Source organism: Apium graveolens, chromosome 11 (assembly GCF_009905375.1).
Source record: "Apium graveolens cultivar Ventura chromosome 11, ASM990537v1, whole genome shotgun sequence".
In the NCBI taxonomy this organism is placed as follows: Eukaryota; Viridiplantae; Streptophyta; class Magnoliopsida; order Apiales; family Apiaceae; genus Apium; species Apium graveolens.
Window position 1 is genome coordinate 195,909,442 of NC_133657.1, and position 72,089 is coordinate 195,981,530.

Sequence of the window (72,089 nt, forward strand, 5' to 3'; positions counted from 1 at the left end):
AATTAACTATTCCATTAAGTGCTCTATTTGTGCGACCCTATAGGCTATTATTTAATTGGCAATAATTTTATTCTCTAATAAAATTATAAACAATGAGCGGTATCTAGTAATACATCATTGTTACCCAATTAAACAATAATTAAATCGTGATTAGATAAAACCTTTCGTGATTAATGTTTTTCCGTGTAATATAATCCCTTTAACCATACATATTATAGATTAAACTCGAGGCATGTATTTAGTCATCCTCTTCAACATTTAATCTGGGTTTACTTGATGCATGAGTAGATTATTGAAACAAATCATTATTTGAGCATGGCCATGCTTTTATAATCTCACTCAATCAAGAGGCCAATAATATCTCTCCTAATTATAGGAGGGTTAAATCCTTTATCTATCATTCATATTTCTCATACGACTCATGATATACCCGATGTCCACTTTTATCATCACCCGATCAAAAGTAACTTTTAATGTAGTCAAAGTATATTAATCCTCGTATAGAAATATAATGATTTCAAGTCAAAGGATCGTTACACCATTATCACTGTGAGTCTTTCTTATGACTTTATTAAACATGAAGAATCTCACTGTGGGTCTGTCCAGTACCATGTACTCTCACATGTACCTATGTATTGACTTCAGTATCCCCATACTTATAACCAATGAGATGTGGTTATCTTGTCAAACAACATACTAGTCTATCTATGTATTATTATTGTCCTATATAATAATACTCGACTAGGGACCTTTAAGAATATGATATATTATATAATCTCAAGTTCAAGTCATGTACTTAAACTATACAATTTGTATCATGATTCTAAGGACATTTATTATGCTAACAAAATATCGCAGTAATTAAGGTCATAATAAATACATTTATTGAATGATCAACTGACATAAAGATAAAAGAATAATGTATTGCCTCTAGGGCACCTACACTAACAATCTCCCACTTGCACTAGAGCCAATCACCCATATATCTAATACCCATGGAACTAGTGTGACCATCGTGCTTCTGCTGCGACAAGCCTTTGGTCAGTGGGTCTGCAATGTTATCATTTGTGTGCACTTTACATATGTGTATATCACCCCTTTCATTAATCTCTCGAATAAGGTGAAATCTCCTGAGTATATGTTTAGCCCGGGAGTGTGATCTAGGTTCTTTAGCCTGTGCAATGGCTCCATTATTATCGCAGTATAGATCAATGGGATCTGCGATCGATGGAACCACTCCCAAAACAGAAATGAACTTTCGAATCCAAACGGCCTCCTTAGCTGCTTCACAAGCTGCAATGTACTCAGCCTCCATTGTAGAATCAGCTACTGTTTCTTGCTTTGAACTCTTCCAGCTTACAGCACCTCCGTTTAGACAAAACACAAAACCAGACTGTGATACAGTATCATCTCTGTCTGTTTGGAAACTTGCATCGGTGTAACCTTTTACAACGAGTTTCTCTTCTCCTCCATACACCAAGAATGAATCTTTAGTTCTTTTCAGGTACTTAAGAATATTCTTAACTGCCGTCCAGTGACCTTCACCCGGATTAGACTGGTATCTGCTCGTCATGCTCAAAGCATACGAGACATCTGGGCGAGTACATACCATTGCATACATGATAGATCCAATTGCTGAAGCATATGGAACTTTATTCATGTGGTCCTTCTCATCCAATGATTTCGGACATTGGTCCTTAGAGATCGTTATCCCTTGAGACACAGGGACATATCCCCTTTTTGCATTTTGCATTCCAAAACGATGCAAAACCTTATCAATGTATGTGCTCTGACTTAGACCGATCATCCTTCTAGATCTTTCTCTATAGATCCTCATTCCTAGAATGTAGGATGCCTCTCCTAAGTCTTTAATGGAGAAATTGCTCCCTAACCACGTCTTAACAGCCTTTAGAGAAGGTATGTCATTCCCCATTAGTAGTATATCATCAACATATAGTACTATGAATGCCACATAGCTCCCATTAACCTTCTTGTAAACACACGGTTCATCTTCGTTTTGAACAAAGCCATACTCTATGACTATTTCATCAAAACGGATATTCCATCTCCTAGAGGATTGCTTCAATCCATAAATGGATCGACGCAATTTACATACCTTGCCAGCATTCCTTGGATCGACAAAACCCTCAGGTTGTGTCATGTACACATCCTCTTCAAGGCTTCCATTAAGGAAGGCTGTTTTGACATCCATTTGCCAGATTTCATAATCATGGAATGCTGCAATGGCAAGTAAAATCCTTATAGACTTGACCATAGCCACTGGTGAGAAAGTTTCATCATAGTCAATACCATGAATTTGTTTGAAACCTTTTGCAACCAGCCTAGCTTTATAGGTCTGAACATTTCCATCCATGCCCTTTTTCTTCTTAAAAACCCATTTGCACCCTATGGGTTTTACCCCTTCAGGTGGATCAACCAAAGTCCATACTTGGTTTTCGTACATGGAATCTATCTCGGATTTCATGGCTTCAAGCCATCTCTTAGAGTCTGGACTGTTCATAGCATCTTGGTATGTGAGAGGCTCATCTTCATCTATGAGCATCAAATCACCACACTGAGTCATGAGAAATCCATATCTCTCTGGCTCATGGCGAAATCTACCAGATCTACGAACAACCTGTGTTTGTTGAGCATTATCATTATTCTGCTCTTGTTCCACTTCAGGTTCAATGCTATTTTGCGGTTCTCGATCTTCATCGAGATCTATAGTTCTCCCACTGTTTCTTTTGGAAACAAAATCTCTTTCCATGAAGACAGCATCTCGAGCAATAAACACTTTCTGCTCAGAAGGACTATAAAAATAATACGCCTTTGTTTCATTAGGGTATCCTACAAAAATGCACTCTTCGGATTTAGGTCCAAGCTTGTCAGATTCTTGACGTTTCACAAATGCCTTACATCCCCAAACTTTCATAAAGTTCATGCCTGACCGTTTCTCTTTCCATATCTCATATGGAGTCTTTTGAACCTTCTTAGTAGGAACACGGTTAAGTGTGAAAGCCGCTGTTTCTAGAGCGTAACCCCAGAAACTAATTGGAAGATCTGCATGACTCATCATCGATCGCACCATGTCCAACAAGGTGCGATTTCTCCTCTCTGAAACTCCATTCCATTGAGGTGTTCCTGGCGGAGTGAGTTGCGATACAATACCACACTCTTTCAAATACTCTCTAAATTCGGTGCTTAAGTATTCACCCCCACGATCGGATCGTAAGATCTTAATACTTGCATCTCCGCCAATTTGCTTCTCTACTTCAACCTTGTATTCTTTAAATTTTTCAAAAGAATCGGATTTGTTCTTCATAAGATATACATATCCATATCTACTGAAATCATCAGTAAATGTTATGAAGTAGTAGTAGCCTCCTCTAGCCATTACACGCATTGGGCCACATACATCACTATGTATTAGCTCCAGACGTTTAGTGGCCCTTTGACCCTTACCAGTGAAAGGGGCTTTAGTCATCTTACCAAGCAAACAAGATTCACATTCTTGGTATGATTCAAAATCAAACTTATCCAAGTATCCATCCTTATGTAATTTGGATATGCGTTTCTCATTTATGTGGCCTAGACGACAATGCCAGAGGTATGTTTGATTTGAGTCATTTATTTTAAGTCGTTTGTTTTCTATATTACAGACAGGGTTATCTAAATCAAGAACATATAAACCATTAAATAAACGCGCAACACCATAGGTTAAATCATTCAAAGCAAAAGAGCAACTGTTGTTCTTTATTGTAAACGAAAAACCTTTCTTGTCCAAACAAGAAACAGAAATAATGTTTCTGCGAATCGCAGGCACGTAAAAACAGTCTTCTAGTTCTAAAACAAGCCCAGAGGGCATAGATAAATAATAAGTCCCTACAGCTAAAGCAGCAACTTTTGCTCCATTGCCTACTCTTAGGTCCACTTCTCCCTTAGCCAGAGTTCTACTTCTCTGCAGGCCCTGCACATTTATACAAATGTGAGAAGCACATCCAGTATCAAATACCCAGGATGTAGAAATAGACAAATTGACTTCTATAACATAAATACCTGATCCAGAAATCTGAACTGCTTTCTTTTTCTTCAGATCCTCCAAGTAAATTGGACAGTTTCTCTTCCAGTGACCATCTTTCTTACAGTAGTGACATTCACCCTTGGCCACACCACCTTTAGGCTTTAAAGCCTGTTTGGGACCTGACTTTGGCTTGGTTGTAGAATCAGATCCAATCTTCTTCTTACCCTTCCATTTTCCCTTCCCTTTGGCCTTACCTTTATTTCCCACCATCAGTATGGGAGCAGGTTCAGCTGTCTTCATGTTGGTCTCATATGTTCTCAACATATGCAACAATTCAGTAGGTGTTTTGTCAAATTCATTCATATTGTAGTTCACAACAAACTGAGTGAATTTGTTGTTCAAAGAATTCATGATTAGGTCAATACCAGTTTCCGGACCAATCGGGAAACCCAAAGTTTCAAGGTACTCAATGTAACCAATCATCTTCAGAACATGTGGGCCAACTGGTTCACTCGCCCCTTGTTTGCAATTAAAAAGTGACTTACTCGTGTTGAACCTTTCTTGACGAGTTTGGCTTGCAAACATGCTTTGCAAGTGCTCATTGATAGTATATGCATCCATATGCACATGTTGTCTTTGAAGCTCAGCACTCATAGTTGCCAACATAAGACATGCAACATCATTTGCATCATTCTCATCCTTTGTGCGTGCTGCTCGTTCATCAGCAGTAGCACCCTCAGGAAGGGGGCCTGGAGGAGGAATATCAATGACATGAAGCTTGCGCTCCTGCCTGAGGACAATCCTCAAATTCCTCTGCCAGTCTAGGAAGTTGTTTCCTCCTGTCAGCTTGTCCTTCTCAAGGACTGAACGTACGGATAGTGTGTTTGTGTTGTTTGCCATTACTCAGTATCTACAATAATAAAAGCGCAAAATAAACATTAGATTGTCTGAGTTAAAATTTTATGTTCATATGATTATGATATATTCGTAATATATCTCCCACTATTTTTTTTTATCAAATTAATAGCCCTAACTATTAATTCGGAAAGTATATCCCATAAATCTTTCTAGTGAGCCAAGATCCATATTTCGTCATGTTCTAAGTCAACCACTGGTATCCTTAAAACATGATTATTTAGGTAGACAACAGTTGTCAATTATATCATATATAATTCTTGGATAATTTGGTGAACAACAATTGATCTTATCTATCTAATAGATTTTTAACCAAACTCTATGCTTCTAAGTTCATAATAGTTGAATATAACCGTTTATATTCACCTTATTATGATGACTCAGTTAAGTTAGACCCAATGATACAACGTCCGAATATAACCGTTTATATTCGTCGCATTTCACCATGATAGATAGGAGTCCCCTGCCACTGACAGCCCTTCCCCTTATCGATCTAGGATTTAATGAGTGTTCATTCATTGGAAAGCATCTGATTAAAACTTAATATTTTTACTTAGGGATTTTAATTTAGAACGATCATGATCCCATCATAAAGAGATTCCCAATTTTTCCTTGAATAAAATACTTCAAATCAATACTCGTCAATGGTTTGATTTCCAGGTAGTGGAGGAGTCACATCGGTCTCGCTTAAAACCCACAGCCTTACAAGTTCTATGAACCCGTTGTTGACAAAATCGCCCCATGTCAGAAATAAAGAAAATTCGTATTTTATTCCGTGTTTCATAAACACGAGAATCTCATGATCGTTTGTTAATTTTAAATCTTGAGTCGTTACAGATTTTATCTTGTTTAAAGGCATGGCATGGGTGATGTATCTAATACATACATACATCATTAATCTAATTAAAACATGCATTTTTCTACTCTACACATACTATTTATACATCATATGAAAAGTACGTAAAGTAAACGTGCAATAGTTATGGCCCAATCCTATGTGATCTTTTCAGGCTAATGAAAAGATCAAGGTCAATCTATGGTGTAAAAATAACTATTACATATGTCTTCTCTATTGCTTCCATTGTCTCCTTGGCCTCCATAGGATGCCTCCTCTTTCCCTTGTCCTTCTAGGATGTTACATTAAGAATTATACTAATGAACTTACAAAAGAACTCGAGTTACATTCGAGATAAAACAACTACAAATAGAAAACGACTTGCAAGTCGTATTTATTACAAACCAAAAGAATAAACCATTACAACTAAGGTCTTAAGGCCATAACTATGCACCATGCTCAGTAACCATTAAAGAACATGATAGATCATATAAAGATGACATACTATTTATCACTTATCATGATCCAATCAAGAGTAATAAATAAGTAAAGCATATGTCATAAGCACAAATTAAAAACGAAACCCTAACCACGCGGTTCGACCTCCGCGGTGAGGTCGCTGGGGGGGTTCGGGGGGGCAGCGAGCCCCCCGATGGCGGAAATTTTTGCAAAATCAAGTATCAGAATACTAGAAAAACATGTATCAGAATACTATTCCAGAAGCATGTATCAGTATACACACGATCCATATCCCAGTTACCAAAAACGTGTATCAGTATACATATTTTAAGAGATCGCATACATATGAGTTATGGCAGATCTTAAACATAATAGTATCATCATATAGATCATTAACAGATTCATCATATCATTCATATAACATAACTGTTATCATGGCAGACTCATATAACATAACTGTTATCATGGCAGACTCATCACACATGCATACTTGTAAAAATACAGTAAACACGTAACCAAATCAGCCCCTTATACACGTAGCTCTGATGCCATTGTTGGGTTCCGAAGGCATAAAACGCAGCGGATAAACGTAAATAAAACAAAAATTCGAAACCCAAAAACAGGATCCATGTATAATTATGGGCAGATTATGGAGATAACGAATCATACCTTTCAAGAGATTAACTTTTACGAACTCAACGGAGATCCTAGCTATCACGCTTTGTGTCTACCTCTCGGAGAAACACCTCTATGGTATCCACACGAGCACCTTCAAGAACGTCTCACGAACTTGACTACGGAATGGATGTACTAGCCTCCTTCTTGACGATCTGAATTGCCTCTGCCTCTCTTTGCTGCTAGGGTTTTCTTAAAAAACGTTCAAGCCTCTTTAACCTCTCATTATCTATTTATAATGACTGATTAAAAAGGCCCATAATAGCAAAGCCCAACCCTAGTAGGTATTGGATTAAATAATAAAAACGAATTTCTATTATTTAATTAATAACTAAGTCATACTTAATTATTATGGGCAAAAACATTCCTTTTAATTCGAATTTATATTATCTCAATTAAGTCTTACTTAATTATAATAAAATTCAAATAATCATCAATTAATTTAAATCCATAATTTAAATTAACTATTCCATTAAGTGCTCTATTTGTGCGACCCTATAGGCTATTATTTAATTGGCAATAATTTTATTCTCTAATAAAATTATAAACAATGAGCGGTATCTAGTAATACATCATTGTTACCCAATTAAACAATAATTAAATCGTGATTAGATAAAACCTTTCGTGATTAATGTTTTTCCGTGTAATATAATCCCTTTAACCATACATATTATAGATTAAACTCGAGGCATGTATTTAGTCATCCTCTTCAACATTTAATCTGGGTTTACTTGATGCATGAGTAGATTATTGAAACAAATCATTATTTGAGCATGACCATGCTTTTATAATCTCACTCAATCAAGAGGCCAATAATATCTCTCCTAATTATAGGAGGGTTAAATCCTTTATCTATCATTCATATTTCTCATACGACTCATGATATACCCGATGTCCACTTTTATCATCACCCGATCAAAAGTAACTTTTAATGTAGTCAAAGTATATTAATCCTCGTATAGAAATATAATGATTTCAAGTCAAAGGATCGTTACACCATTATCACTGTGAGTCTTTCTTATGACTTTATTAAACATGAAGAATCTCACTGTGGGTCTGTCCAGTACCATGTACTCTCACATGTACCTATGTATTGACTTCAGTATCCCCATACTTATAACCAATGAGATGTGGTTATCTTGTCAAACAACATACTAGTCTATCTATGTATTATTATTGTCCTATATAATAATACTCGACTAGGGACCTTTAAGAATATGATATATTATATAATCTCAAGTTCAAGTCATGTACTTAAACTATACAATTTGTATCATGATTCTAAGGACATTTATTATGCTAACAAAATATCGCAGTAATTAAGGTCATAATAAATACATTTATTGAATGATCAACTGACATAAAGATAAAAGAATAATGTATTGCCTCTAGGGCACCTACACTAACAATTTATGCATGGTAGACATGGCATTATTGTTATCCAACTCATGTGTGTCTGAGTTAGTCTCAGTTGCTTTCACAACTTTGACTGGAACTTTCGACTCACTTGACTTGGAAACAATCTTCTCATAAGCATGATCCTCAGCACGTATTTCTTCTTGAATAACAGAAGAGGTCGCATCAAATGGTTCAGCAATTGATGCTTTATAGAGGGGTTCATCAACACCCTTAAGCACATGTGGTACTTCCCTCCCTTTAGCACAGACATGAGGAGGGGAGTTTATGCCTAATTCTCCAATAGCAGCATTATAATCATAACCTATTCCAGATGTTTGATTCACAGCTTGCTTACTGTAGAACTCTTTAGCCTTCGAACAAGAATTGAAGTAGGCTCTAACCTTAGTCTCAAGACCGGTGATCTTGTCTTTGAGAATAGTTTCGAGTTTTCTATAACAGTCAACTCTATTATCTAGAAAAGATACCTGTTCTTTTAATTTGTCTTGATTAATGTGCACAAGTCTTAATTCATTGACCTCTTTCTCAAGGTCTGTGATCTGTAAACTTAACAGTTCATTATCACGACGTGCACAATCTAAGTTACCTCTTAGATGATAAACCATTTCAGCATCAGAAAGTTTTACCTCTATTCTTGACGATGAAGCTTTTCCATCAATAGCCATAAGAGCAAGATTTCCTTCTTCTTCATCTTCACTGTCAGTATCATCCCAGCTTCTTCCCTTTGTCAGATAAGCCCTTTCAGAGTTCTTTCTTACTTGCTTTGGCTTCCTGCATTCTGTGGCAAAGTGTCCCAACTCATTGCAGTTATAGCATCTAATGGTGCTCCGATCAACCATCCCTGTTTTGTATCCACCACTGCTGGTGTTAGAGGATGAAGATCCACCTTTCTGGAATTTGTTGTAGTTGGACTTGTACTTAAGCTTGGGATTCCTCTTGAATCTGACATGGGAGAATCTCTTGACAATTTGGGCCATTGACTCGTCTTCCAATTGCTCCAGCTCTTCCAAGGAATAAAAATCATCACTTGATTGATTTGTAGTAGGAGGATCATATTCTGCTACTAACATATTTTCCTCAGCCTTGGAAAACTGTACCATTCTCTCCAATTGTTGAGATTGCTGTTGTTGTTGACCTTCAGCTACAAGTGCAGTAGATGTGCTGACCATTCTATCCTTCCCGTAGACTTCCTTCTGTTGAATCTGCTCCAACTCATAGGTTTTTAACACTCCATAGAGCCTGTCCAAAGAAATCTCACTCAGATCTCTAGGTTCTCTAATGGCAGTGATTCTATGTTCAAGATGAGCTGGCAGTGTTAAAAGGAACTTTTTGTTGACCTCCCTGATTGAATAATACTTTCCATTGATGTTCAGGTTGTTGATCAACGCATTGTACCTCTCAAACACTTCAGTAATTCCTTCTCCTGGATTTGATTTGAAATGTTCATATTCAGAGGTTAGGATTTCCAACTTGTTCTCCCTAACTTCCTCTGTGCCTTCATTAATCACCTCAATAGTTTCCCACATGTGTTTGGAATTTTTACAGTTCATCACATGTCTGTTCATCAAGGGATCAAGGGAATCAATTAATATTAATTGAAGGCTGGCATCCAAGGAGGCTTCTTCCTTCTCAGCAGGAGTAAAATCTTCAGGCTCTTTTGGATAGGTTCTAGCTTCAGTAGTCACCACACCATCTATTATTACCTCCGGTTCAATAACCATCGGAGTTTTTATACCCTTCTTTAACAAGTTTGAATATTTGGGATTTGCAACTTGTAAAAATAATAGCATCTTCTTCTTCCACATGATATAATTCTCTTTATCAAATTGTGGAATTTTAACGGTTCCAACTTTATGTGAAGTCATTATGAATTTTTGAATAAATAAAAATTCAAGGAGTTGAAAAATCACAAAAGTCTAGGATCTTGATTTGTTCGTTAATCAGAAGGCTCTGATACCAATTGTTAGGTCCCAATGTGTTTGTAGAAGGGGGGTTGAATACAAACAGTACCGAATAATCGAATTAAATGCGGAATAAAAAATGTGAAACAAAATTCAAGTTAAATAAAAATATTATTAAACTTGAAAGGTGTTACAACAACTGTATCGATTACAAGGAATTAATCTCAAATTAATTATCACAAATCTAGAATAAATTCGACATGAACTTTTTCTATTTTTGTAATAAAAAAGATTCAAATGCTAAACGCAATTTGAGATTAAGTTCTAGGGATTTTGATCCGCTAGATTGTTACACAAGAACAAGAGAATGATTTCTAGTTGATTGGATTTAACTTTGCAATCTAGAAATTGATCTTGAATTAAGCAGATAAAAAATTGAATGTTTCAGAGGCGGCTGCTTTTTCTTTCTGTTTGTTCTTGACTTCTATTTTTTCTGGATAAAAATGAGTTGCTGCTCCTCTGCTTCTTTTTAATCAACAGCTGAATAGAATTGAACTGGCATGACAATCCTATAGCTGGCAAGACTTTCGGTAGGACAATGGATTGAACTAGCAAGACAATCTGATTGAACTAGCAAGACAATCAGAATGAACTAGCAAGACAATCAGAATGAACTAGCAAGACAATCCTCCTCCTAGTGTAACTTTCGGTGAGACTATTGAAAATGGCCTAGCATGACAATCGGTATGACAATCCAGATTGTCATGCTAGTTCATTTTCAATTGTCTTGCTGATTTAATGCAGATTTTAATCCAATTTAAATTCTGAAAATTCCTAAAATTAATTCAGAATTAATTAATCAATTAATTCAATTAATAAATAAATTATTCTTCACAGATATAATTTATTTTCTTAATTAAATTAGATGACTTAATTAATTAATAGAGAATTAATTCTAGTCTTCAACAGCACCCATCCTTCTGCAGATCTTCTGAAAATCACTGAAAATTATGAATCAATTCCACCACTTCAATGTTGACACTCGATGTACTGTCTGGTTCATGAGTGACTAACTTCCGTGACGTTTCTTCATGTCTTGACTTTGACACTTTGATTTTCTTCAGATTAAATTCTTGTAATTAATGATACTCTGACGAGATCTCTGTCACTTGATTAAATCCACGATCTTGATTTATATCACTGAGGCATGATCAACTTCTTGAGCTTCTTCCAGTGAATTAACTCCTCAAGTCTGTAGATGAACCTTGTTTCTGAATCCTTTGACAAATATTACTTTGCGAGATCTCTCTGACGGTCGATCCACTATTTACTTATTACATTCTTATTTGAGTTGAGTTGAATCCTCGAATATACAAATAGGCCTATGACATATGACTTACAATTATCTATAGCATAAATTGTATACTGTTAGGTAATGAATCACACACAGAGGGGGTGAATGTGTTTTTTCTGATTTTAGACTTTTCTTGAAAGATAATGGTTCAACAAAGTAAATTAAATCTTGTATAGAAATGTGTTCATGCAGAAATTAAGCTTGCATAAAATAAAGAACACAGATCTTCAAAACTCACTTAATTTTTGTATTAAAAATTAAGATGTTTTGCTATAAAATTTCTAAGCTCTTCGAAATTAAAGAGCTCAGCTTCCTCTCGAGAGTGTTACAAGAATTTTTGATCTAAATTGTTACTTCTAACTAGAGGACCAGTGTTAACTTTATAGCTCAGTTAACTGCTGGTTTACACAGTGGATAATAAACATGCTATTATCTTTTCTAAATTGTCACTTGTCATTTCTTTTTATAGAAAAGCAAATCTTCCATTTATGGCTTAGCATATCTTTAGCATCCCGTGTTTACTTTAATCTTCCTCTGTCTGGTTAATCTTTGCCATTGATCTTGCACACTCTTCAAGCTGTTTTTTGTAGATTTGTCAATCCAGCTGTTGGATTGTTTGTTGATTGTTTATCTTGGATATTAAACTGATCTGCAATTCTGTACTTTGAGACTGTACTTCGAGATCTCCAGTTTGATTCATTTGAACACTTGATATCTCGATAAGTATAAAGGCTTATCAAGATCTCTAGTATTCCATAATGAGTTTGGCTTGTAGAGGTCTTCAGCTCATCGAGATCTCTAGTCTCCATAACTTCACTTGACTTGTAGATATCTCTGAGTTCTCGAATGGATATAGACTTGTCGATAACTCTGAGTTCTCTAGTGAAGGAATGACTAGTCGATAACTTTTTGAGTTCTTGAGTAGCTTTCCTGACTTCTCTTCTCCCGGTGGATATTGCTTATCCGTTGAGTAGATATTGCTCATCCGTCGAGTAGATGTATAGCTTATCCGTCGAGTAGATATAGCTTATCCGTCGAGTAAATGTATAGCTTATCCGTCGAGTAGATATTGCTTATCCGTCGAGTAGATGTTATTCATCCATCGAGTGGATATATAGCTCATCCGTCGAGTAGATGTTGCTTATCCGTCGGTACTCTCTGGAGTTTGAATGACTTCTCGATAAGTCATTCTGGAGTTCTTGAATGACTTCTCTATAACATTAAATCTGTGACTTGTAGAGATGAGACTTAGAATATTTTTCTCCAAAAAGATTTATTCAACTCCAAGCTTCTTTAAAATTCTTCCGAGGCATGATCTTCTTGATCTTCTTCCAGATAGAATTCTTAGGCTTGATACTGTTTTAGGAAAAAGACTTCAGTCTGCTCCTTTGCATTTTTACAGACTTTAAGTGTTACAAGTGCATAATACAGATTTAGATAACAATACAACTTACTTAGGGTTGGCCCCAAGCTTAACTAATTGCTAATGACATTGTCAGCTTCAGTAATCTTTGATATCATATATTATATATTACAATCTCCCCCAACTTGTTTATTATGAAATTATGCACAAGTTCTGGTTGATGATGTCAAAACTTTATCTAAATGCAGAACCCAAGAACCTAATTTGATCTTCTTTTGTGAGTTGCATTTAGATTTATTCTTCCTTCTCCCCCTATCAAGAAAAGAATATTATTATCTGGCAACATCCATTAGCTGTTTTGGCATTTATATATTATTCTCCCCCTTTTTGACATTATCTTCGGGAGGAAAGATCCAGCTAGATGCACATTGTTCAAGTTTTTGTCAATGCTTATGTAGAACACTATCAGCAGCTTCAAGTTTTAGTGAAGTTTGTAGTGATGAGTTTACCAAATAGATTAGAATAGGAAAAAAACCTAAGCTCTCTATTCTTTTGAATAAGTAGTCTCACTACTTTTCACTGCACTAGTCTCGTGACTTTTAAGAGTCAGGGTTACCTTACTAGTATTGCTAAATCCAGACACTCGTTATACCTCTCCTTTTGCCAGGAAGGATCCTGCCTCTCTTATTTTCTGTTTTTCTCTCAATCTTTTCTCTCATCCTCACATGAAAGGCTCAATTGTTGTTTGTCCTACGGAAATAAGAGGTAGTTGAGAAGAGTTAATCTGGGATCATATGATTAGGGGAAGACCATATGGGGCTAATCATACTCATTTCACCAGAAGTGAGTGCATAAGCATTTATGACTGGGGTCACAGTTTGACTCATAGATTGCTTTGTGGTTATGACAGTGTGTTATCCTCCACTTATAGTGGGAACCTCCAATTGAATTAGAGGGGATTTGACTGGGTTACTGTCATGAGCACCATCCTCAAACCCTTGTATCTCTTACAACATACTGGCACTTGAATGTGTTATGCTTGCCTTTCTCATGACATTGTCATAGGCAATTGTTCTTCTAGCTTTGACTGTTAAGGCAGCTTCTGCTAGAGTTATGAGGGGATTTGTTCCTTCTTGAGGAACCTCCAATTGAATTGGAGATGATTTACATAGCTCCCCCTCAGGAGTACTACCCTCAAATCTATCAGTCTGTTAAGACTGTTTTGCACATGAAGGTGCATTAGTGATATTCATGAAAAACTGATAAGTTTCCATATTTGTGATACCAGTTCCTTTTTCTCAAACACCCGAACAACTGAAAAACATTTTTGGGGATTTTGTCCTTTTGTAAAACAGGTTCCTTTTGAGAGTTACCTGAGTGAGATTGTGTTTGAGTTTGTGTTTGTGTTGTTGTGCCTGGGTAAACTGCATTTGGTTTTGAGATGTTTTAGCTGCAGTTTTAGCACTAATACCTGTGAATTGATTATTTGAATTCCCTGTTGATGTCTTGTATTAGACCTGTAATGCATTGAACAAATGTATTCTTTTTGGAGTTTCACTAGACAAATACATTGTAAGATATTCTATCAGCTTCATAGTATTTGTCATGAAGCTGCAAGTCATTTATCAGCTTGTTGAATCTTTCAAACACATCAGTAATGCTTTCCTTAGGCTTAGCCATGAAACCCTCATATTGTGAAATCAGTATCCTTCTTTGATTTGATCTAACCTCCTCAGTTCCTTCACACAGTATCTTAATATTTTCACATATCTGCTTGGCAGTATCACAGTTGATAATATTGTTGTACATCACATTGTCAAGTGACTCAATCAATATCATTTGCAAGCTGCTATCCAGGGAAACTTTCTCATTTTCAGGATTTGTATACTCAGCAGGATCTTTTGGAGTATAATGAGCTGGTATGACAATGTCTCCACCTGTAGATTCCCCAACTCTTACCATAGGAATGAAGGGTCCATTCTTGAGGATTTGAATGTAGAATGGATTTGTCATCCTGATAAACAACATCATTTTCTTTTTCCAAAGAGTGTAGTTAGCTTTGTCAAAGGTAGGAATTTTGATGCTACTGATTTTCTGTGTATTCATTATTCCAAGATCTTGAATCTGTTTGCTTTCAGATTTTGCTCTGATACCACTTGTTAGGTAATGAATCACACACAGAGGGAGGGGGTGAATGTGTTTTTCTAATTTTAGGCTTTTCTTGAAAGATAATGGTTGAACAAAGTAAATTAAATCTTGTATAGAAAGGTTTCATGCAGAAATTAAACTTGCATAAAATAAAGAACACAGAACTTCAAAACTCACTTAATTTTTGTATTAAAAATTAAGATGCTTTGCTACAAAATTTCTAAGCTCTTTGAAGTTAAAGAGCTCAGCTCCTCTCGAGAGTGTTACAAGAATTTTTGATCTAAATTGTTACTTCTAACTAGAGGACCAGTGTTAACTTTATAGCTCAGTTAACTACTGGTTTACACAGTGAATAATAAACATGCTATTAGCTTTTCTAAACTGCCACTTGTCATTTCTATTTATAGAAAAGCAAATCTTCCATTTCTGGCTTAACATATCTTTATCATCCCGTGTTTACTTTAATCTTTCTCTGTCAGTTAATCTTTGTCATTGATCTTGCACACTCTTCAAGCCGCTTTTTGTAGACTTGTCAATCTAGCTGTTGGATTGTTTGTTGATTGTTTATCTTGGATATTAAACTGATCTGCAATTCTGTACTTTGAGACTGTACTTCGAGATCTCCAGTTTGATTCATTTGAACAGTTGATATCTCGATAAGTATAAAGGCTTATCGAGATCTCTAGTACTCCATAATGAGTTTGGCTTGAAGAGGTCTTCAGCTCAACGAGATCTCTAGTCTTCATAACTTCACTTGACTTGTAGATTTCTCTGAGTTTTCGAATGGATATGGACTTGTCGATAACTCTGAGTTCTCTAGTGAAGGAATGACTTGTCGATAACTTTTTGAGTTCTTGAGTAGCTTTCCTGACTTCTCTACTCCCGGTGGATATTGCTTATCCGTTGAGTAGTTATTGCTCATCCGTCGAGTAGATATATAGCTTATCCGTCGAGTAGATATTGCTCATCCGTCGAGTAGATGTTATTCATCCATCAAGTGGATATATAGCTCATCCGTCGAGTAGATGTATAGCTTATCCGTCGAGTAGATATTGCTCATCCGTCGAGTAGATGTTATTCATCCATCAAGTAGATATATAGCTCATCCGTCGAGTAAATATTGCTTAACCGTCGGTACTCTCTGGAGTTTGAATGACTTCTCGATAAGTCATTCTGGAATTCTCGAATGACTTCTCTATAACATTAAATATATGACTTGTACAGATCTTGACTTAGAACATTTTTCTCCAAATAGATTTATTCAACTCCAACCTTCTTCAAAATTCTTCTGAGACATAATCTTTCTTGATCTTGTTCTAGATAGGATCCTTAGGCTTGATACTGTTTTAGGAACAAGACTTCAGTCTGCTCATTTGCATTTTTACAGACTTTAAGTGTTATAAGTGCAGAATACATATTTAGATAACAATACAACTTACTTAGGGTTGACAAGTTGTTTTAGTCTTGTTAAAGTATAGACATGTCTTTTACAACAATAGCTTAACACATAATTTTAAATATAAATTTTTTCATATTTTTATAGTTATAATAAAAATAATTTTGTATGATAACATTTTTATAATGAAATACGAGACAAGCATATATATATATATAAATAATATATATAGATAATATAATTTGTGAAATTTCTACATTGTTCCAATTTCTGAATCTAATTTCAGAATAAATTTAAAATAACAAAACTAACAACATATAATTAATAAATAACATTATTAAAATTATTAAAGCATGGATATGAGATTGTTACAGTTTTAATAACTATTCTTCATAATATTTTTTTTATAGTTTTTAAAAAGATATAGTTACTCCAAATAATTTGTTAATCATTAAATTTATATTTTTCAGGATAGCTCGATACATAAATTTATATAAAAAATATTTTGATATTTTTATAATCGTAATAAAAAAGTTAAAATATAATAATATTTGTATATTAAAATGCGGGACAACACCGTGCCGAGTAATATATATCAGTGATATCGATTAATATATATTTTTATAAAAAAATGAATTTTACACGTTTATAACTTTTCAAGCATTTTTTATATATAAGAGTCATAATATTACTTAAAAATCGCTAAAAAAAGTTTCACAATTTTTAATTTTATTTTTAATATCCATTTCCTTACTCCAACAAACATAAATGTTTTTTTTTCAAAATTTAGCTATAACCTTTTTACGACTTATAAATAATTTACACAATATTTTTTTCGGTATATAAGTGCTTATAAACAAAAATTGTATTTTTTGTAATATTTTCTTGATTTACAAATGCATCAGACATTTTCAAAATTTTAACAATTTTTAAAACTTACTAAATTCATGTCTTATAGCCTTTTATAGATTGCAAGAGATTCTCGTGTATGAAATAGTCTTTTATAGATTGAAAGAGATTCTCGTGTATGAAGTAAGGGAAAAATTGCTAAAAAATATTAATAAATTAGAAAATTTCAAATGCCAAAATATTACTTTAATAAGAAGTTTACAAAATGGTACCATAATTGTTGGTATCGTAACAACATCTTAATATCTTGAAAAATATAACAATAACAATTTCTTCGATCTATTTTTGATATTCCTCATTGTCAACAAATAATAAAAGTGACTAAGTCAACAACACTCAGTCTTAAGAATAGGAGACCACTTGTTAATAGTTTACTCTGATATCTAAAAAATGATTTTTACTTTTTTAAAATGTAGGTAACTAATTAATTCTCTAAGGGGAAAATTATAATTTAAGCTCACTAAGATAACTTTTTATAGTTATGACTCATGCAATTAAAAAGAATGATTATCATATCATGAAAAACGCGTAAATTTCAATTGCTTATATATTAACAACGTAAGTTTCGAAATTCTATAATAGAAAAAAAGTAAAGTAACTTCATATTTCATAATTACATAAAGTGATAAATAAATAAACTACTATCAATACAATACCCTAAACATTGGCAGAAACACTTTCTTAAATATTGCTGTGATGTTTAAATTTATAATATTATTATAACAAATGTGACAATAATAGAAATAAATCAATTGAATTGGTAATATATCGAAGTAAAGAAAATACCTATTTTAATATCAAGTATAAAATTATATTCAAAAATGAAAAACAACAAGTCATGAACTCGTTAATACAATAAAAATAATACGGATAAGAGAATAATGTCCCTAATTAAGTTAATTAGGGAAGTTATATGAGTATAGGGTATATTTTAATGATAAATTTAATAAATTTTTAATCAAATTATTTAATTAATGAGATATTTTTCATGTATTAACATTAAAAAGTTTTTGTGTACCTACTCAGGATATGAAACTCTACGAACAAAAATAATAGTTCAATTTTTTTTGACGGAAGTATAATAGTCAAAATGAATAGGCATTTTTACGGGGTGTATTGAACTGAAATTTTAATACATTATATATAATCCATTGATTTTAATGGATTATATCTGATTTTAATTTTACGCGGATTCTAGATAAAATATCGTAGAGTTGATAAAGAATTTTTAGAATTTTAATACAACTCTTCAAAATCTTATGAATTAGGGTGGAATTTCATAAACCATAAAATGCATTGAATAATCCCATAAAATCATGAAGTACAAAAAAATCTTTTAACATGTGAATATCATCAAATTTTAATAATTTTAAATAATCTCAGTTGAATACTATCAGTTTTTAAGTATAATTTAAAATTATGATTGAATACCACCAGATTGTGTATCATAAATCTTAGTTGAATAACATAAAATTATAATATATTTTTTTAAAATCTCAGTTTAATACACCTAGATTTCATGAATGATTTTTTTTTTTAAATCCCAGTTAGTACACGCCATGCGAAATCAATATGAATAGGACGTTTTTTTGAGACAAATAAACAAAAAAAATGTAAAGAATTCGTAGTACTATCTAAAAGGAGGCAGGCAACACGTAGCATAAACAATGTGACAGGTGGGAGGGCACGTGTCATGAGACAAGGAAGACTAAGTCACGAGAAAACTGCCGGGGCCCATCTGAGACAATAAACTTAGCAACTAAGGCAAACCATATTTTAATGTTTACTTGTTGTGCTTCTAGATACACCTACAACCAAACCCTTCCGTATACAACCAAACCCCCAACGTTCACCTTCTCTTCTCTCATCTGCATTGTAACTTCACTCCCTCCCTCACGTCACTCCACATCCAAAACGCGTTTCATTGAATACCGGACCATTATTTCCTTAATAATTTTTGGTATTCGAATTAAATCGAGTCGAGTTTAAATCCAATATATTAAATTAAGATGAATTAAATTGAATGCGATAATATAACTAAGTCATGATTCTTAAAATCTCTCCCAAGGGTATCATGTCAATTTTATGTTTATAGTGTTTATTTAGTTTTCCTAAACTGAGAACATTTGTATTCCAAATATTTTCACATATCACTTAAATGTTTTTTTATTTTTATAAAAATAAATTCACGATATTGTCCTTAATCTAGAATGTCATATTAATTTTTATCTCAAAACTTTTGTCACAAATTTTGCCCCTCCAATTTTATATCTTGTTCCATCCCCGCAAGTAACATCGGTTTATTTGTTGTACTACAAATCTGAATTCGATTTGCGCTCACCTTCAAATATGTTATTTTTGATTCTCATTTGTTAGAAAATAAATAAATATAATTATTAAATAACCGATTGAGTTACAAAATTTATATATTTTATAAAAAACATAAACTACACTTTAAATTAAAAATCAACAATTTTCTTTTCAAGACCACACTGTTTTGACAAATCTACACGCCACCTCCAAATTTCTCAACCCCCACCTTCTTTCTTAGAAATTTCCCAAACCCCCAACTCACACCCAAAAATAATAAAACTACATATAAATATACACACACATGTTCACTACATTCCCACTATCTTTATAAAACATTTCACAACTCTTCTCATATTCTCTCTATCTCTCTCTACTATTCTCTCTCCAAAACCTCTCTTTTACCAGCCAAGCTATACTTACAATTTACAAAATTTTGCGTCTATAATTTTATCAAAAAATGGAGAACAACAACAACAACAACACATCTTTTTATCAATTCAGTGACCAACTTAGAGTCCAAACCAACAACTTCCAAAATCTCTCTCTTAATGACTCAATTTGGAGCACTTCTTACGGGTCAAAAAAACCCGAAACCCGACGCAACTTCGATATCCGAGTCGGAGGTGGCCTCAACTCGGACCCAACCGACTCAGTTACTCAAACTGACAATAACCCAAAAACCAATTTCAATGGCTTCAATCACAGCTGGAAAATTGAGTCTCCCCAAGTCGGGTCACAGTTCGGGTCGAACTCAAATGGGTCATTCAACAAAGGGGTTTATTCGAAACCTAGCTTTAATTTCAATTCAGTTAATGGGGTTGACTCAAATGTTGTGGGGAATATAAATAGTGCTTTTAAGGGGAAGATGATTGATCAAGAAAATGGTAATTTTAATTTTAATTATAATATTAATCAGCAGCAGCAGCAGCAATTTCATGGGAAGAGTGTGAAGAAGAACAAGAACAAGAATAATAATAATGAGAGTGGTGGTAAAATTGGGGGTGAGAATAAAAATGGGGTTGAAAAAAGATTTAAGACTTTGCCACCTGCAGAATCTTTGCCAAGAAATGAGAGAGTGGGTGGGTATATTTTTGTGTGTAACAATGATACTATGCAGGAGAATCTCAAGAGGCAGCTATTTGGTATGTTTTCTTGATTTTCTTGAAGTTTATATATTTTTTGATGATTAAAGTTTGTGTTTTTTTATGATTTGATTAGTATGATTAGTGTTTTGTAGCTTATGATGATTAGGATGAATTTGTTGATGTGAGTATGTGACAAAGTTTGAATTTTTTGCTGAGTTTTGATCGGTTGGATTACTATGATTAGTGTAGTTTAGCTGATCAATGTTTGTGTTTTTTTAATTGTGATGTTGCTTGATTATGTTTTTTGTTGATTTGGTTAGTATGATTAGTGTTTTGTAGGCTATGATGATTAGTATCAATTAATTGAGGTGGGTATGTGACAAAGTTTGCATCTTTTACTTGCTTCAATTACTATAATTAGTTTTTGCTAGTTGTGTTGATTAATATGCATCTATTGATGTGGGTATGTGAGAAAATCTGCATCTCTTTGCTTGGTTGGATTTGTTTACTAGTTTGTGTTGATTAGTATGATTCTTCTTATGCGGGTAGTGTTTTTAAAATAGGTTAGTGCTGGGTATATGAAGTTTATATGTTCTTAAGTTGTATTAGTTGGCTTGCAAAGTTAATTAAATGATCAAGTTGGATTCAATGAAGCTTTTGATCATTCAAACTTGTGATCTTTGTTGTAATTTCGAAATTGCCAGTTTGATGTTGGGTGTATGATGAACTTTCTATATTTCTTATTTTATTAGTTGGTGGTTTTGTAAGTATATTTTGTGTTTAAGTTAGATGTTCTACTATCAAAGTTGTGGTCTTTGTTGATATTTTAAAGCAGCAATCTTTATCTTTTATATGAATTATTTTGAAAATAAAACCTAGCAGAGTTAATGATAGTGATCTGTTGCAAAGATTTTAGTTCATCTTTTGTTCAAAGTACAATAATACTTATGGGAACCATTCCCTTAATTTTTGTTATGATATGAAGCTTGTTTGTGATTCCTAATTGTTTTATGCTATAATCATCTCTCCAGGTTTGCCTCCACGTTACCGTGATTCAGTCCGAGCCATACTACCAGGGTTGCCCTTGTTTCTCTACAATTACTCCACTCACCAACTACATGGTGTTTTTGAGGTTTGTCCATCTTCCTTTAATTTGTTACAGTTAGGTATTGCCTTTTTTTAATTCTAGCTGGGAAGTTTGGTTTGAAATGAGAAAAGAAATGTGATTTTAAAGCTCACATGATATTAGTTAGTCAGAAATTTAGAGTAGGGTATCGATTTAAAGCTTACATGATACTAGTTTTAATACGACTTTGATATTGCAGGCTGCAAGCTTTGGAGGAACAAACATTGATCCCACTGCTTGGGAGGACAAGAAGAACCAAGGAGAATCCCGATTCCCTGCTCAGGTTTATACATATACTATTCTACTCATAAAACCATATAGTTCAAATCAGAGTTTCATGTGTCATGTTTTGCAATGCTTTAAGTAGTAACCTTTTCCCATTTGTTTAAATTATGTACAGGTTCGTGTAATGACAAGAAAAGTTTGTGAACCACTGGAGGAGGATTCATTCAGGCCAATTCTGCACCACTACGATGGTCCTAAGTTCCGCCTGGAGCTAAGCATACCCGAGGTATATGGTTAACTAATTGTCTAAACATTCATCAAGCACCGAGTAGACCGTGTATCTTTAATTTTTAATGTACTGACCAGACCTTGGTTCTTTGTCAATTTGCAGGCTATCTCTCTGTTGGACATATTCGAGGAAACCAAGGCTTGAGAATGCAGCATCGCATGGAACCACCCGCTTAAAGATCATGAAGACAGCGGAAGAGTTCAGATGTTAAGATAAGAGACTATATTGACTATATTATAAATATACAAGTACTATATAGAGGGGACTAAGGAGTATATGTGGAAATCAAAATATGTACAAGTTATGAAGAAGTAACTTTTACTTTGTGTTTCATATGGATGGTGGAGGTGGTTGTAATTTTGACTTCTGGGGTTCGAGTGAAGGATGAATGTGTATAGATAAAGTGTAAGAAATAATGGCACCTCCGTTTATGTTACTTTTGTGTTATATTTCTTTCTTGTGAATGATTGAATAAATATCCTGTGAAAAAAGTTTGTTTGGTAAAGAGGGCATGCATTCTTGATGTTTAGGGCTCATCTACTCTGGGATGGAAGAAGAAACGTGCTCTAGTGAGTAGAGATATTAGGTGGCCTAGATGTGTCTGTTTCAACTTTTATGTATAGACATTTTAGATGGGAAATTTATCTAGTCATTAGAGATATTTTATCTAATGAAAACCAATGCCAACATATCATTTTCTAGTTACTAATCAAGGTTGAAGCTTGATCAGTAATAATTAATAAAATAATTTTATTTTTCGGTACCAATGAATAGAGAGAGTGTATTTTTAAGTAATAAATTTGGTTAAATAATTATTCTTGGTTCCAACTTAAATACTTTTAAGGATGTTTTACTGTATTAGTTGCGATGTTAGGTTTGAGATAATTGAAGAATTATCGGTTGGGGGTAGATTGATTTATAATTATTTTAGATTTGATATTTAAAGTTTTTAACTTGGAATATGGTTGTCTACAATGGAAGACTCTTCTTTGTTTCTAGACACCGTGATAAATCTGGATGTTCACTAGAGTGCGAGACTCCTATTTTTTTTCCCTTAATATATTGTGATGCATAATTGAATTAGAATTGGTCCTTGTGAAGATATCCCTATACATGATTACATTCAATGCACGGATCTCTCACTTGGTCCCTAGTCAACTTCATGAATTATGTTAGTAGTATATTATAAGAAAAGTCATACAATTTAGGTGATCAGTTATGCCGGAGATTATTTAATGAGAGGTGTAGTGTTAAGTTTAATAATGGGGGGTAAGTATTGGGGTGTCTTTGTCGCACGGCTATTTTTCCAAAACGAATTTTGTGGTTGCTATGTTTAATGATAAAGGCTCCAAATGTCACTAAGAATGACTCTCAATATCAATTTTGCCAATAATGATCTTCAATGTCATTTTGTGAAAAAATGTCTCAAATAACATTTTAAAACGGAGTTTCGGTTTCCGTTTTGATTATTAATAAAAAAATACAGTTACGGTTGACGTTTTTCTTATTTTTTTTATTTATTTAAATTGAAAAACGTAATTTCAATTAATGTTTTTAAACAAAAACGCACTTTCAAATTATGTTTTCATTGTAAACGCTAGTGTTTTGCAATTTTTTAGTTTTTTTTACACGAAATACTTAATAATGTTATATCTCCAAACTCAAAACTTTATTCTAAGAGATGTTTTGTTCATATTATATATATATATATATATATATATATATTAATATTTTTAAATCTTAAATTGTGAATTGGTAAACCCAAAAATATTAAAAAGTGGACTCTGATTTAACAATTTTTTACATTTAAGGATTCACCAACTTCCCTTTTAGGTTTTAGAAATTTTAAAATATAAATTAATAAAACGTAAACCGATTTAGGATTTATGATTTAAGGCACTAAACCATAGAGCCTAAACCCCACTTATTAATCATTTTAAATATTTTAGAGTTCAACAATTTTCAATTTGCGTTTTAAAAATTTTAAAATATTTATAAATATAAATAAAATACTAACAAAATATCCCGTATAATAAAGTTTTAAACTTCGAAACATAACATTATCTAATATTTCAGATGAGTTATTTTCAGTTTGCAACCCTTATCTTTCATTTAAATTCAAAACAGTATACCTACTTTGTAAAACACAGTTTACAACCCCTAACTTTTAAAATCAAATACAACATGTATTCCCTTCATAATTTTCAGTTATAAATTTGGAATTGAGGTGTTTAATATTATTTTTATAATTTAAAACATTATAATATTAATGTCATTTATTTTATATTTTACTTAATATAATGTTAATGTCAATTATTTTATATTTTACCCAATATAATATTAATGTCAATTATTTTATATTTTACTCAATATAATTTTTAAATAGTTAAAATATAGATATATTTAGAAATTTTATGATTATATTTATAAACATATATTTTGCTTGATATATATATATTTTAAGTATTTTAGCATTATGATTAATTTAGAGTATTACTAATAAAAACTAACTATATTTTTTTTTCATGTAAAAAATGCATCGAAATAAATATTTTTATTGATTTGAAATTTTAATTATTAATATTAAACAGCTCAATTTCAATTTATTACTTAAAATTGTGAAGTGGATGCATGTTGTATTTGATTTTGAAAGTTATGGGTTGTAAATTGTATTTTACAAAGTAGGTATACTGTTTTGAATTTAGATGAAAGATAGGGATTGCAAACTGCAATTAACTCTATTTCAAATTTTTTTTGAAAAAAAATGAAAAATACATTGAAAATCAATCCTGAAACTCCGTTTCGATGCAAAAACACATTTTCAAGTTGCGTTATCATTTTTAAAAAAAGGAAAATCTAACCTGAACTCCCGTTTTCACTTATTAAGAAAAAAAATTAAAATAAACGCAAAACAATTTTGTATTTTTGACAAAGTTTTTAAAACATAACATACTTTTCCGTTTTAAAATAACATTTATGATCATCTTTTCGAAAAATGATATTTGAAATTATTCTCACTCAAATAGTGATATTCGAGGTCGAACACCTGTTTAATTTTTACCGGTATTAGGCAGTGCCCCTGTTCAGCCCGCTCATACAAATAGCAAGTTGAATTTAAAATGAGAGTTGTACGAATAGCACCGATGAAACGGTCAATTACTTGGTGGCAGAGGCGGATCTAGGGGGGGTCCAGAGGGGTCCCTGGCCCCCCCTAAATTTCCAAATATAAGTTGGTAGTATGCAAAATTCATCACTTGTGACTGTAGCCTGGCTGGTTGTTTCTGTTTTGGTTCTAATGAAAAACCAGGGTTCGAACCCTATCTTTCTAACTTTCCTTCCTATATGCCTCTTCTATATTTACTTCTTCTTTTTTTATGGAAGTCTGTATATAAATCATGGGGAGCAGTTGATGATGCATCATGGTGACCCCTTGATGGATACAAATCTTCTTAGAATGATTTTCTAAAATTTTTTTGGACCCCCGTAAAAAAATTCCTGCGTCCGCCACTGCTTGGTGGCACAGGGTCATGAACATGAAATTGACGTAAAGTCACATTTGTGATTTGTGAACATATCTATGCATTCAATGTATTGATTCGGTGATCTCTCCATCTATTGTCAAATTCGTGGACTACATCTTTTTATGTACACAAAAGTTTTTTTTTAAGGCATATGCGCAAAAGTCTTAATTTTAGGTGAAAATTGCTTCAACTTTACTTAAATTTAGTGTCCGTTTGGAAAATTTTAAAATAAATAACTTATAACTTAAAATGAATAAATGTCTTATAAGTGATAAGTAAATAAATGCTTGTAAGTTGTATAAGTTTTTGGATAAAAGTCATATTTTTTTACTTAATTGAACAAAAATAAATAAATTATAAATAAAGTTATCTTAATTCGTGATTATTATATTAGAAAAATAGTTTAGAACACATTTTTTAAAACTAAAGTTAATAAAAAAATAAAAATTCAAAATAAGTTGAGAAAAAGTATGTTGTTACCAACATTCAAATTATCAGCTTATAAGTTATAAATCCAACTTATAAGTTGGGTCGACAAACACTACGAGATAAGTTATTACGGGCTTATAAGCTACAAGTAACTTATAAACTGACAAACAAACGGGCCTTAGAGTTTGTATAAATTGCACGGCTTGAATCTTTGTGGTTCAGTAAACATGTTTCAACATCATGAGGATTTTCTTGTGTTTGGAGGCCCGCCGAACGAGGCCCAAAAGGCACTTGGGCCGAAGAGGCTAAGTCTCTTTTATCTGGCCTAAGATAGCCCAGACCAAAGTCCTGATCCGAATACATCATTTTCAGGGGATTACCTCACCCAATCGTTGTGCTTAAAATGTAATTCCATCTAATTTTTCATGCAAATTAAATCATTCAATAGTAATGTCATAGTTTACTTGATAAAAAAAATAGTTGAGTAAAAAATTATCCAAAAACCCGATCAAAATCAAATAAGATACTATCGGAATCATATAATATTTTTTTCAAATCGAATATAACCCGAAATACAAGATTCGATAAAAATCGAATTGGAAAAGTAATGATATGATGTTTTTACTCCTAATAGATCATAATAGCTACATTAACGCAATTTTTATTCACTAAATTTGACTATTAATTAATAAATTTAATATTTAAAATAACTTAATGACATTAGTTAACAGTCATGTAACACTTTTTAAGTTGTTACATTAATTCAGTAAAAATATTTAATTTAATAATAAGATGTTTTTTGAAAGTCTTACAATTATCAAGCAATATTGACCCCGAAAGATCAAAGCAGACTATATTTCGAATTGAAATCTGATTGAATAAAGTTTAACCTGATTCAAAATATATCCCACATTCATAATCAAAAGTTTTTTTTTTCAAAAATACTCGATAGAAAATATTTCAAAAAAAGTAGAATTTCGTAAAACAGTGTTTTGGAGGTTAACGACCAGAATAAAGATCAAGGGTGATATCCGAGTATGAAGGAATGTTGTGTATGGTGGTGACTGAGCTTAGGGCAAAAAAATCGAATTAAAACCGAAACCGAACCGAAACCGAGGAAAACTGGGAAAAGCCGAGCCGAGAAAAACTGATCTGAAACCGAATCGAGAAACAAAATACTGAACCGATCATACAAGTGCCTATGTACCTTATTTATAGGGATCGAGTCTCACGTAATTCTTGGGGATCAAGTTATCTAGGCTAGGATAAGGTTTTTTCTACCCGCGCAGCCCAAGCCCAGACCTAAGTTAGACCTTTAGCCAATTAATCAAGTAAATCTCGACCGACCCCACATGCTTTCTACAATCCCGCGGCATCCATTTCTTCCCGTCATTGTATGAATGTCCCATATCGACCTCGAAATTTACGAACAACCCAGTCATCTAAGGGTCATTTTCCATATTTCATACAAATTTACCTAATACGAGTCGGTTTGGTTGTCTCGGCTAGATATTTTCAAAAAATCCGAATCCCGAAATCCGATATGGAAAAAACCCGAAAATCCCGATCCGGAAAAAATCCCGGTTCGGCCCGGCCCGCGGGCCTTAAATGAGCCTCCTTTTTTCTCGAAAATTCGGCCCGTCCTGAAACCCAAAAAGCCTGGATTTAAAAAAGCTCAGATCGAAAAAAGTCCGGATAAAAGCCCGGTTCGGCCCGAATAAACGCCCGGTTCGGCCCGAATAAACGCCCGGGCTTTTTGAAAACCCCGATTAAAAAATTGAATTTATTATATATAATTTGAAAATATACAAGACTTTTTATAATTTTTAAAATATTATATTATAATATTAGAAGTAATTAAGGAATATATGATTATTTATATATTATATTAAAAAAATAATTATTTATTTCAGTGTCTAAACTACTCTATCTGATATATTAAAATATTATTGTCTCTGGTATTTAAATTATTCATAATTCGAGTTATAATTTTTTTTTAAAATATATAAATAACAAGCCCGGATAAAGCCCGGTTCGGCCCGATCCGTCCCGGCCCAGCGGGCCTAAAACGACCCTTATATTTATTAGGAAGCCCGGACCGACCCAATTTTTAAAAAAGCCCGGCCCGATTCGTTTTCAAAAAAAAATCGGGGTTTTTAAAGCCCGGCCTGATGGGCTTTTTACGCATCTCTAGTCTCGGCTCATACTAGCTCTTTTTAAATCAATAAATGAACCCTCTCCTTCATTATTCCATTAGACGTGAGTACACGAGCCCAACTTGGATGTGGATATCCTTCCTAATTCACCTTCAATGTTGGCTAGAACTCATGTGATGAGCTAGCAGCCCACTAACCCTGGTTATAAGGTGATATTAGCCCACAAGCCCAACACAAACAATGTGCTCAGGTGCCCAACTCGCATGATGTGAGCCTAGCTCATATAATGAGCCCACAAACCCAGCTCACGCAATGAGCCCACGAGCCCAGTTCGCTTGTAAATCCCATTTCACAGAATGAGTCCATGAACCCAATTGCATGTTGAACTCAGCTCACACAATGAGCCCATCAACCCAGCTCGCATGTCGAGCCCAATTCACACAATAAGTCCATGAACGCAGCTTGCACAACGAGCGCACGAGCCCAGCTCGCACAACAAGCTCAACCCATTAACACTTTGTATTCTTTTAAAGGCTCGTTCCTTTAATAATAGACAAATCAAGATACGAGCCCACTGGCCCAACTTATGCTTTTCAGTAATTTAAGTCTATCTTTCCAACGTATCGATGAGAAGCTCTTTAGGGTCATGCCCAGAAGTTGACATGACAGTTACAATTTTATATGTAACACGAAACGAAATGCAATATTTATTGCAATTATTACAACCAACCTTGCAATCTTCTATACAACTTTTAACATTATCTGAGAGTTAATTGTATTTTATAACCCCTACCTTTCATTCAATAACAAAAATTATATATTTATTTTCAAAAATATAGTTTGCGACCCCTAACTTTCGACTCAAATATAATATGCATCCTTTTAACTATTTTGTTAAAAATATTTATATTTTGAAGGGTAAAATTGAAATTCAGTAATTATTTAAATAATTATTTCAATTTTTTAAAATTAAACTAAAAGTTAGAATTTCAAATTATAAAAATAATATTAATATCAATTATTTTATATTTTACTCAGTATAATTTTTAAAATTTTAAAATATAAATATATTTAGAAATTTTATGATTATATATATAAACATACATTTTGCTTGATAAATATATTTTAAGTATTTAACATTATGAATAATTTAGAGAATTACTAATGTAAAATAGCTACTCTCTGAATTTTTACTTACTTTTTGCTTGGTCATGCATTAAGACTACTATAAAAAATATAGTTCTATAATTTATTTTTAGAATTTTTTTTTAATAAAAATTTAAAATTATTTTTTTATTAAAAGAAAAAAATATTTAAAATTATTTAGGAAACCATACTTTACGGAAGTTTCAAAATGTGTGCCGATCTTCCGTCACCAATGTAAAGAATCCAGTAGGCCGGAGGAGGTATAATTTTTTTTCATATAAATATGCATTAAAATAAATATTTTTATTGATTTGAAATTTTAGTTATTAATATTAACATCTCAATTTCAATTTTATAACCTGAAGTGATGCATGTTGAAGTTAATATTGAAAATTAAGGGTTGCAAACTGTATTTTAGAAATTAGACTTACTATTTTGATTTCAAAGTGCAATTAATTCTATCTTTTAAAATAAATTTAAAAATATAAGTATTTCTGATAAATTTTATAATAAAAAATTGATCATAACCAAAATTGACCCATTTATTCAAATTGTCAAGGTGTGCAAAAATAGACGGTGGCATGCTACACAATTACTAATAGCGCACAGAAACCGTTTTGCCCTGTTCTTTTGTTTTTTCTTTTGACAAAAACACACTTACCATGCTAAATACCAACAAATACAACAAATATTCTTCTCAACCCTCTACGTGTGTAACTATCATCCACCAAGTTTAATCACCTATAATAAACCATTAAACCTCCACCTTTTTCTAATTTATCACATTTTTATCTCCATGTGAAATTTCCATTTTAAAGCCAAAACAATCACTAAACTATTCACCTTCCATAAACACACACTTAAACTCATCAATCACCCGACATCAGAACATGCAACACTGATATACATGTTAAAATAACAACACACTAAAATAAGGAATCAAAAAACATGTAAATACGTTAGTACACACCCCCTCTGCACATTTTCTAACAATGTGGACTGTGCCTGAAATGTCGTTTACTTGCTTATAATTTATTCTATCCTCTGAGTTCATTTCATCTTCAATTTCCAGACCCTCTGCCTGCATTTTTTTAACCTTGGACCGCGCCTGTTACCTGTCGTTACGCGCAATAATTTATTCGAGATTAATCGTATTTTATTCTCGTCAAGATCTCTCAACTTGATTAATTTATGCTCCCAACGGTCTAATTTAATCGAATCACGACGTTGGAGATGTCATTGTAATTCAAAATTTCAAATTAGTACAGTTAATTTGTTCTTCTTAAGAAGTATACCAGTTTGTACTGTTGTTCCTCATAATCTGTGCAGAGTCTTGTATATTCTTGCTTCAAGATTCTTGTACTTGAATAGTACATTTTATACAAGTTGTGAGAGTTTTAGTACTATTAGGTGGTTTTGGAAATGGGGAATTGTTCAATTAAAAGCGGTGTGGTCGAAAAAAATCATTTCAGGTTTATTAAGATTGTGATGGATTCTGGTAAAATAATGGAGCTTGAAGGTCCTAAGTTAGTTCATGAAGTTGTTAGTGATTATCCTGGTTATGGCATTTTCAAGAAAAATTGTGTGTCGTCGACGCCATTGCCTGATCGAGAGAAGCTTCTTTGTAGCCATGTCTACTATCTTCTCCCACTAGCAGAGCTACAAAAGAAGGTTTTGCAGAGTAATGATCATGTTAAAGACTTTAAAGCGGAGATGAGCTTGAATGAAGTTAAAGAGGGGGACTCTGCTGATGATCGGGTTAAAGATTTAAGCACGAAGAAGAGCTTGAATGAAGTTAAAGAGGGGGATTTTACTGATGATGGACTTAAAGATTTAAGCACAAAGAAGGACTTGAATGAAGTTAAAGAGGGCGACTCTACTGATGATCGCGTTAAAGATTTGAGCACGAAGAAGGGCTTGAATGAAGTTAAGCTGGTTGAGAAGAGTCAGATTACAGAAGATGATCATGTTAAAGATATAAGGGCAAGGACGAGGTTGAATCAAATTAAGCTGCTTGACAAGGGTCAGATTGCTAAAGATAATAATCTTAAAGATGTAAGGGCAAAGGTGAGCCTGAGCTTGAATGAAGTGGAACCAGTTAGAATGTCAAGTGCTGCTTCTGACATTGTTACGAGTTTAACTAATGGTTCAGGACTGGAGGTATTGCCACCACCACAAAAGGGCATTTGGAGAGTGAAACTGGTGATTAATACGAAACAACTGGAGGAAATATTTTCGGAAGATGTGAATACAGAAGCATTGATTGAGCAAATGAGGATGGCTGCAGCCTCGGGGCACGTGACTCCGAGGAGGGCGAGGAGGTACTTGGGATTAATCTTGAAGCCAATTCTCTGTAATGTGTTTAGAGCGGCTAATGATCGTCAGCAAAATGAAGTCGAGCCAATGGAAATGTGTATTAGCAGTCCTATAAAGGGATAAATTCTGGTGTTGCTCATGTGTAGTAATAAACATTTCTGGTAAAATGGAAACTCTTTTTTCATTTTTGAAGGGATTCAAGATTTTAATTTTGTTTCACTGCCATTCTTGATTTTATAGATGATCTAGCATACCGATGAAGCGTTCATCTGTAGCATACTGTGAAAGCTTGTATTAAACATGTATAATTACCTTTTTTAACTATATGTTTAACACACATAAATGGATTGATTATGCATGTTTAATACAAGCTTTCACAGTATGTGTGTTACAGATGAACTTTTTAACTCATGGAAGTTTTGCTCTTGTCTATGACATTTATGATCTACTACATGACTGAACTTTTTCGGAGATTCTGTGCATCATGATTTGCAGACAGATTACTGAAATATTGAACTGAAATGAGAAGTTGGGATAGAGAACTTCCATCTGAGAAAAGCAATTTCATTCAAGACCTTTATAATGTACTTTAGGTTTTCTTGTTCTATGGGAAAATGATATAATCTACAATGCAAAACAGTATCGAATCAACCTAAGAATCTAATATTTGCGACATCTTGCCACCCTCCAGAAGAAAACGTCTCGACTCACCATTAATGCTAGTATCTACTTCTTGGCTTTTTTCGACCTCTTCTTTTTCTTGCTGCAATAGCAGACGTATAGTCAATACGTTATTACAGGCCAAGGATTATAATCTGGCTTATAGATAGTGCACCATATCAGCAAAATGCAGAAACTCTACATATGTATCCTGGTATGCTAATGACTCTTAGCATATTGCAGTTGATTCAATTATATGTATTACAGGAAGCATTATGTGAGAAATTAAAAGTGAAATCCACAGAAATAACGTACTCTACCTAGGTGGAGGTTCATCAACATTTTTTACAAGGGGCACTGTTTTTTCCACTGCCATTTCCACTCTTCCGAAGCCAGCAACTTCATCCATGCTCTGACCTTGTCGCATATACCTCCCACCAGATTCCACAAACCCCGGACAAGGTCTATAAGCTTTTATAGGCCACCATCCAAAGCCTGGAACAGTTGCTATCCCGCCCTGAATCCTTCCTTCACCATTACATCCACTCTCGATTTCCTCTTTCCCACAGGCTTTACAACCACTGTAGAAAAGTTTGTACCAATTACCATTACAAAAAACAGTCATTTTAACATTATTATCAATCTATGAAGAGTGCACTAGAAGTACTTATCAATGAATAGGAATATGTTTCTAGGGGAACGCTCATTTTCCTGTTACATTATATTATTCATGAACTTCTTGCAGGAATCAGAAAGAAACTATCCTCAAAACCTCGGTGCAGGGTGTTTACTTTATCAATTAGGCAAGGTGAAATAAGAAACTTTAAGAAAGTAGTGTACTTTTTTATTAACTCCTCACCCATCTAATATCTAGATAGTGCATATGGAAGTCCAAGCTCAGATAGTCTGATTTCCCATGTCTAAAGAAATTTACTGTTAATTTAAGGAACACTTTTCAACAGGCTAAATGCTAACAAGAGTGAAATTGCTGTCATTCATCTACATTTGAGATGAGACCTACTGAAATGATCGGTAAAGAGGTAGAAAGTTGTTGTCATCACCATGAGAACAAGCTGATTTAGATCACTTTCATCCCCTCCCCCCCCCCTCCCTCCCTCCAATAATATCCTGCAATACAGCATAGCCATGCGAAATAGTTCTGCTGACAAATCAGGATATGGTGTGCATATAATTTCCCTAGGTGGTGTTGGTACATACTTGGATTATCAAAAACAATCGAGCAAGGTTGTATCATCCATATATCCCGTGTAATAATAAGGCTCCTACATTAATTATCTGCCAGTCCATAGGTTCTGAGATGAATGGCCTATATCTTATAGGTTGTAACTAGTACAATATATAGTAAACGTCACGCTGTCCACAGCTAGAGGAACAATTGTTGTACTCCGTAACTAGCTCATGCACCAAAGATGACAGTCAGGACTTAATTTCACATTTAGTTCTTGATTGATATTATCAAATTAACAAGTGAGAACTAAACTAATGATCTAAGTATTAAATATTTACTACGGTCAGTTGCAGGAATTTTAAATACCAAGTCCGGAGGAGAATCCCGAAAACTATAACCAAAGATATAATCACACTCTAATTACTTTTAAGCCGGGGTATTTCCCATGTTAAGTCTATAGATTGGTCAATGACTCAAATTTTACTTCTGTCTCATTCTTAAGAAATCCAACTGTAGTTTTTCCAATTGTTCTATCCAATAAACTTATGTTAAGACAAGGTATATTGTACCATCTCTCTTTGTTCGTTAATTTTCTTTTAGCCCATATGAATCAAGCTTACAAATTCAACTAAAAGTATCTCATTTCACTAAAAAACTGCTTAAAAATCACAACTTTCAAGAAACACATAAAGTTACCATAATTCACCCAAAAAAAGGAGCAAAAAGAGTGAAACATAAAATCAAGAATTATGGTTATTTAAATGACAAAGATTTAAGTACATAAACACATACTTGAGTGGGAAAACATCAGATTTAGAGACACTCTCATCAACTGAAGTAGATGGTGGTGATGAAGGTGCAGAAGAACATTTAAAGTTTAAAGATTTATTGGACCATGTAGCAGTAGTATTAGTGCTCCTCCTGCTGCTAATGCTAATGAAATGATGATGGAGATGGTCTTGTCCAGGAGGGACTGTAAGTGAGAAGAAGATAGCTGTGGACATTATTCTTCTACTCTGTCTATGGCCATGTTTTCTTCCTACATTTTATCCAACACTATATATACTTGTGTTTTTTTATATAGAATTAATTTATTCTCGTTTTTTTTATAATTAATCATAAACGCACGGAATGAGTCAAACTTGTGAGTTCCGGCGGGGACACAGCTCAACCACTTCACTCTACAGTCTACACCAAGACATATTAATGGAACTTTTTAATTGTCTTATATTTTAAAATAATTTAAATTGTACAATCTCAATTCTCAAACAGTTGGACTCCAATTATTCATAAGATTTCTCAAACCCTGGTAAATACTGGGCCCGTTTAAGATTTTTTAAAAATTACTTAAATTTAAAAAATGGCGTATAAGTGGTATAAATATTGTAACTTATAAGTTATTTATGTGTTTGGAGATGTTTAGATAATTGTCCTAATAAGTGGGTGACGTGTTTGGTAAATCATGATTTATAAGTTATAATTTTTAAAAAAGAATCAAATTTTTAATAATTTTAATGCATGAATAAAAATTTCAAAAGACAAAATTTAGAAGCATTATTATTAAAATATAAATTACTAAAAGCAATATAACTATGTATAAAAATAATATGATTTGATCTGACATGAAAACTTGAACATTTAAATTAAACCTGCATCAATCCTTTTCTTTATTTGTTTGAATTTAGAGGAGAAATTTTGAAACAAGTTGAAGTGAATGTTAGCCTAATCTTCTTTCCGGTTATAATCATATATGTAACAGGGGGATATTTGTTAAACAGGCTTTAAGCCCGTATATGATGAAATTTGATGTTCCGAACCATGCACATTATAGTTTACAAATAAGAAGACTTTGGAAAAAATATTGAATAACAGACCAAAAATGCCCTTATACCTTTACTTTCACCATACTTAAACTCAAAATTTTCTTCGTATGTGTTATAATCCAATTTACCAAAGATAAAAATATTAAATTTGAAACAATCCTATATTCATTTAAAAGAATAAAACAGGTAAAATATGAACATATGTCATATTGTAAGAATCTAAAAAGAACAGAAATTTAGTTTAAATGACTACTGAAGCAACTTTCGGACAGATGTGCACTTGCATCAATTGATTAATTGCTCGAACCGGGACATCGAGATTAATACTATAACCCTGTAACTAGCTCATACTCGGCTGAACCGATATTGGGATTAATAATTAATAGTTTCATATAATATTTACTAACTAGTAAATACAATATCCAGCAACTTCACAATAAATCTCGACCCTTTTCCACAATTTCAAGAATCACTTTTTTCACAATGATAATCAGTAGTAAAGATGCCAAGAACTTTGTTCCTGTAGTATTTATAAAATTTATCAACCGAAGGTAATAGGGTAGGACAAAAAGGGATGACCATTGATAAGAAGAGCATAGACATTACAGCCAACCCACCACCAAAAGAGCCAAAACTGAGGTTAGACAAATCAAGCAACATTTTCCAGGAAACCACACTGGATTGCTAAACAATTTCACTTTTAATATTTAACGGAAACTGTACCATTTCTTACTTTCTACTTATATTCATCCCATTTCTGCTTCTTATCCTAAAATCATTTGTACCGCCCCATTGTGGACGAGCGCTGCTGAGCTGTGATGATGCACCATGTACCACCTCCCGTTATGGAACTCAAAAGCATTAGTCACATTATATGGTCTGATGTCCATGTCAACATTTGCTTGCAACATAACCCAAGCCATGTCTGAGTGTACCCGAGCTCTCACATCCCGAATCTGGAAATCAACACTTTGCTCCCAACTAAAAGCCTGCTGCCAGCTCTCCATAACTGCAGTATAGCTGTAGAAAAAAAAACAAGAAGTCAATTAAACCTTTGGCACCTTAAAATTGCATTGATTATGTCAAATAAGAAAAGTGACAGACCTCCATATAGGGTCCAAAGCTTACCATTGTTGGCAAGTAAAAAGTAATCTATAAATTCATTTTGCAAGATCAAGAAAAAAAAATATGACTTATATACTAATTAGTAATTAGCAACAAGCAGACATCAGGCATCACAATACCTTTTTTAAGCTAACAATGGTAGAAGGTTCATCCAGAACATATTACAATTACCAAAGTTCAATCAACACAAACTGACTCATTAAATATGTAACCATTAAAGGCGCGACAGCATTAAACATAAGAACTTAATCCAACAACAAATCAAGTAGATATTTCACTCTAGCCTCTATAATTCATATTGGACCTATTGGAGATAATCCCGAGTTAAAAAAAAAAGTTAGACAATCTGCCATTAATATAAATACTCAGTAATGTCATAAATTAGAGGACACCCGGAAAACCAATGAAGTGACATTCGGGCAGCGTCTCACACTCAATTTCCCTCAGGTTGTCAACTATAAGAGATATAAATCAACTTACTAGAAATGCTCAGAATGGCTTTTAATTCTTAATATATGCTACATATACTACAAATTCATATGGTTGTTTATAAAAATACTATAAATTCCCACAGCAGGGGAAATTAAAAAAAGAACAAATAGAATTTTTTTTTCACTACAAAATAGCTCTTTTATATGCTATTTTTGTATAGGTAAACTAATGATTAAAAAATACTTATTTAGTACATCCATGTAAAGGGTTACAACTTATGATCACCTTATCCAATAATGAACATCTATATGAGAAGAAGACCCTTCAAACAAGACACATTTAAACGAAGTAGAATCCATCCACAAGCTTCGTTATGCAGAACTAATATAATATTTTACAATTTTAAATATTTTATCGTTGTCAATATTTTGATACTTCTGCCATCTACTAACTGAGAATATAAAGACTTCTACTTATCAAATATGTTCATAATAATTAAATGAAGTAATAAACAAATCTGAAACTCAAATGTCAAAGTTTGCATTAAAAATTCCCAAGTGCCAATAAATGACTACAAAGTATGCGAATAATAAATAAACTAGGATAACTGGAACTGCATAAACCCAATCTATTATATCTTTGATACATGAAAACAATTTCATCTGCTTGTTTTTAAAAGATGGCTTGGATATCGTTTTTTTAAAACACAATCCCTATAAGCTAAAGAACTAGCACACTAGGATTTGATGGGTAGCCTTCAAACTGGAATTAAAAGATGTAAGGTAAATTTAAGCAACACCAAATCCTTCTAGTCAACCAGCATTCAACTAACAGAGATTTGCAAATTTCTAACCACCAGGGAGATAAAAGGAAACTCACCCTGAATATTTTTCCCCATTGGCATGAATGCATTTCACAAAGTCAGCATTAAACCACAGTAAACCCATTGCCGCAAGTTGTTGCTCTCTGATGATATTAAAAAACTCTGAATTGATATTCAAAATGTCCCTGGTAGCTGCATAGTAAGCTTTCCATCCATTCACTGGTGTCACACTATCCTGCTCCATAGTGAAATCCTGGAACAGATTGAAGTAAAAGGTATTGCCTCGTAAAATACAACAAAGTTCAATATATGATCATGATGGTAATGCCTCGTCAAAGTTCAATATATGATCATAAAGGGATTGCGAAAATTATTAATTCCAAAGAGATCTTAATACACATGTAGGCCAAGATGAAAACAATGTATAGAGGAGAAAAAATATTACTGAAGAAATATCTCTAGATAGAACAAAGCTGGAGTGCTATCAAATTCTAGACAACATTTCTATATACAGCCTGCAGATATTAATCAAATCACAAAAATAAGGACGTCAGTTGAAATATATATATATATATATATAATTCATGGCAACTGAGAAAAAATTGCCTCAGGAAGGGTACATATGCTAGATTTCCGCTTTTAAGCTAAAATCTAACATCTCCTAAAAATAGTAAAATAATACGGGCCAAAATCCTAATAATGATCATGACATCACTGATTCTGTATCAGTAGCTATAGCTCTTGAAACTAAACAGTTCTAGAACTGTCAAAGGAGGTCTTAATTTAAAATTAATCTAAATCAGCATATTTCACTTTTATAACTGAATAGCTTCAAGCAAGAATTTACCTCTCCAATGATCTACTTAAAATCACTAATTTGATGCTTAATTTAGTTTAAAATAAAGCCTTTCACAACATCGTAACTGTCAACAAGCATTGGTAAATCATTCAAGGGCCCACATTTATTCTACTAGTTAATTCACTTCTATACGGACAAACTTATGACACCTCATATCACCCGAACCGCGGTTCACATCTGTAACTCCTTTCCTACTAAAACTACATTTTACCTGTCACAACAACTTCTCTAGAACTGCAAACATGCACATCCACTTCATAAACTGATTTAAGTACTGAATATTCTCATACACTTCCCAAAAAACAATCCCAACCCAAAATCACAATTACCATCACTTCTCTACAACTCATACAAGCTCATTAATACAGGCCAGTAAGTACCATTCTCAAACCTACATAGCACACCTAAAAATATAAAATCCAAACTCTCCTTCTCTAAATTCACAAAACCTCATAAACATAACCAACAAATCAACATTCTCAAACTCTACATACAACAATACAATCTTTAAACCCCTTGAAAAGCAACACAAATCACCACTTACAATAACACAAAATCACCCATCATAACATTATACAGTCCACTGAAACCACTATCCCACTAATAACACACAACAAAAACAGTGAATAATAATTCATTTCACATTTCACTCCTCATTAAAAGCACAATCCTACATTCACTAGCACCTCCATAAATTAATATTTTCACCAGCTCGGTCCAATATAATACAATACGTTAAATTTTAAAGTCGATAAACTAACAGAATTCTATGCTACTAAACATAACACAATCAGTTAACTTTTATACTCGCTAAATTAATAAAATTCTCCACTCCTAAACATAACACAATCAGTTTACTTTTACACTCATGAATTAATAGAATTCTACACTCAAAAACATAACACAATCATTTTACTTTTAAACTCGATAATTTAATAGCATTATACGCTCACTAAACATAACATAATCAGTTTAATTTTAAACATAGCTGCCCCTAAACATAACACAATTAGTTTACTTTTAAAAACTCGATTTAAATAACTAAAATTTCGCTCACTAAACATAACATAATTAATTTACTTTTAAACATAGACCCTCCTAAATCAGTTTACTTTTAATTTCGATTAAAGTAACTATCCGCTCCTAAACATAACTCCTAAACATAACGTAATTAGTCTACTTTTAAACATAGACGCTACTAAACATAAACATAACGCAATCAGTTTACTCTTAAGCTAGATTAAATAAAATTATCGGCTCCTAAACATAACATAATCAGTTTACTTTTAAACATAGACGCTCCTAAACATAACACAATCAGTTCACTTTTAAACTCGATTAAATAAATAAAAGTTTCCGCTCCTAAACATAGCACAATCAATTTCCTTCTCAACTAGATAAATAAACAATCTCAATAACCAAATAAAAAAAACAAACCGAAACCAAACCGAAACGCGCAAAAATATCGAAAAGGAGGAGTACCTTATGATAAAGAGATTTCCAAGCATTATCATCATTAGCAGCCTTCCTCATTGTAGAATTAGTCATCGAGAGACGACACAAGCTCCGATAATCCAAATAACTCAACGCATGTGTTCTTATCTCCGGCACCAACTGCTCCATCATCGACGCTCCCGTCTGCACTCCGCCATTCTCCACCACTTCTCCGCCGCCGCCGTTGCCGTTGGAGTAATTCGCCGTCACCTTCGCCGCCATCGCAAAAAAAAGGAAATTATAAAATTAAAGTGATAAATTAGGGGATCTATTAGAGAAGATGAAAAGTGTGTGTGTTTTATTTTACATTTTGTGAAATTTTAAAACCCTAATTTTTGTGTTTGTTTAGATGAGCGAAAATGTGTGTAGAGAGAGAGAGGGGAAGTCCAAAGGAGTGGTGTGATGTGTGATGTGAGATGTGGTGTGGGCCCAGTTGATATTTACACACGTTACTCGTGGGAGATTTTTTATTATTTTGATACGGTATTTATTTTGGGTATCAAATATTCAAGTTTAAGGATTTTGTGAAATTACTCTACATACAAAATAGATATGTTTAGTGTTATAGAAATTGGACTATTTTAAATTTGCTGACAAATTGGTCAGAATTATTTTGACTGATTAGAGAGTTATCGATAAATTTTGATAAATAATTTTTTTAAAATTATAGATAAATCACAAATTCTTTCTCAATAAATTATTTACTATTTTTTTTTATCGTAGATAGCTTGCAGCGACATAGGCATAATCATAAATTTTCCTCCCGTGGGATTCGAACCTGGGATTCGACCAGCCTTTATTTTTAGGTACATAACTCGACTAGTAAAAAGTTCGATTGGCTTGAGTTTGACTCGAAAACTCGAATTAATTTCACTAAATAATAACAAAAACTCGAAATATGATCGGTTCGACTGAAGTTCGATTCGATAAAAAATATTAAATATTTATATAAAAATATATTTACATAAAAAGTTTAAAAATAATAAAGGCTTGATAAGGCTTTCGAACGTTATTACTCAAGTTCGGATCGGTTAAAAAATTTGAAAAGCTCGAGTTCTGCTCGATTAAAATTTTAAAAAGCTAAGTTCGAGTTCGGCTCGATTATTTCTAAACCGGATTCGAGTTTTTTACGAGTATAAAAGTTTAGCTCATTTACTCCTCTATTACGTATATAGACAATGTCCTAGACATGTTTTTAAAAGCATTTTTTTTCTAATATAATATTTTATTTTAGTTGTGAATTGAGTAAACAAATTATTTATAAAATTATATTCCTATTTTTATCCATACTGTTATTTATCATAATTTTTTTTTTAAAAAAAATATCATACTTATTTCAATATTTGTTTTAAAAAATTTCGGGAAAGTAAGAAATTGAATTTGAACTATCTTATTATTTTTAAAAAATTAAACCGGGCTATCCCATAACCCCAGGTATTTATCATTACCTGTGGCTTGTATTTATCATGATTGATGATATTAAATAATTATATCCGTAAGAAAAAGGTACAACGATTAAATAAATATTTTCAGATAATTTGATATTCAGAGATATGTTGTAAATTGTTGTTATTCTGGTCCAGATGCAGTATGTAATTTTTACTTGATACTGTACAAGTAATATTTTCCTTTTACTGTCCTTTCTCATCCTCTTGCAAAAATGATCGAAACGAAATTGAAATACAAGTGGTAAAATACCTCAAATATGCTTTCAATATAGCAGAAGCAAGTACATACCCTCACTGAACTATTGTGGACATTACAAAAACCACAAAGGCCACACTACACTAAGAATTATATGGCTATGCCATTCTTATTACTAAATAAACTATACCTGCAATGCTGTCTAAAAGTCTAATGTATAAGGCTCCTAAGTCCTAACAAGTGACTAGGTTAATTAGAGGGCAATCATACAACCGCAAATTATTAATCCGTGAGCTACAACAATAGGTGACTATGAAATGACTAATCCAATGCATACAGCAAGACCGCAACTGTATATTATCAATTCGCAACCTTTCTGTGCCAAGCAAACCATATCGCACAAAAAGGCTCCAGAAAACATCAGTACTCGTTCTGAAACTAGTTTGAGAACGAGTACACATGCAACAACAAAACAAATTGTTACTATGGTGAGCTCCTTCTTTTCCAGATATGCTTGCTCGCTTGCTAGCTTTTCGATATCTAATCTGCAAACCAAGTTGAAATTAACAAGGTCAGCTACATGCTTCAAAACATCAGCTACCATGCGATATATAATAGTTTCAAGTCAAAACAACAGTTATAATGCGACATATGTCAGTTTCAAGTCAAAGTAAAGGTAAAATTTGAAACTATGCAAATCCATCAAATTTCACAAATGGTGGATTTTGCCATATGAGTAGGAACACATGGTGGTTGTATTTGAGCTTATATGACAAGTCTGTGGGCATATCACAAACCTCATAATATTATTTTCTCTTATCACTGATTCTAGCTTTGACGTGACGCCACTTTTCCATGTCTCAATGTCAGCAACTTCTTTGTCCTGAAAAATCATAAGAATCACAGAGGACAAAGTTAACATGAATGGTTTACATGCCTGGTCCAAACTTAGAAAGCAAAGCTGATGTGCCACATACCACAATCTTCTGCCACTCTAAGATATCCTTGATCTCGGTTCTGTTTTTCTCCAAAAGCATTTTATATTCAACAATCTTTTTCTCCAGGTCAGGGAGAACCTCTGTTTGTCCATTGTTTAATCGTTTGATGTACTCTTCCAATGCGGATAAGTTCGTTTCAAGTGACCTTACCTTCTGCATTAATATTTTAAGAACGGCATCCCCGTGTATTCTACCACTTGACTGTTGTCTAACTTTGACTGTCGGGTTGACTATCGGGTCAGGAATGTTACTCACCGTGACTTGAACTTTTGGTGCATCGGTCGAGGGCTTTTTCCCATCATCAACCCCTTCTACCCCTTTAATTTTACTGGAGACCTCTATCACAGGTTTAACTTCACCATCAACTTTTTTATCATTAACACCTGATTCTGGTTTTGCAGACGGCGTGACAGTTATATTAGGTTTTGGTAATTTGGCGGAAGCAGATTCCTCAGATTTCACAATGAGATCTTCAAGCATCTGCTCAATTGCATCATCTCCATAAACTCCCAAGAGACTTAATGTGCAGTAAAATTCTGACCCGTAATGACTAAGCAAGTTCAGCTTTAAGTATCTTACCCACTTTGGTTCAGGTAGCTTGAAACTTTGAGTATGCTTAACATTTGCTGCGACAAAGCTTCCCAGTGAGTACCATATCTCAGTCGGATAAGTCAAACTACCGGACAAATTAAATTCCTTAAAATTAGAAGAATAATGTTCAAAATTTGCAATTTTGACAGCATCTACAAGTGTTTCCTCAGCAAGTTCAATTACAACAAATTTCCCCCCAACTGAACAAGGATTTCTCAGATATTTATCATGGTCTTTCCCTAGTATGTTGCTTGCTCCTTTCGCTTCCTTGTTGTGTGCCACCACCTTTGCACCCTTAGAATCCGAGGCGTAGTTGTACTCCGTACCATCAGGTTCAAGTCTATGGGTAATATTAACACGTGCATTTGGTGCAGAACCTTTTTCTTTCGTTGTGGTGTTCACTGATGCATCAAAAGAAGCTTCAACTGTTCTCACATTATCAGACTTTCCTGTTTTGGTATATTTATCTTCCTCTTGTAGGTTCAGTTCACACATTAACTCCCTATAACCTAATATACTCTGAACTAAACCTTTCCGTGGACATGTTCCCTGAGGTGAGTACTTTAAATTTGTTTTGTTATGATCCTGAACACTAGGTTTACTAATATTAATAGGCACTTTTACTTCAAAAACTAATTCTTGCTTATAATCCTCATCTCTATTTTCAACGAAATCATACGCCAACTCAGAAAGCTTATCATACGAAAGACTAGAGTTAGTCATGCTCCGATTATGGGCCTGTATGTTCCCTGTTCAAAACAAATTCAAATTACTAAAATAGCATACAACATACATCCAAATAATCAAAATTCTAAACATGTCCAAATTTTATAACACATATCACAAAATATATGCACTAAGCTCCATTAAAAAAAATCACAACAAATTATACACACAATGATGATCTCATACAAGACCACAAAATACGACATCAAAACAATACAACAACATACTACAATAAAAATCCAACATGTTCAGCAAGTACTTGCACACAAAATATTGTGCAAACCTACATTTACCTAAATAATCACAATTTATACAGGCAATGAGTGATTATTTTATAACAAGTCCGCATAATGTAACATGAAATAAAGACAATGACTTCAAACACACCAAACCCTCAACATAAATCACCTGAACTTCAAAAACATACTACAATAAAAATCCAACATGCTTAGCAAGTACTTGCACACAAAATGTTGCACAAACCTACATTTACCTAAATAATCACAACTTATACACACAATGATTATTTCAAAGCAAGTGCCCATAATGTGCCATCAAATCAAAACAATAACAACTTAAAAACCCTCAACCTAAATAACATAAATTATTCGAAAACCCGAAACATCATCACCAAATCACACAAAATCATAACCAACTAAAAAAAACCTAAAGGGTACCTAAAATTCAACCTAAAGATTCAAAAACCACAATAAACAAATCAAAAACACTAAAATAAAATTAAAAAAAAACCCTAAAGGCACCTAAAATTCAACCTAAAGATTCAAAACACTAAAAAATAAAAAATCTAAAGGGCACCTAAGATTCAACCTAAAATTCAATGACCACAATAAACAAATCAAAAACACTAAAAAAATTAACCTAAAGGGCACCTAAAATTCAACCAAAAGATTCAAAAACCACAAAAACAAATCAAAAACACTAAAAAAAAAAAAAACCTAAAGGGCATCTAAAATTCAACCTAAAGATTCAAAACACTAAAAAATAAAAAACCTAAAGGGCACCTAAGATTCAACCTAAAATTCAATAACCACAACAAACAAATCAAAACCACTAAAAAAAATTAACCTAAAGAGCACCTAAAATTCAACCAAAAGATTCAAAAACCACAATTACCAAATCAAAAAACACTAAAAAATAAAAAACCTAAAGGGCACCTAAAATTCAACCTAAATATTCAAAAAAAATCACAATAACCAAATCAAAAACACTAAAAAAATTTAAAAACCTAAAGGGCACCTAAAATTCAACCTAAATATTCAAAAAAAACCACAATTAATCAAAAACACTAAAAAAATTAAACACCTAAAGGGCACCAAAATTCAACCTAAAGATTCAAAAATAGAAAAAATTAGCAAAAAAGATGAAAAATTTACCTCCATTCCCAAGTGTAAGGCCAAGCTTAGAATAAAACAAGAAAACAAGAAACCAAAAGGAGATCATTAAAGGCAAAGAAAGCTCAAACAAGCTCTTCTTGTTATTGTTTTTTTGTGGGCCCTTTTTGATGTAAATAAGATCACCGTGATGGGTTTTCTTTTTTCTCATTCTCTCATCGTCTTTTAGCTTTTCCGGTGAACTGTAAAATTCACGGCGACAAAAGGGTAATTTTAAATTCCGGTGAAATGTGTTGTTTTTTGTGTGTTTTTGCAAATGGGTTTGTGTGTATTTGTTTGAAATTGTGTTTTGATTTGAGAAAGATGGTTTGTTTAATTAGGTGAGGTGGTGTTTTGTGTGGCTCTGCTTTGGTCTTGCTTCCAAAACTACCGGAATTAGTTTTGCTACTTCTACTCTTACTGCCTTTTTTTCTATATTTACACACTAATTTTTTTTCCATGTTTTATACTGGTGCCAAGTTTAAATAAAGAAGTTTTTTAAATGTGGAATAATTTTTTTTAAAAAAATATGTCACTATAAATATTTTATAAAAATAAAATTTATTTTTTGCAAAGATACTATATGCTACTTTGGTTTTGCTACCAATAGTTGTGACTGAAACAACAAAAAAAGTTAGTCTGAATGCAATATTAAAATTTAGTAATTATAATCGTATATTAGTATTTGGTTAATAATAAATTAAATCAAATTATGTGTAAATATTTATATCAAAATTTAGTAATTATAATAGTATACTCGTATTTGGTCACATAAGAAGTTCGTATACATATAATTCGATATAATTCGATGTATGAGTAAATATTGATAAAATATAGTTAAATCTTAGTACTCTAAATTTAGTTGATAATGTATAATTTATTTTGTCAACCACTCTTACCAATTAACATGGAAGATATTATTAAAAATTTGATGCAGTGAAATAATGTTAAATTTGTAATTATTTGAATATTATTAATTTATTATTTACATTTTTTTTATTTTAAGACGATATATTACTAAAATAAAATAACTATTTATTAATTATGGTTTAATAAAAATTAGCTATTAACGGATAGAGAATTTAATATATTACAATAATGAGGATTTTAATACAAAAATAAATAGAATGAGTGTTAAAATGTTATTTTACATCTCAAGAATATAACATTTATTTTATCTGAATAAATTATCACATCAAATTCCTCTATTATATATATAATAATGATGAAGTCTTAAATACAACTATATATAACTTTAATTATTAAAAAAAAGTTACATTTGAACATATATTTTCTCAAGAGACTCTACACGTCTCTTTAGAGTCTCCAGCCAGAGCAACTCTTCACAATTTATGTTCTAGATTTTTCTTTTGACAGAAACATTCAACAAAAATAAATTACAAAAAAGCAGGCATGTCCAGCAACATACAATGCATGACATGGAATATCCCAGAACCAGCACCTACATTCTCTAAAACTTAAAAGAAAGTTTAGCAAGAGTGTGTTACTACATTTGCCACTATAATAAAAACCTAGACAACCAACATTCCTGCACAACTCCTGAATATCCATGACAATGCCATCCAATTCACTGCATATATCCTCTTTTGTTGATATAGCATCAAGGCATTAGTGCAATCAGATTCTAGCCAAAATCTCTGAAGCCAACCAGGAGAGCAAACTTAAGTCCCCTTTGATGGCTAAAATTTCAGCAGCAAAAGGGCTAAAAGACAGATGAGAAAATGATGTCTTAGCTGCCATCACTTTCCCTCTATAGTCTCTAATCACAACACCATGTCCAGAACCAGAATTTTCCATCCTTGCGGCTGCATCAACATTAATCTTTAAGCAGCTATTTTCAGGAGGTTTCCATTTCACTTCCTGTCTGTCAATAGGTTTCCAAGATTACAATGAACGTGTAACAACTTTCAAGTATTTGAACATCTTTCAGTTTCTCCCATCTGATAAAAAACAAGCACTATCTAGGTAAAAAATCGTGTAGCACACATCAATGATCACATCTTTAATCCTTATACTCTAGGTTTCGTAAAGTAGATGAACCCCAACAGTGTTTACACCTTTATCAGCTGTTAATTCAATTGCATTATCGTTGTCTGTGACCGAGAACGTTGATTTGGGCACTATCACCATCATCAACCAATCATATCCTTCTGATCGAGGAACATCAAAGCGAGAACTCCATATAAAACCAGTTCTAGTATTCTTTAAAGAACAACCAAATCCAACACATGAAAGATTTGGATCGCTAAAACAAAGAATGATGCCCATGAAATTGTGTGACTCATTTGGCAACAACTCTGCATGCACTTTTGACTCTGAGTATTCATTCGACCAATCTGTTGACTCTGAGTGCTCACTTGTCCAATACGGTGATTCAAGAATCCAATCAGACCATCGAGGACGCCTTTTTAGAGCTTGTGACTCTGAGTATTCACCATTTGGTGATTCATCTATACAATCAGACCACCATAGGCGACTTGTCTGATCTAGATATTCTGATACGAAAATATTGATTTGATGCCCAAATTTCGAATACACCTGTAATCCAAAAAAACATTTAATACATTTCACAATTTTCATTTTCTGTTTTTGGTTGCATCTAGTTGTATTCCATTGCAAAATCACATTCTTTTTTGTTGTATCTAGTTGCATATAGTTGCAAAATAGTATATTTGCAAATAAAATTTTAAGAAAAACGCGTTTTTGCAAAAAAAGAGAAAAAAATTAATATAAGTATTTTTTGAAAAAACTTCTATATTTTTTTCACTTGACAAGTAAAGTTGAAGAGTTAAGAGATGAGCCAACCTTAAAAAATTGTTTAATGAGATGCTTGTTTACCAGACCCGTGCAACCTCTCAAATCAAGCTTTCTAATAGAAATGAGATCCTCCAGGCCTGGAGCACATGTCAAACCACTACCATTTCCAAGGTTTAAATCTTCTAAGTGTTTCAAACTGGATAGATTTGGCAATCTTTTCAGAGAGTAACAATGATTTGCATCTATCCTTTTCAGATTAGGAGGAAGTTTCCGTACGAAAAGAAGATCATTACAACAACTAATATCAAGCTTCGTTAGGTTTGACAACTGACTAAAACCAGATGGAAGAGTTGTAAGGTTATCATTATACCTTAGATCCAACTCCAAAAGCTTAGAAAGATATCCGATCGAATCAGGTAACTTGGAAACACTTAGGCTCTGAGCACTGAGCTTTGTTAGCGATTCAATGTTGCCCAGTTGTATAGGCAAAGACTTCAGACCACCGCAATTATTAATTTTTAGAACTTTCAATGCTCTCAAGTTGCAGATGGTGTCAAGACTTCTTAACCTTTTACAACCATTCAGATTTAGGAAATTAAGCCTCGCCAAACTTCCAATTGACATGTGAACCTCCTCCAAGCTTTCACAATACTCCAGATGTAAAGTCTCAAGACAAGGTAATATTGTGAAATCTGGAGTTGTAGTTAAATGTTGGGAATGTGACATGTTTAAAGTCTTTAACTTCTCAAAAACTTGTGACACCTATAACAATGAGTCCAAATGGGAAAATCAATCAGATTTTTTTACACAATTTATCAAATTTATGCAAGGAAAAGACTAGAAGTACCTACAGTGTTTAGGTGCCACATTCTTTTCATATTGCTCTGCGGCAACTTAAGTATAACAATTTTTTCTGGGCAAAAATCAAAAGGTAAACACTCTAAAGGACAACGGTGCCAAACGAGCACCCTCAGATCTTCAAATATTCGTTCAAAGCTTCCAGTTATGTTGACCTCTTCAAGGTGAAGAAATCTTAATTTACTCATTTTTTTGAAGGTTTTTGTAGTGAATGATAATCCATTAGGTGCATCCTTGCTGTAAAGTTTGTGAGGGATTATACCTTCAATTGATTCTGTTCCCTGGCCCAAACACACAGACATTACCAATTATGTGAATCTATAAACATACACGTACACTCATAAAAGTCATATATAACAATTACGTGAATCTTCGACCATTACCTAACATATTTAATAAATTTACCTTGTGATTCTTTAAAACATCCTTTATATCTTCTGGTAACCACAACCTAGTATATTTTCCAGGCTCATCATAAGCCTTGTTACGCGCAACATTCCTTCCCATGTCCCGAAGCAGATCATGCATCTCCAGCTCTTCTTCATCCACCGTTAGTAGACATCTTTTCTTTAGAATGTCCATTTTATCATCTATATGAGAATAATAAGTTCCCAATACCTCAACTGCCTCTTCTATATTCCAGCCGACAAAAAAACAAGCAATGTCAATGAATATTTTTTTAAGCATACGATCATCCAATTCTAAAGCATCCAAGCTAATTAAAAGTTTTTGCTCAATAGTGCTATTGGGATATTGCTGCAAAGTCTCGATGTAAGATTTCCATCCTCCCTCCTTTTTAGTCGATAAATATGATCCAAATATCTTGAGAGCCAAAGGAAGCCCACCAGCAAGACCTAAAATGTCTTCGGACAAGGCCAAAAGATTTTCGGTTGGTTCTGCCTTTTCAAATGCATATTTGGTAAACAGTTCCCGTGATTGAGCACCATCCAACTCCTTTAACTTGTATCGATATTCTGGTTCTACGCTAACTTTATCCAACATCTCTTCATCCCTTGTAGTTATAATAACTACACTCCCAGTAGCAAATGGTCCTGCTAAAGACTCATATTGTTCAAGATCGTATATATCATCAATAAGAAGCAGAACTTTGGTTGAACTAATTCTCTCTCTTATTAAATTAATTCCTTGCTCAACACTGTGAACCTCGACTTTTGTTGTGCTATTAAGAACATCATTAATAAGTTTTTGTTGTAAAGATTCCAAGCCATTAAAAGTACCGGAAGCCTCCCTAACATTTGCCAGGAAGCAGCTGCCTTTAAAGCTTCCTCCTCGCAAGAGTTGATTAAAAAGAGCTTTGGCAAGAGTAGTTTTGCCCACACCGCCCATACCAAATATACCAAACTTAATGACACCTTCTGTGTCACTGCTCAACAATGTTGATAAGTCTTTAACACGAGAATCCAACCCAACAGGATATTTGGCAACATGTAAAGTCTTGGGATTTATTTGAAGTAGAAGCACATCAACAATTTTATTGACAACATTAGCTTCAGACCTGGAATGTAATTCTTCTTATTATGAAACGGAGTATGATAGATGATAAAATAAATTGAGGACTGAAATTCTATATCATGAATACGTTATGAATAAAGAAAAATATTTGAATAACCTGTCTTTCGAAGCCGATATAGGTTCTCCTGACAAGTCGGCCACTTCTTTAAGAGTAAGGCGCCACTCGTTCACCATCTCCATTTCATAACGAGCTTGATGCTTTTCAAAAGCATCTTTAAAACTCCCAATTTGGTATCTTATAACAGATGCATCAATTTTATAGAACACAGGAATAACTAATCTTTGAGCTGATTTGTGACATTTGTAAATCTCAACAAGCTCGTCAAGGCACCATTTCGAAGAAGCATAATTTTCGGAGAAGACAACAATGTAAGTCTTGGATTCATAAATAGCTCGAATCAACGCCTCAGAGATATTTTCTCCAGTGCGTAGCTCAGGATCATCCATAAATGTTCCAAAACGATTACTATCTAGTTTATCATACAGATGACTAGTAAAATTATATCGAGTGTCTGTACCGCGGAAGCTCAAGAAAACGTCCCATCGAGTAGGACTTGAACTGGTAGGAAGAGGTAACTGAGATTGAGAACTAGTTGGAGAAGCAGAAGTTGATGGAGTTTGAGTATTACGCGTAGAAGGCTTTAAGAATTCAAATAACATACCCCATAACTGGGAAATCCAAAGTAAGAATCTACGAAACATATTGGAAAATGAATAACCAGAAGAGAGTTGGATGTATGATAACCGGAAGAGAGTGGCAAAATGATAGCTAGATTGCAATTTGCAGGCCAAGCATTCAGGTCAAAAGGTTAGGTGGGGAAAAAGCCATTAATTCATTCTAATTGATCCACTAACTGAGATTTATATTATATTACATTACATTAATACTGGTTAGAGGGGTGATGACAAAAAATATCTCTTTTTTTAGAAGTTGTAATAATAATACCACTTTTTGGAGTTTATGGCAAAAAATACCCTTTTAATACGCATTTTAGAAATGAGTAAATTTATTACGTATCTGAAAAATAGGTATTACATAAAAAAATTAAAAAAAGAAAAGAAAAAAAAGAACAAGTGATACTATAATCAAATTGGTGATACGCATTATGTGAATGTGTATCTCTTTTTTATTTTATTTTTTATTTTTTTTCAACTTTTTTAATACGAATTACCCATTTTTAAAATGCGTATTAGTAATACCCAACTGAAAAATGCGTATTACGCGGGTATTTTTGGCCAAAATTTTAAAATGTGGTATTTTTGTCACAAATTCTAAAAAAAGAGGTATTTTTGTCATTTTTTCCTAGTTAGAGCCAGTTAGCAAAAGGTGTCAGGTTGGTATTATATTATATGGTTATCAAAACTATTACTCAAGAATATCAAGAAATCATGAATTCAGACAAAATATTTAAAGAAGCCCTGAATTCGAAACTAATATAGGATGTTAGAGTTAGTATTGTGGGCACACATCTCTCCCCCTCTGATCAAGTCAAGTGGTCCAGCAATCCAGCTCAGCGGTCAAGTGGTCCAGCAATCCAACTCAGTAAAATTAGTTAGGGTATAGATGTCTTTGTATGAGCTATCTATAAAAGCTTGTGGGTGTAACAAACTTCTGTCAATTTAAATGATATAACTTTCTATTCTACAAGTTGATGGTTCTCTGAGAATACAGTTTATGAGCTTTAATGTTTGTATCATGTATCAGAGCCTTATGCTCAAATAATCATCCATTAATGGCAATTTTAAGCTTCATTTATTGATAATTTTGTTGTTTTTCAGCAATTGCTAATCTGAGATTTTCATCATTTCATCATGACAACTGCATCTTATTCTTCAGTTACTTCTAGATCAACATCATCCAGTTCGTCTTTAAGTATTGATGTTAATCATCCATACTATTTGCATCATTCTGATAATCCAGGAATGCAATTAATATCGATGCTCTTAACTGAGAGTAATTACAATCAATGGAGCATATATATGGAGATTGCGTTGTCTTCTAAATTGAAGCTCGGTTTTGTTGATGGAACGTGCCCTAAACCAACTAGCAACTCACCTGTACTTGCTCATTGGATGCGATGTAACAATATGGTAACATCTTGGCTTCTCAATTCTGTTTCCATTGATATTCGTAATAGTATTGTGTATCTGAGATCTGCGCGTGATTTCTGGAGTGATCTTAAGACTCGTTATTCACAGAGTAATGTTCCGAAATTATTTCAATTACGATCTGAAATAGCTCATTTAACTCAAGGCAATATGTCAATTGCTAGTTACTTTGCTAAGTTTCGTGTTGTTCATGATGAATTGAACTGTATGAGCACTATGCCTCGTTGTACATGTGCACTGTATACTTGTACTGTTAATGCTAAACTAGATCTGTATGATTGTGATATTCAACTAGCTGCGTTTTTTATGGGACTAAATGACCAGTTTACTGGCATCAGAGGTCATATTCTGTTAATGAATCCTTTACCTTCTCTTAGTCAGTGCTACTCCTTGTTGCTACAAGAAGAAAATCAGAGATCTCTTGCTAGTTCTGCACCTGTTTTGTCTGACTCATTGGCTATGTCAGTCAAGACTGTTGGCACACGGTATCAATCTGGTAAGGGAGGACGAAAAGGTGCATATGAGAATCGAGATCAATTGGTGTGTGATTATTGTCATATGACAGGGCATACTAGAGATAAGTGCTATTGTATTCATGGCTTCCCATCTTGGCATAAATTATATGGTAAACCTAAACCTAAGCCTAGACTACACTCTAGTGGTGGAAGACTACCATCTGCTGCACAAGTTTCTAGCACAGAGGGTGACTCAACTGCAGCATCTCCGGTTGTGACACCATCTGAAGTTTCTTCACCAGTTACTCCAACTGAGTCTGTTATGCTCTCAGATGTGCATTGTAAACAGCTTATTTAACTTCTTCAGACATCTATGAATTCTGGATCCTCAGTTTCTCCTGGAGTTCCAAACACTCAATCTAATGATTGGTATTCTACTATGCATAGTACACAATTTGCTGGTACCGGTGTGCATCTAGCTAATAATGTCTATCCTACTACATCTTACAATTCAGATACTTGGATATTGGATACGGGTGCAACTGATCACATCACTCCATTTGCTCATCTGCTAACTAATGTTGTTCCTTTCACTTCTACTCTTTATTTGCCTAATGGAGCTACTGCATCAGTTATCTCCAAGGGAACTGTTTCACTTAGTTCAGACATTGTTCTTCAGAATGTATTGTGTGTTCCAGAATTCTCATACAGTCTTTTGTCTATCTCTAAACTGCTAATTGATTCCTCCTGTCAAGCTATTTTTACTCCTAAGTGTTGTGCCATTACTTCACCTACCTGGTCTTCACCTCTGGAAATTGGGAAGGAATCAAATGGGTTATACTTGTTGACACAAAGTCAGCTGAGCTTGCATATCTTGGACTCTGCATCTCATCCAATTTCTTGTGTAAATACTGTCAATAAGTCCATGTTATGGCACTGCAGACCTGGGCATGTATCAGCTCCTATTTTAAAGATGCTTCCTATTGAGGGTCTTGATCATGATATCACTCCTTGTGACTGTTGTATGTTAGTCAAGAAAACTAGAAAGCCATTTCCCATCAGTGTTTCTACAATGACCAATATCTTTGATCTTGTACATGTTGATCTCTGGGGTCCATATCGACACAAAACACATCAGACTTGTACTATGTTCCTCGCTATTGTTGATGACAAATCCAAAGCTACTTGGGTATATTTGTTGACATATAAATCGCAGGTTGTCAAGCTATTCACTGACTTTATTCAGTATGTTGAGAATCAATTTTCCATCACACTTAAGGCTATTCGCTCTGACAATGGTACTGAGTTTCTAAATAAATCCATGGCATCTCATTTTGCTAGCAAAGGTATAGTACATCAGACTACTTGCGTTTACATGCCTCAACAGAATGGAACTGTTGAGCGTAAACACATAACACTGTTGAATGTTGCTCGTGCTTTACGGTTTCAGTCAGCTGTTCCTATTAGCTTATGGGGTGACTGCTTGTTAATGGCTGCTTATGTAATCAATCGAACTCCTTCTTCTCTCTTTCATGGCCTCACTCCATATGAGGTTCTGTTTAAATCTCCCCCCGATTTTAATGACTTACGTGTCTTTGGTTGCATGTGTTTTGCTACTATGGTTCCTCGACCGACAAATAAATTTGCTCCTCGAGCAATTAAAGGATATTTGTTGGCTACCCTTTTGCTACCAAAGGGTTTAAAGTTCTTGATTTACAAACAAATCAAATCTTTATTTCACGAGATGTGACCTTTTTCGAGCAAATTTTTCCATTTCAGAAACTTGATTTTCCCTCTGTACCTGACCTTTTTCCACCTCCTGGTCCTTTTGTTGACATTGACCCGCTCTCTCCTGAAGTGTCTTCTTCTGATGTCAATATACCTCCCACTTCACCTTGAATTCCTTTGAGTGAATCTATCTCTGGTACATCTACCCGACCTACTCGTGTTCGTCATTTACCTTCTAAATTTGCTGATTACACTGGTCTTCCCACTCATCTGGGTAATTCCATTCAGCTTCACTCCTACTCTACTAAAACTTATTCCTCTTTATCTTTGTATGTTGATGGTTTATCTCCTGCTACCTCCTCTGTCTCTTTTGTGGCTTCTGGGGTTGCACTTCCTGAGCCAACTACTTACAAACAGGCTGATAAGTATCATGTTTGGTGTGAAGCTATGCGTGTTGAGTTAGCTGCTTTGGATGCTAACCACACTTGGTGTGTTGAACCTCTGCCTGTTGGTAAGAAGATTGTGGGTTGTAAATGGTTGTATAAGATAAAATATCTTGCCAATGGGACTGTGGATCGTTACAAAGCCCGTCTTGTTGCCAAGGGGTTTACTAAAACGGCTGGGCTTGATTATTTTGAGACTTTTACACCGGTTGCTAAGATGTCTACTCTACGCATTATGTTAACATTGGCTGCTAAGCATAACTGGTTCATCAGGCAGCTTGATGTCACAAATGCGTTTCTCCATGGTTCATTAGATGAAGAGGTTTTTATGGCTCTACCTCCTGGATACACTCTTGCTACTGAATTACTTGCTATGTTTCCCAATCAACGTTTGGTTTGCAGACTCCTCAAGTCGATTTATGGGCTAAAGCAAGCACCCCGTCAATGGTTTCTTACCTTAACTACTGCTTTGAAGGCCTTTGGTTTTGTTCAACTGGTTAGTGACTCAAGTTTGTTTCAGTTCAAACGTAATTCCAGTGTGGCATACATGCTTATCTATGTTGATGATATGTTGTTAACTGGTGATTCTGTTCCTTTACTGAATGAAATTTTTCAGTTTCTTAGTACACGTTTTAAGATCAAAGACTTGGGTCCTCTTGCGTATTTTTTGGGCCTTGAACTTTGTCGATCTCATACTGGTATTCTTGTACATCAGCATAAGTTTATGCTTGATATTATTAAGGATTGTGAGCTTTTAAATGCTAAATCTTCATGCATTCCAATGGAGCAGCATCATGTCTTGTTGGGTGACACTACTTCATCGTTTCTTATCAATGTCTCTTCTTACAGACGGCTTGTTGGGCGTCTCATTTACTTGAAAATTACACGACCAAATTTATCTTACTTTGTACATGTTCTAGCTCAGTTTATGACTACTACTCGCGAGTCCCATTGGTTTGTAGCACTGAAAGTTGTGAAATATATCAAAGGTACTTGTCATCAGGATTTGTTATTTTCCTCTAATCCTTGTTTGTCTATCACTGCTTACTGTGATGCAGACTGGGCCAGTTGCCCTTCTACTATATTGTCTCTCACTGGTTTCTGTGTTTTGCAGGGGGATTCTCTTGTTACTTGGAAATGCAAGAAACAACAAATTGTTTCTCGTTCCTCGGCTGAGGCTGAGTACCGGGCGCTTGCTGATACATGTTGTGAACTGACTTGGATAGTTTCCTTGTTGATTGAAATACAGTTCTCTGATCTTACTCCTATTCAATTGTTCTGTGACAACAAGTCAGCTTTCATATTACTTCTAATCCGGTGTTTCATGAACGAACCAAGCAGATTGAGATTGATTGTCACTTGGTTCGTCAGAAACTGCAGACTGGGTTGATTGCTACTCAACATGTGGCTTTTATGGATTAACCTGCAGATGTGTTTACTAAAGCTTTGGCTTCGTCTCAACTTCACTATCTCCTTTCCAAGTTAGGTGTCTGTGATTACTCTTTGACTCCTAACTTGCAGGGGGATGTTACAGGTAGTATTGTGGGCACACATCTCCCCCCCTCTGATCAAGTCAAGTAGTCCAGCAATCCAGCTCAGCAGTCAAGTGGTCCAACAATCCAGCTCAGCAAAATTAGTTAGGGTATAAATGTCTTTGTATGAGCTGTCTATAAAAGCTTGTGAGTGTAACAAACTTCTGTCAATTTACATGATATAACTTTCTATTCTACAAGTTGATGGTTCTCTGAGAATACAATTTATGAGCTTTAATGTTTGTATCATAGGAGAAACTAATACAGTAGAAGCCATGAATTGAGACTACAAAAATTCAAGAATTTGCAAATGAATATCCAAATAATATGGAATATGGTACTTGTGATAATAATAATAAAAAAGAGAACGAAGAAATCGCAGAAATGGAGTGAAGATGCATTAAGAGAGTATTGCTTACAACGACTTCAACTTATAGAGCTATTGCCTACTTTTTCCTCAGGCTGTGCAAGTTTCTTCAGTCTATTATCCTCTCTTTCTCTCTTCACTTCTTCTTCTTCTTCTTCACTTTACTGCTTTGTTAGTTTTCGATGGTGAAGTAAAATTGTAACTTTCCGAGCTCTTGGTTAAATTCTGAATTTAAACTCCCTTTACCTTTTGTACTTTTAAATGGGAGCATTAATCGGAAATAATTTAATTAATTACATAATAATATAATTTTATTTAAATTTCATTAACCTTTCATAAATTTTAAGTGTTTTATATATTTTTTTGGTTAGTTGATTTATGCATAATAATTAATACTAATTATTTAGTAGTTAAAAAGTTGCTAATTACGACTCCTCTGTCCCTTCTATTTGTTTACATTTTCCTTTTTGAGATGTCTCTTTCAATTGTTTACCTTTCAACATTTTCCAAAAATAGTAAAGTTTTTATAATTTTTAAAATAACTACATTCACTATTTCTCATCACTATACCCATTTTATACATATAATATTAATCGGTCCCACTACTTTACTCATTTTTTTAACTTTCCTCCACTATTTTATCATTTTTCTTAAACTCCGCGCCCAACCCAAATGTTACATTTGGGAGGGACGAAGGGAGTATATATAAATTAGATATAACTTCGTAATCTGCTAAAATTAGTTACATAAAAAATCAAGTTCAGGAGATTGTGAGGGATGAATAAGAGTACTTTAATTAAAGAAACTTGTTCAATTATTAAAAATTAGGATTTAGGGGCATGTGATAGTCAATATAAGTCAATATTTTATTATTAAATATTAATTACTATTTTGAATTTTATTTTTTCTTAAAAATATTTTTTTTTATTAATTTTCATGATTTGACAGAACTGACCGATTTTTGACCCGAATTGACTAATTTTTGACTGAACTAGCTGACTTTTGACCGATTTTTAAAAAAATGCACTTTGACCCAATTTTTAATTAATCGAGACGGGGTCCGTCAGAACTCCGATTAATCGGTTAGAACACTGGTTTGTGGGCGCATATGAAGATCATCTTCGATAAATTGTCAATGCTTTGAAAACTTGGCTACTTCCTTGTTTAGTTAAAGGTAATTTTTGTTCAAAAAAAAAAAATTCAACTCTTTTCAATTTTCAAATTCACAATTTTTTTATTATATTAATGTACTGAAAGACATATGTCAGAGTCTATTTGTTTATTCGAGAATTTAACTCAACTCAAATAAGAATGTAACAAGTAAATAGTGGTTCTATCGTCAAAGAGATCTCTCTAAGTAACATATGTCAAAGGATTAAGGAACATTGTTCATCTACAGACTTGAGAACTTAATTCACTGGAAGAAGCTCAAGAAATTGATCAAGCCTCAGTGATATAAATCAAGATTGTGGATTTAATCAAGTGACATAGATCTTGTCAGGGTATCAATTAATTACAGGGATTTAATCTGAAGAAAATCAAGTTATTAAAATCAAGACATGAAGAAACATCACAAAAGTTAGTCATTCATGAACCAGACAGTACATCGAGTGTCAACACTGAAGTGGTGGAATTGATTCATAATTTTCAGTGATTTTCAGAAGATTGTCAGAAGAGTGGTTGCTGTTCAAGAATATTATTAATTCTCTATTAATTAATTAAGTCATATAATTTAATTAAGAAAATAAATTATATCTACAAAGATTAATTTATTGATTAATTGAATTAATTGGTTAATTAATTCTGAATTAATATTATGTATTTTCAGAATTGATTTTGAATTAATATTCAATATTAATTCAGCAAGACAAACATTTGAACTGATATGACAATTGGATCGTCAAGAATCAGTTGGCATTCATCAAGAATGATATCTCAGATTTCAAGACCACTGTGATACCAAAGCTTAATTCCATTCAGGAATCTCCAACTTTATCAGCCGACGATATTACAAACTTCTGCTCTCTCCATACTAGAATGAATTCTCTTGAAGACCTGGTTGAAATGAATCATTCATTGGACTCTTCCAGATTCGTGAAGATAGAAAAGGGCATAGAACATCTCAATGAAGGGATGAAGCACTTGTATTTTATGATTAAAAATTCTCATTGCCCTAATGAAGAGCAAAGGACCTTCTTTGAAGGGCCGTCTGGTGGAGGCTCAGGCTCTGGAGGTAATGGAGGTCATGGAGGGTCTAAAGGAAAATCTGTAGAGGATTCCTCAACTAAGGGGGAGAAGCAAGGGAGAAGTGAAAAGGGTAAAGAAAAAGATTTTTCTGCTGGAGAGACAAGGAAGGCTGATGATGTCTACTATAGTGGAGAACAAGATGACTTTGATATTCTTGACATGAGAAAAGACATCCAAAGAACAGAAACTCTTGAAAAGCAACGTCTTCATGACATTAAAGCTAAAGAAAGAAGAAGAGATGTCAAACTGAAGATTGGTGAAAAATGGGATGAAGCAAGAAGAGTTATTGATATACCTCAACTGAGTACAAACAATGATAGGGAGTTTCTACATCTTCTCGACAGGCTGGAAATTTCTAATCCAAACAATGATGTGTACATGAATGCTATCAAGACTGAAATCTCAAGGATCTCAGCTGCTTTTGACAGATCACTAAATGAAATGAGCATATTTGTATATTGTCAGAGTGAAGGATCTTTCAAGGTATCACTTCATCTGTTTGAGAATCGTTCTTTATCAGAGATTTGGGTTCTTCTCAACAAAGTCAAAAGAAGCTCAGAATTGAATGAAGTCCTTCGTGAAAGGCTAAAAGAGTTTGCTAATAGGGCTAGTCCTCAAGTGGTCAACTTGTCCTTTCAAGTAAGATTCTTTAAGTCGGACTGTCTTCAAATCTGCCAGCTCGATTCACAATCTCTTAAAGACTACTCTGCTAAGCATCTTGTCTGGATGGAACATCACTTAAGAACTGCTGGATATTCATCTGAGTTGAAATCTAAAGCTGTTGATCTGATTCAAGCTTACTGTGAAAAGAACATTAAAAGGTACAATCAGTTGAATGATTAGCTAAAGTCAGTTGGAGTTCAACCAGTTAGACCAGACAGTTTCACTTCAGAAAGGGATAGTGTCTTTGACAAGGAGTTGCTGCAAGAATTGGAAGAAGGTGAATTCGGAAGTGAAGACAACTGAATTCGAATAGCTCAAAACTTAATGTAATATGCTTAAAGCTTTATGAATCAAGATAGATAAATGTATTCATATGTTCAGTCTAGAGGAACATCCATCTTGTATTCACTTGTAAATTTCTTTTGGAATCTGGAAAATGTTAAATATAATCCATAACTTTTCTGCTATTTACTTTGCATTACTGTTTATATCTTTTTCTTATTTGTTAGTTGAGTTATCCTCTAGGTATTTGTTGTTATTGTCTAACAAACAAATAGGGGGAGATTGAAATGCATATGTCATAGCCTATTTATTTATTCGAGGATTTAACTCAACTCAAATAAGAATGTAACAAGTAAATAGTGGTTCTATCGTCAAAGAGATCTCTCTAAGTAACATATGTGAAAGGATTAAGGAACATTGTTCATCTACAGACTTGAGGACTTAATTAACTGGAAGAAGCTTAAGAAATTGATCAAGCCTCAGTGATATAAATCAAGATTGTGGATTTAATCAAGTGACAGAGATCTTGTCAGGGTATCAATTAATTACAGGGATTTAATCTGAAGAAAATCAAGTTATTAAAATCAAGACATGAAGAAACATCACAGAAGTTAGTCATTCATGAACCAGACAGTACATCGAGTGTCAACACTGAAGTGGTGGAATTGATTCATAATTTTTAGTGATTTTCAGAAGATTGTAAGAAGAGTGGTTGTTGTTCAAGAATATTATTAATTCTATATTAATTAATTAAGTCATATAATTTAATTAAGAAAATAAATTATATCTGCAAAGATTAATTTATTGATTAACTGAATTAATTGGTTAATTAATTCTGAATTAATATTATGTATTTTCAGAATTGATTTTGAATTAATATTCAATATTAATTCAGCAAGACAAACATTTGAACTGGTATGACAATTGGATTGTCATACCGAAAGTCTTTCCAGTTCTTTTAGATTGTCTTGCCGAAAGTCTCTCCAGCTTAAAGAATTGTCTTGCCGATAGTCTTGCCAGTTCATTCAATAGTCTCACCGATTGTCTTGCTAGATCAAAGGATTGTCTTGCCAGTATAATTCAAGTGGATTGGTTGATTACTTATAAACTGAAGCAGATCTTTCAACAGACAATATTGAATATTTTCAACCAACTCAAGAACACAGAAACAAAAAGAAAGCAGAGAACTTATTATCTTCAACTGCAATATTACATGACATTAATTTCTAGTATTTATTGTTAAATCTAAACCACTAAAAATCCTTCTCTTGTTCTTGTGTAACTATCTAGCGGATCAAAATCCCTAGAACTTAATCTCAAATTGCCTTTAGCAGTTGATCTTTTTATTTCAAAAATAGAAAAAGTTCATGTCAAATTTATTCTAGATTTGGAATAATTTATTTGAGATTAATCCCTTGTAAACAATACCGTTGTTGTAACACTTTTCAAGTTAAATAATAGTTTTATTTAACTTGAATTTTGTTTCACTTTTTTATTCCGCATTATATTCGATTAAACGATATAGTTTGTATTCAACCCCCCTTCTACAAACATATTGGGACCTAACAATTGGTATCAGAGCCTTCTGATTCGCGAACAAATCAAGATCCTAGACTTTTGTGATTCTTCCACTCCTTGAATTTTTATTTACTCAAAAATTCATAATGACTATACAAAAAGTTGGAACCGTTAAAATTCCACTGTTCGATAAAGAAAATTATATTATGTGGAAGAAGAAGATGCTCTTGTTTTTACAAGTTGCAAATCCCAAATATCTGGACGTGTTAAAGAAGGGTCCAAAAATTTCGATGGTTATTGAACCAGAGGTTATAGAAGATGATGTTGTAATTACCAAAGCTAGAACCTATGTAAAGATTCTGAGAATTTTTCTCTTGCTGAAAAAGAAGAAGCCTCCTTGGATGTCAGCCTTCAATTAATTTTAGTTGATTCCCTTGATCCCTTGATGAACAGACATGTGATGAACTGTAAAAATTCCAAACACATCTGGGAAACTATTGAGGTGATTAATGAAGGCACAGAGGAAGTTCGGGAGAACAAGTTAGAGATCCTAACCTCGGAGTATATCTTTAAATGAATTGATCACCGACAAAATATATTTCTGAAAGTGAATTGTATATCTTTAAATGTGGAGCATTAAGATATTTTATGCATGAACTACATGGTTACATGCCTGGTTATTATTCACAACCTGAAGTTTGTGAATTCGATTCTTTTAGTTAATGATACCATCAAGAATATTCATTGGTATGATGTTGGTAAGTTTATCGCCCATTCAAAAATATCAAATATCTTGTGGCACATGTTGATTCGCATCTTGCCATATAGTTTTTTCTCCTCAACGTGAAAAACTTTTGGTCAGCTCAAATTGTTCCACCAGTACAATTAAATCGATTGATGTTCATTATAAGTTTGTGTTTATTAGTTTATAGCCATATACATGTATATATTTATGACTCAGTTTAATGAGTCCATTTTCCCAAAATCAGGGGGAGAAAAAATAGCTGGTGAATATATAAGCTTAAATATTTGCCTCATCTTGGTCCTTGTAGTAAAAAAAAATATGAACCAGAAGTTCATAGGATATATTCACTCATATGTTTCAATAATTGCCAGACATATCTGCTGACCAAAAGAAGTTACTATGTCATATATACCACCTATTAATACTTTAAATGAGATTATCCCAGAAGAAAAAGCTCAATCTATTAATGTATCTAAAAAACGCATGAAGCGTGATAAGCTCATAAGTTCCATTAATAAAATTCTTGAAAAAAAAATGGAACAGTGGTTTATAATGAATAAATCACGCAACAGATAATATTTACATAATCTCTGGAAGAGATTTTAGACTTAACAAATGAAAGAAAATATAAAGGTACCTGGAAAGTTTTTGAGATCTCATTATATTATGTCATGTATAGAATAAATGGAATAATTACTCAATTCGACGTCGAAAATATTTAACACTTGAGATTATGGATGATAATGAGGATTAGAAAATAAATTGGCCAAGAAGGTAAATAAATGATTGAGGCAAAATCTCTTACAAAGAAAAAGTTATTGGGACTTGCAGTTCACACACCAGAAGTTGTGCAACAAGCGCGCTATAAGAACTATTTGAAACTGCAGTCCACACAGTCAGTGGGATATACATGAATATTGCAGTGATAACAAATTGAAAATATACAATATGTGAGATTTAAAGGTCAGATAGTTGCACAATGACCTCGTATTGATTAAAAGAATAAAAAATGTTTAATGGATATAATTACATGATAGTCTGGCATTATATGAATGATTTGATTTATATTTTACCCGCTTGGCAAATGTTTAAATAAAAATATTCCTGAAGGATCTAAACCGCAGGAAGCGACAAATCAAGTTCTCGAGAACTAGTCCTATCAATTTGTTAGGGTTTCGGACCAGTAGTTCGACATAAAATTTCATCAAATATATTGATATTTTATTTAATATTTATCAAATTATACTTTATACATCAGAGTATGTACGTGCATAAGAAGGTGTATGTGAATTATATCTACTAATATATTTTGAGGGTAATATGAAATGTGATAGCAGATAAATCATTTAAATCTTTGGCCATAGTGGATGGAAATTAAAATATGTTTCTAATTGACATTCGAATGAGTTTCGCCTCATAATCAAAATCCATTGGGATTATTGAGTTTATTTTGTAAGTTATGAAGTTTGTCTATCATTTCAGAATTTCCCTAGAACAATGCATATTTTGAAGGGGAAAACTACTTTTGAGTGGAAACTAAATTTTTTTACTGAGAATTCTTATAAGTTAAGACTTATAAAAGTCGATTAGATATAAATTCTGGAAGGATAATAAATACATGATAATACACCTGTAACATGAGATCGTACAATATTCATAAACATAATTTCTTCCCCGAAGGAAGATGATAAGCACCACTGTGAAAACTTGAAAATAATATTTTTAGTCCTGAAGTACCACATATCATATTTTAACAAGATATTGATTTATCTTATTTCTAATGTCCCAATTTAGTTATAAGTTTAAAAGCAGGCATTAAAGCAAGCCCAATCTGAAAGAATATGAGTCATAAAGATACACAAATATTTTTCACTGATATTCACTAACGTATTTGAAAAAGGTTTGAATTGATTTTTTTTGCAGGTGCAAAATGTTTACTCCGAATATCATAAGTTGGTCTCGTTTGAAAAAATATATATCAAATATTATGATGATGTTATTATTTTGGAATATTATGAAATTAATAATTGCATGAATTTTGCATAATCATATTGTGCTTATATATATGGAAACTCTTGAGAATAGTCATATATATATGGCAATGATTGAAGATCTGACATGGCTCTATAAGATGTGGTTTATTCAGAAGGATTGAAGTTATACACTACACAACTTAATGGAAATACACAAATGATTTACTTTATTGGTCCCGACGCTATAAACAACTATATCTAAAACGTTTTACAAGACTTTATACCACATAAGCATCAGAGGGAGATATATGCGCGCTGCACTCTTTTTTCCTTAACCATGGTTTTTTCCCACAGGGTTTTTCTGGTAAGGTTTTTAATGAGGCAACATCATGTGCACATTATGAAATAATGTTCTTATTCTTTCACTAGGTTTTTTTACCCACAGGGTTTTTCCAGTAAAAATATAACGAGATATTGTTTCATATAACGACTATTCAAGAGACATTGCTTCATATGACGGACATTCAAGGGCGAGTGTTATGAATAATGTGGATGTCCTTTGGTCTTTCAAGTCTTTAGACTTTTGACATTTCCATTTTGACCTTTTGTATTCATATGACTCTTTACTTTTTAAGTACTTTTGATCTTTCACTTGTAAACCTATAAATAGACACCATATATGAGCATGATGATACACACTTGAATGAATATAATATTCTTTTTTTGATCTCTCTCTTTCTCACACATCTATTATATAGTTATTATAATATATTTTTAACATACACACAATTGTCAAAGGATTAATTATTGGCACCTTGAAGATGTTACTATAATAATTTTTTAAATCAAGTTGTAGTTTACACACTCTTTTTATAGAACAAAGTTTACAATTTAAGAGGCTTATAACTTATAATTGCATCCTAAATGGTGCCTAAAATTTTGAAACAAGTTCTTAAATATTACTTTACCCATGAAATAATTCACTCCCATATTTATCAAACCTGTTACTTAGTTCCCACCTACAGTTTATTTTGTATATTTTGTATATGACACTCAAGAATATCAAGAAATCATCAATTCAGCCAAAATTATTCAAGAAGTCCTGAATTCGAAACTAATATATTAAAAGTTACACAATAGAAGCCATGAATTGAGACTAAAATCAAGAATTTGAGAAATGAATATCCAAATAACATGAAGGATGAGAGATGGTACTTGACAATATATGTATTAAGAAAGTATTGCTTAAAGCAACTCCAACTTATTACCAATTTTATCACGTCTCCTTTTTCTCTCTTCACTTTTTCTTCGCCATCTTTTACATTTTACTGCTTTGCGAAAACATATAGAAAAGTTAGAATTTTCCTTAATTTAGTGTTAGCATTTTATGTACTTGGTTTGTATTGAAATGATAAATAACTGGCGGCACCGGACTGATTTTAATTCTATAATAAATAAACAGGACGAAAAGAAATGAAATTTGTAATATTTTTTGGGAAGATTTGGCGATTTGTTTATAAATTTATTATTTTGAAAATATTTGATAAAGTATTTATAAATTTTGTTCCTTTCTTTCTAAAAAATTTAAATTAAAATTTTAACCCATGCATTTGACAGGCATTGTTTTATTCTCTTCATTTTTCATTTCTCAAAAAATTTCAATTATTATGCCACTTTTTTCTTTATATACTTTTATCTATAATTTTCTACTAGTTGGTAACCTATGCGAAGCAGGGAGCCTGAAATTAAAAATAATAATATCACATTATTATTTGCATAAAACTGAAACTCATAATTAGTGCAAAATACAGATCTAAATATACTAGATAAAATACTGTTAAAATATGTAGTTAAAAAAAATCAAAATTAAGTGTAATTCTAAAATTTCACTGTATAGTTCTAGTTATCATGCACCTAATTATTTACTTATACAAATCTGACATTTTAACTTACTAATACGATTATTTTAAAGTAAACCGATGTTTGGATGTTTAACAACAAATAAAAATTGAAGGAAAATAAAAGTTAGAGAGAGTAGAAGTTAATTTTTGTCAGTTGAGAGTTTGTTACATAAAATTTTAAAAATAGTTGTATAATTTTTTAGTGAGTACCAAGATTTGAGACCTAAACATGGGTTCGCTTATTAGTATCAACTAGCATAATAACCCGTGCGAGACATAGGTCATTTTATAGAGTTTTTTTATGCATCATGCAATTATAATGTTTGTAGAGCAACTCCAACAATATACTTATATTGGCTCTTGAGTCAAATCTTGAAGAAATGGAGATAACATTTCTCTTCAACAAACTCCATGTCCCCCTCTATAACATTAAGAGCTTTGAATGCTTCCTCACTTTTAGGAGTGAATATCCCTCAACTATTATTATAGTATATTTTTCTTACCCGTTATTTTATATTTAATAAATGAATATAAACATGATAGTAAGTTTACGTTTAAAACGAAATTATTAAACTTAATCTGTAGAATGCCGTTAGTATATTTACAAATAAAAAACTAAAAATTAACATATATGTTGAATACAAAGTTGACCAAAACCTTGAATTTTATTTAAATAAACTATATGTACTGCTCTATATTATTACTATTACTGAGTTCACTACTAACTTACAATTAACTTACTCAATTTAAAAAGAATAAAAATGCATAACTGAAGTCAGAATGACTAGCAATCATAATATACAATAATGTAAAATTTACATTATTATTAATATTAAAGTTGATTTTAATGAAAAATATTAGTTTTTGAAATTCAACGTATGTATGTATGGGAAAATGTTAGTTTTTTTATTTACACTACTTTTAACAAAATAAGATTAAGTTATATATACGTGTGTGTTAATATGTAAATTATTGTATGTTACATCCTTTAGTAAATTATGATGGTTTTAATTATTTATATGCTAAATATCTGATCTATGTACATGTATAATCATTATTAACATCTATTGAGATAATTGATCACTTAAATAACATGCATTTATAATTATTTAAAAATTAAAATTATGTAATAAATAAATTGCTATAATTTATATATGGTATTCACATTATCGGTGACAAACAATCCATATCTATTTTTTACGCAATCAGGTATCAATCATGGTTGTAACATAAAAATGAATTATATATTTTTAAAACTTATTATTGATATTCATGATTTTTTTCAAGAATTCGAAAGAAAAATTGTATTTATATCGTTATTTAAACCATTTTTAAGTTTATTTCATTGAGACTCTATTATTTTTTCATATAGTAATTTGATAACATTTTATACTATTCTTCTAAAATTAAAAATTTTCAGTTCGATAAAGTTTTATAAATATCAGTTGAACTGGTTAATTTCTTCAAATTATTGAACACTATATATTTTTTCCTTAAATAATATAAAATGCATTTAATCAAATGCTACAATATAGTATATATATAACTTTTATTTAAATAATTCAAAATATTAAAATAATTCAAAATATTTGTACAATATTATCTTGATTAATGAATATTGCTGATCTAAAAGAATTCTTTTTAAAAAGTTAGTTTTTTTAAATTGAAAAATGAAAAATAAATCGATTTAATATATCATCGTAATTTTAACAAATCTAGTGAGATCTCATTTCAAATTTCAAATATTCTTAAAATTGGGACAAATCCCGAAAATAATAATGCTTTACAAGTGAAGTTAGTAATTTTAATATAAATAATCAGTTGAATTGATCCTATAAAGACCTCAAACACAATTTATATTAACATAAGATACTAAAAAATTTCACATTATTGGTAAGATATTCTCACCGAACTTGTAATTTAAATTTACTAAATGTAGAATGTGACGATGTTTTTGGGCCTGGTCATGTAGTCAAATTTCGAGTATTTTTTGAACAATGGGCCAAGTTCTAAAACGCATTGACTCATTATAATTCGAACTTATCTAAATATGTAATACTAGTATAAATTATTTATATATAAGCGATTCTATTTTCAATATTTTTTTAAAATTATATATGTACATTTTAATTACTTTTTATAATAAAAAATATGTTAAAAGTATATTAGATATTAATAAATAAGATAATAATCCATTTATGTATTATGCCTAATTTTATATCTGTAATTCAATTCTTTAAAATTAATTGTACAAATATTCAACTAACTATTTTTTTTGCGGAATTCAAATAAGTATATTTAAAGTTAAATAAAATATTCATTTAGCACACTTACATATTATGTGTATGATAAAAAACACATGTGACAATATGGTGTAGTGGTAATAGAGGTTATATAGTTCAATGAAATAACTTGAGTTCGATTCCCACAAACCACATTTTTTATATAAATATTAAAACCGGGTGTAATTTAGTCTTTTCAATGAGACTTTTTAATCTCATAAAATTATACCCTTGTTCTCCTATTATATATAGAAGAGATAGTTGATACTCCCTCCGTCCCAAAAAACATCTCATGTTTTGACTTTTTACACTATTCATGGTAAACGATTGACTACTAATTACGTTTAATCTATAAGATCAAATATAATCATGAGTGATCTTATTTGATTCGTATTTATGAGTACTTTAATACAATAAAATTTTTATATTTAATACTAATACGAAACTAAAGATATTAACAATCAAAAGTGTGCATTGACAAACGTGTTCAACACAAAAAGGAAAAGTGTTGAGGGACATATGGAGTAGTTGATAACCCGTGCGAAACACGGGTCCGAGACTAAAAATATTGAATTAATATTTGTAGAAAATTATTCATAATATGTGCGAAACACGAATTAAAATTAATATATTAATATCAAATATTAAATTGGTACTTGCAAAAATAGTTATGTGGTTAAAAAGAATCGAATCAGTTATGAAATTTTCCACTATAATTCTAGTTTTGCATTGTTTTACTTGATATAGAAATCTAACATATTAGTTTTATTTTTGTGTAACGAATTGTATCTCTATCTTATGAACCAAATATCTGTTCTTTAGATAATTTAATATTAATTAATATTATTTGATAATTATCTTATAATTAGCCTTTTCAATATAGTTTATTTAATATTACCTAATTATCGAAAATAATTAATTTACAAATTAAAAATAAATAGATGTTATTAAACTTAATTTAATATTACTTAATATTATCTAAATACAACCCATAAATTTGTTATTGTTAAAATATGTTTTTTTAATTTTAACTAAATAAACGTTGTGATGGACAGTAACAAATACGATCGTTAAATCAATAATTTTCAGTTTAAAAGTTAATAAATATTACTAAAGTCATTAGCTATTATTTAATTATTTTTAAAATAATATTATCCAATTTAAAAGTAAACCGACACTAAGATTGACACTAACTAATAGAAAATAAATTTTAGAAGTCAATCCGTGTTAATAGTTTACCTTGAAGTTAATATTTTTTCAAAATAAAAGTAAATATATGTTATTTTACTTAATTTAACGTAACTTAATAAATTTTTAATATAATTTATAAATAAATAAAGTTTACGGAGAATATAAGTCAATTCGTATTAATAATTTACTTAGTAGTTTGAAAAGAAAATAAAATTTACAAAAAATGGAAGTCGATTTTTGTTAGAAACAAAGTTAATAGAGAATAGAAGTCGTCTATTAAGTACCAAAATTTGGTATTTTGATACTTTCAGCACCAAATTATATATAATTTCGCTTATTAATAAAGAGTATAGATTTCATTACTTTGTCGGAAGACAACCTAATCATTTTGGAAATAATAACGAAAGATTAGATAGCATTACAGACCTTAGACATTTTGGAAATAATAACGAAAGATTAGATAACATTACAGGCATTAGACATTTACAAGAAGCATGATGGCATTAAAATCTCAAAATACTCTTATAGCGATTTAGTGCTACTTGACAATATATTGGAATAATATGAAGTGGGAGATATTTTCAGCAAAGAGATTATTTTTCTTCATAATTTCCTTGGAACAGTTTATCATAATCAGCATCAGCTCATGATTGAGTTCCCCAACCATGTATCTCAAAGCAAAATTATCCATTACCTTTCCTACCATGATACATCTACAATTAGTACTGAGCGCAATCGGTAGAAGTAAGTCCCAGCGTCCTGCCACCACTACTTTCTCGATGTTTGAATTATAAAAAATCTGCATCTTCAAATTTACAAATAAGGAACTATGAGAAGCAGGATCCAACAGTCAAACCATGTCTTAAGTGATACAACATCCCTTCACTTTCTCGGAAGTAGCAGCACATGGAAAAGAATAAAAGCATGTATAGCTATTGAAACAACAAATGGATAATTGAGCGTAAAGAGTAACATGATTAGGCAGTATGAACTAAAAAATTGGTTGAAAATCAGGATCTTTATAAAGTGAAGAATGTGTTTTTATATATGCAACACAAGGCTTCAGAAGTTCACCTCAATATCCTGCTTCTTCGCCTGTACAATGAACTAATTGAATGTCGAAAGGAGGTACAGATATTGCACAGTGGATACGATGCAGAAGTATCTAGTCATAGAATTCAACTTGAGATCTAATATAGCGAGTTTAAGATGAGATCAGCCATTGCATACTTATCCGGCTTCAGTATGAATTGCTGAAAAGTATCTGTAACCTGCTGCATAAGAAATATCTGTATTTTCTATTAGAATGACAAAATCAGTGACTAGTGTTGTAACACAGCTGTGCACTTCAAGGTTATATATTTCTATGTAAGTACTAAAAATGATCTCAACAAGTATTAATGATCGCAAGGTTACATAGATTCAGTGATAAGTTATAGCCATCCATTTATGGTTCAAAATACATGAATACCTAAATTCAATACACATTCGGTTGAACAGCTTAAAGAAACTGCTGATTGACAAGCAGTAACTATTAGGAAAATATATAGTAAAAATTAAACGGAAAATGTATTGCAAGTACAGAAAGAAGAAAACTAAACAACATTACCAGTTCTGCTCCACTGTAGAAGACAAATTCAGCACCAGCAAAAAGCATAATGTACAACATGAACAATATCTTCAATAGAGCCAGTTTTCCAGAGATACAACGACACATAAGGTAGCTCA

The 72,089-nt window shown here is 32.6% G+C and overlaps 6 protein-coding genes and 1 long non-coding RNA gene across 8 annotated transcripts in view; 2 read left to right on the forward strand and 5 right to left on the reverse strand.

Annotated features, from left to right (window-relative positions):
• Positions 1 to 20,018: 20,018 nt before the first annotated feature.
• Positions 20,019 to 22,938, forward strand: LOC141696747 (DCD domain-containing protein NRP-B). The gene is made up of 5 exons (XM_074500878.1): positions 20,019 to 20,850; positions 21,825 to 21,925; positions 22,119 to 22,202; positions 22,320 to 22,430; positions 22,536 to 22,938. The coding sequence occupies exons 1-5, from the start codon at positions 20,166 to 20,168 to the stop codon at positions 22,575 to 22,577; spliced, it is 1,023 nt and encodes a 340-aa protein (XP_074356979.1). The 5' UTR covers positions 20,019 to 20,165; the 3' UTR covers positions 22,578 to 22,938.
• A 7,726-nt stretch (positions 22,939 to 30,664) lies between these two features.
• LOC141698059 (uncharacterized) lies at positions 30,665 to 32,262 on the forward strand. Its single transcript, XM_074502665.1, has one exon. The coding sequence runs from the start codon at positions 31,108 to 31,110 to the stop codon at positions 32,122 to 32,124; it is 1,017 nt and encodes a 338-aa protein (XP_074358766.1). The 5' UTR covers positions 30,665 to 31,107; the 3' UTR covers positions 32,125 to 32,262.
• Positions 32,263 to 32,549: 287 nt separating this feature from the next.
• On the reverse strand, positions 32,550 to 34,896 carry LOC141698377 (uncharacterized). Its single transcript, XM_074503064.1, has 3 exons — positions 34,643 to 34,896; positions 32,982 to 33,242; positions 32,550 to 32,764 (listed from the first exon to the last, which is right to left on the reverse strand). Exons 1-3 carry the CDS (start codon positions 34,852 to 34,854, stop codon positions 32,728 to 32,730), a joined length of 510 nt encoding a protein of 169 aa, XP_074359165.1. The 5' UTR covers positions 34,855 to 34,896; the 3' UTR covers positions 32,550 to 32,727.
• A 1,419-nt stretch (positions 34,897 to 36,315) lies between these two features.
• Positions 36,316 to 40,803, reverse strand: LOC141698509 (F-box protein SKIP8). Its single transcript, XM_074503214.1, has 3 exons — positions 40,395 to 40,803; positions 38,110 to 38,306; positions 36,316 to 36,693 (listed from the first exon to the last, which is right to left on the reverse strand). The coding sequence occupies exons 1-3, from the start codon at positions 40,626 to 40,628 to the stop codon at positions 36,438 to 36,440; spliced, it is 687 nt and encodes a 228-aa protein (XP_074359315.1). The 5' UTR covers positions 40,629 to 40,803; the 3' UTR covers positions 36,316 to 36,437.
• A 1,264-nt stretch (positions 40,804 to 42,067) lies between these two features.
• Positions 42,068 to 46,212, reverse strand: LOC141697801 (SUN domain-containing protein 5-like). 2 transcript variants are annotated; one of them, XM_074502346.1, is made up of 4 exons: positions 45,760 to 46,212; positions 43,028 to 44,388; positions 42,848 to 42,933; positions 42,068 to 42,595 (listed from the first exon to the last, which is right to left on the reverse strand). In XM_074502346.1, exons 1-4 carry the CDS (start codon positions 45,926 to 45,928, stop codon positions 42,361 to 42,363), a joined length of 1,851 nt encoding a protein of 616 aa, XP_074358447.1. In that variant the 5' UTR covers positions 45,929 to 46,212; the 3' UTR covers positions 42,068 to 42,360. The 2 variants fall into 2 exon arrangements, with proteins under 2 accessions (XP_074358447.1, XP_074358448.1); XM_074502347.1 differs by lacking the exon at positions 45,760 to 46,212 and adding an exon at positions 44,859 to 44,934.
• A 760-nt stretch (positions 46,213 to 46,972) lies between these two features.
• Positions 46,973 to 51,733, reverse strand: LOC141697437 (TMV resistance protein N-like). The gene is made up of 5 exons (XM_074501823.1): positions 51,023 to 51,733; positions 49,798 to 50,908; positions 49,386 to 49,673; positions 48,583 to 49,296; positions 46,973 to 48,315 (listed from the first exon to the last, which is right to left on the reverse strand). Exons 1-5 carry the CDS (start codon positions 51,625 to 51,627, stop codon positions 47,794 to 47,796), a joined length of 3,240 nt encoding a protein of 1,079 aa, XP_074357924.1. The 5' UTR covers positions 51,628 to 51,733; the 3' UTR covers positions 46,973 to 47,793.
• A 19,535-nt stretch (positions 51,734 to 71,268) lies between these two features.
• Positions 71,269 to 72,089, reverse strand: part of LOC141697441 (uncharacterized) — a 1,024-nt gene continuing 203 nt past the window's right edge. Inside the window, exons 1-2 of the long non-coding RNA XR_012564715.1 lie at positions 71,971 to 72,089; positions 71,269 to 71,650 (exon numbers count right to left, since the gene is read on the reverse strand). The exon at positions 71,971 to 72,089 is cut by the window's right edge and continues 203 nt beyond it. This is a non-coding gene — a long non-coding RNA (uncharacterized LOC141697441). The remainder of the gene's footprint in view (positions 71,651 to 71,970) is intronic.

Bases quoted from the DNA above. Each gene is read 5' to 3' on its own strand.
- LOC141696747 (XM_074500878.1), top strand. From the start codon at position 20,166: ATGGAGAACAACAACAACAACAACACATCTTTTTATCAATTCAGTGAC. The intron at 20,851-21,824 runs GTATGTTTTCTT...TCATCTCTCCAG, and splicing joins TCTCAAGAGGCAGCTATTTG to GTTTGCCTCCACGTTACCGT. The intron at 22,431-22,535 runs GTATATGGTTAA...GTCAATTTGCAG, and splicing joins TGGAGCTAAGCATACCCGAG to GCTATCTCTCTGTTGGACAT.
- LOC141698059 (XM_074502665.1), top strand. From the start codon at position 31,108: ATGGGGAATTGTTCAATTAAAAGCGGTGTGGTCGAAAAAAATCATTTC.
- LOC141698377 (XM_074503064.1), bottom strand. From the start codon at position 34,854: ATGTCCACAGCTATCTTCTTCTCACTTACAGTCCCTCCTGGACAAGAC. The intron at 33,243-34,642 runs GTATGTGTTTAT...ACTTTTCTACAG, and splicing joins TCTGATGTTTTCCCACTCAA to TGGTTGTAAAGCCTGTGGGA. The intron at 32,765-32,981 runs GTAGAGTACGTT...CTGCTATTGCAG, and splicing joins GTTGATGAACCTCCACCTAG to CAAGAAAAAGAAGAGGTCGA.
- LOC141698509 (XM_074503214.1), bottom strand. From the start codon at position 40,628: ATGGCGGCGAAGGTGACGGCGAATTACTCCAACGGCAACGGCGGCGGC. The intron at 38,307-40,394 runs GTACTCCTCCTT...AATCTGTTCCAG, and splicing joins GGAAATCTCTTTATCATAAG to GATTTCACTATGGAGCAGGA. The intron at 36,694-38,109 runs GTGAGTTTCCTT...TTTTTTCTACAG, and splicing joins AATGGGGAAAAATATTCAGG to CTATACTGCAGTTATGGAGA.
- LOC141697801 (XM_074502346.1), bottom strand. From the start codon at position 45,928: ATGAGAAAAAAGAAAACCCATCACGGTGATCTTATTTACATCAAAAAG. The intron at 44,389-45,759 runs GTAAATTTTTCA...TGTTTTGAACAG, and splicing joins CCTTACACTTGGGAATGGAG to GGAACATACAGGCCCATAAT. The intron at 42,596-42,847 runs GTTTGTGATATG...CTTGGTTTGCAG, and splicing joins AGAGAAAATAATATTATGAG to ATTAGATATCGAAAAGCTAG.
- LOC141697437 (XM_074501823.1), bottom strand. From the start codon at position 51,627: ATGTTTCGTAGATTCTTACTTTGGATTTCCCAGTTATGGGGTATGTTA. The intron at 49,297-49,385 runs GTAGGTACTTCT...TCATTGTTATAG, and splicing joins GAATGTGGCACCTAAACACT to GTGTCACAAGTTTTTGAGAA. The intron at 48,316-48,582 runs GTTGGCTCATCT...TTTGGATTACAG, and splicing joins TCATTAAACAATTTTTTAAG to GTGTATTCGAAATTTGGGCA.